The sequence below is a fragment of the Fukomys damarensis genome, unplaced genomic scaffold, assembly GCF_012274545.1.
Source record: "Fukomys damarensis isolate Sample0158 unplaced genomic scaffold, DMR_v1.0_HiC HiC_scaffold_36, whole genome shotgun sequence".
In the NCBI taxonomy this organism is placed as follows: Eukaryota; Metazoa; Chordata; class Mammalia; order Rodentia; family Bathyergidae; genus Fukomys; species Fukomys damarensis.
The window spans coordinates 12523733-12595821 of NW_022900948.1; the positions used below are offsets into that span (position 1 = coordinate 12523733).

The window sequence follows — 72089 nt, forward strand, 5'->3', positions numbered from 1 at the left end:
CTGAAATGCTCAGGTGGAGCCTGGTCAGAAGGGAGGATTACTGGGGGATGACTTGGAAAGGTGTATTCTCTTCCCAGCTCTTTCTTTCTCTCTCTGCTTCCTACCTTTCCTCTGCCAAACCTTTCTACTGTGCTGTGTCTGCCTTGAAGCCAGCTGATCATAGACTGAAATTGTGAGCCAAAGTAAACCTCTCCTCTTTTAAATTGTGCATGTTGGATGTTGACTAAGACAAAAGGAAAACACTGTGGCCTTGGAAATAGTTATTGGTCATGAGCAAGCTACACACTGAGGGGTTGTTTTCAGTTTTGCATTCTCCCTCTTGGTTCGTGTCCGTTCTTTCAGCTGGGGACAGGCTTTCCCATCTCGTCATAGAGCATAGTGCTCATGGTGCTCGTGAATCATGTGGGCATGTCTGAGGACTATAAACCCAACTTCTCACTACACAAACCTCCTGAACTGACAGCTTTAGCAAAGCTTACACACACACACACACACACACACACACACACACCACACAACACTTCTTCCATTTCTCCAATCTGGTTGTTCCCATTATGTTCATGAATTCTTAAAACAGTTTGTGAGAAGGCATGAGCATTTCCTATGCTTTTGCAGGGCAGGAACTCTAAGACTCTCAACACCTTTAAACTGAAACTCAGAGCAATGAAGGTACATATTCTGTGTCATATACTAGCAGGTAGAAAGCTAACAAAGTTTCTAGGTTGACTACCTGTTTTGTTTTCTTTTTTCCCCTCCTCTGAAGTCTAGTTTTATTTATTGTTGCTGTTTTCTCCTCTAGGTTATTTTGTTTTAGTTTTTTCTGACTATTTTTGTTATTGTGTCATAGTTTATCCACTCACAAGGACATTAGAGTTGTTTCAATTTTTTAGTTATTACAAACAATGCTGTCATGAAACTCACATACAAGTGTTTATATGGACACATACATGTCTTGTGAGTAAATTGGAATGATAGTGTAATAAATTTATTGTTAATTTTACCATAAACTGCTGGATTGTTTTCTAGTGTGACTGTACTATTGTTCATCCCCAGTAGAAAGTCTCACAAGAATTTTGTTATTCTAGGGCCAGGGATTTAGCTCAGTGGCACTGTGCCTGCTTCACAAGTGTGAAATCCTGAGTTCAATCCCTGGTACCACACAAAAAAAAAAAAAAAAAAAAAAAAGAATTTTGTTATTCTGTATCTTATCTGACATTTGGCTTTGTCACCTTTTTCAGTATTAGCTGTTCAAATAGTTGTGAAGTGATATGATTTTAACTGAATTTCCTCAGTCATTAATAATGTCGAGGATTAGCCGGGTGTGGTGGCTCACGCCTGTAATCCCAGCACTGGGAGGCTGAGGCAGAAGGATTGCTGTGAGTTCCAGGTCAGTCTCAACAACATAGTGAGACCCTGTCTCAAAACACCAAAAAACCAAAAAAAAACCAGAAACAAAAACCCAAACAAATAATGTTGAGGATTTAACCTTTTTATTTTGTTTTTGGTACTGGGGATTGCACCCAAGGCCTCTGCACTGAGCTACATCCCACTACTGCCTCCCCCCGCAAACACCTTCTTTCTGATCTTCCTTCCTCTCTCTCACCTTCTTTCCTGGTTGAGACAGGAGCACAGCATGTTGATCAGGCTGGCTTTGTAATTTTGGGCTCAATAATCTTACTGCCTCAGCCCTTCCTATAGTGGAGACTATGGGCCTTTTGCTTCTGCACCTGGCTTGAAGGTCTTTTTTATGTTTCTTTGACATTTTCCTATTTCTTTTTAGTGAAATGTCAGAATCTTTTACTCATTTTGCAGGGGTTATTGTTTGTTTTCTTATTTAATTATTTAAGTTTTGAGAAGTCTTTGTATATTCTGGATACAAGTCCTTTATCAGATATGTGATTTGCAAATATTTTCTCCTAGACTATTGTTTGTCTTTTTATTTTCTCAAAAATGTCTTTTTTATTTTTGTTTTTTTCTCTCATTAAGTTTATTGGTACATTTTAGATATATGGTACAGTTATACTCATTATTGGGATCTTGCACCTTTACATGACAGGTCTTGGTTCTCATTTTTCCCCTTGTCCTTGCCCTCCATTTACCTCCTCCTCCCCTCCCCATTTACAACCACTTTAATTCCATTTTCTCATTTTTTTCTTTTCCCTTATTACCTTTCCTCTACCCTTCCCACTTTCCCTACACCTTTAGCCCTTTTCTTCCTATTTCACCTTGTCAGTTATCTCATTAGGATCTTATGTACTATTATAGTTTTCACACCAGAGAAACTATTCAGTATTTACACATGTGTGACTTACTTATTTCACTTAGGAGTATATCCTCAATATGTATCCATTTTCAACAATGTCTTTTTTTTTTGGTACCGAGGATCGAATTTGGGACCTTGCACTTGCAAGGCACGTGGTGGCACCATTGAGCTAAATCCCCAGCCCTCTCAACAATGTCTTTTAAAAACATAGATTCTTAATTTTGATGAAATCAAATTTATCAAGTTTTTTCTTTTATGGGTTATAATTTTGGTATTAGATGAATCAATTCTGTATGTAGTGAAAGATACAAGGTTGAGATTCTTTTTTATGATAATATGCAATTTTTTCTAGCACTATTTGTTGAAGACTATTCTTTCTCCATTCAATTGCCTTTGTGTCTTTGTTGAAGATAGTCTTGCTGTGTACATTCATCCCACAGTATCTATGTGGGATTCATAGTATGTATGGATACCAAAATCTATGGGCTGCTTACAGAGAATCCAACCACACCACACCCTGGCCTCACAAGCTTTCATTTAAAATCTCAGTTGCAGGCCGGGGATTTAGCTCAGTGGTTCGGTGGCCTGCCTTGCAAGTGCAAGTACCCGAGTTTGATCCCTGGTACCAAAAAAAAAAAAAAAAATCTCAGTTGCTCACTTCATGGCATCTGGGAAAAGAAGGGGTGGGGAGGAAGGGAGGCGTGGTGCCTCCCTATCCTTTTCAAAGGCATGCCCTCAGTAACCTACAGCCCTACCTCTTAAAGTTTCCAGCACCTCTTAAGAACGCCATGGACTGGGGAACAAACCTTCAACACATGAGCCTTGGGAGACATTTCAGATCCAAGCCGTAAAGGCAGTCATCCCACACTTTCTACATACAAGAAACACAGGAGGGCATGTGCTTAGGGTATGGGAATGTATTAATCAGCTTTCCTGTTGCTGGGATAAGATAGCCAACATCCACAACTTAAAGGATGAGAAGTTTAATTTGGCTCATGGTTTGGGGGATTCATTTCATGTTCAGCTGGCTCCAAGGAAGAAGCAGCATGGTAGAAGAAAATGGTGGAGGAAAGTTGCTCCACCCGTGGCATCCAGGAAGCAGAGAGTAAGGAGCGAAGCTAGAGACAAGAATGCACCCTTCCAGTTCAAAACCCCCTAACCCACTTCTGAACATGAGACTTTCGGGGAACATTTTAGATATAATCCATAACAGTGTATGATTGTAGAAGAAAATTACAGTGGGCCACAGTTTCTCAAACTTGGCTGCTCATCAGAATCACTTGTAGAGCTTGCTAAAAGAAAACTGAAATAGAGGTGCTGTGTTGTAGGTGAGCCTGGGTCCTGAACCCCACACTGGTGTCGAGCCCACCTGGCCAGCCTTATTCCAGGACCTTGACCCACTACTTTGTTCTCCTTGACCTGGGGGTGACTGAGGATGAATGACAAAGAGCCACGAAGTCAGTTTAACGTGCAGGCAACCAGAGAGCGCTTGCCTTTTGTGACCCCCCCAAACCTGGCTCATCTTGCCTTTATTCACCCAAACACAGGCACAAGCAATCAAAGTAACACAAGATTCATCTGCTTTCCAATATCCATTATTACAAGCTCTGGTAAACAACTTAACCTCAGGTGTCTTAATTTTTCCCTAATATGCAATCACCCCTAAGTGCAGCCTTTCTCCTTTGTGCTCACAGAGGAGGCTAATTAGGCTTCATTTCTCTGGTCTCCAACATTATGTCAATCGCAAAATAGAATATTTTCAGAGCAGGGCCCAAGAATTTTTATTTTTACCAGAGCGTTCACGATTTTGATGTGGAAAATCCCAGCATTTGGTGAAGTACAGCTTGGAGGGCTAGATGGATCTATGCTGCTCCTCATTCCAAATATCATGTACACAGAGCCAGTGGAAGAGAAAGAAGCCAAAGTGATGCCCACAAATACAAGGACTTTTCAGCTTGGCACACCCTGTGGGAAAAGCTAGGAGAGACATAGCAGGGAAGAGGAGAGAGATATGCTGCTGCTTCTCCTAAAAATCCCAGGAGTGCTCTTTCATTTTATGACATCTGATGTTCCCCCATCTTGGTAATGTTTCCCTGAGGAAGGCATCTTGTTTTTATCAGTTGTTGTCCATGGACCCGTTATGTCCCATCCTTGCCCACTTTTCCTAAATTGAGGAGTATTTCTTACCTTTAACTCAAAGCCCCTAAATTTGCAGAGAACCCAACCCCACTAAACACAAGCTTTCATTTGAAATCTCAGTTGCTCATTTCATGGCATGGACTTGAGCCTGTAGAGATAGAGCAGCCTCAGAGAAATGTTCTATCCTAGAGATATTGGGGCCTCCTATTTGCTTTTGGGGATTAGAACCTAAATAGGCATACCAAGAGAAAGGGAAACAGTGGGGCCTGGTTTGAAGAGCTGTGAGAATGGCAAGTCCCTTTCCTTCCTGTTGTCTATGGGATGTATATGGAGACATGAGAGAGAGGCACTGAGGCAGACTGGAAGGGAATGAGCCCAGGTAGAAATAAGAGTGCCCAGAAGAGGGGCTGAGATAATGAGAGGAGTTGTGCTCCTTTTCTGAGATCATAAGGCTACAGATCCTGTCATTCTACCGTAAGATGCTACCCTGACTTCATCCCCCTTATAGTCCTGATTGAACCATAATCTGGGTGTGGGAGTCTTGAGTTTGCAGCCCAGAGCCAGGCCTCTTTTGGTCCTCAAGTCAGGCTATATGTAGGTACTGGAAAAGGGACACAAAGACTTGATAATTTGCACTTCTGAGCATTCACCTGAGTTCCAGTCTTTAAAGATTTTTGGCTTAGCTTCAAGGGTACTGTTAATTCTGGGGATGCCAAGGTGCAGAGGGGTGCTGCATTGATAGCTGGGGGCAAAGAGTGGGGAGGTACACATGGCTGATTTCAGCTCTATCTTGTTGATGGTTGTAGAGCCAGGTATAAAGGAACAGTGTTTACTGACATTTCCTTCAGGCCCAATATCATCAAGAACAATACTAGTACCTAGGATAGTTCTGGGATGGACATCCCAGGTGTGAGTGTTGCAAGAGTCTGAAAATCCTCACATTTGGAAGTGGCCACATTTCCTTCATCTCCAGGCCTGTCTACTCCTGCCCATTGGAGGTTTCCAGGGCAGCAGATGCTCCCAGATTGACAGCCAAGAGCTGGGAGAGGTATGCCAGGACTTTCAGGTAAGGGCTGAACAGGTTATGGGGTGAGCCAGAACCCATGGGCCTGTATATCCAACAGAGATCAAAGGACCAGGACACTGGGGTGCTAGGTTCCCAGCAGAGATCTAAGCCTTCTAGGGACAGGATGCTCTGTGGACTGTGCAGTTTTTCCTAAAGGAACTAGAGTCCATGAGAGTGCAAGTGACACAACTCCTAATATATGTGTGAATTTGTGTTCCCATTGTGAAGGCATGCATTACTCAATGAGCCCAGGGATAGGCCTTCACTTAGAACAGCATGGATATTGTGGACACAGATTGGAGTTGGACAGTGATAAGAATGGGACTGGAATCCTGGTGATTTTAAAGTTAGGTTTGGATTGGTTGTGGTTTCTGTTGATAAGAGCCAGTATATCTGGATTAAGATTTATACTGAGACCAGGCATTGTGGCACACATCAGTAATCCCAGCTACTTAGAAGGCTGAGGCAAGAGGATGACAAGTTTACCTGGACCCTTTCTCAAAATAAAGTAAATTAAAGGGCTGAGGATGTACCTCATTGGAAAACCCCATGAGCAAAGTCCCCAGTACCACACACACACTCACACACACACACAAAGATTATGTTAGGATATGAGTAAGGCACTGCTTGCATTTAAGATCAGAATGAATATCAGCCAAGGAGTTAAATTCTGTGTTGTAAATTAGTTTCAAACTTCTAAGATTATAGATTAAGATTGTAGATTAGTTTCAAACTTCTAAGATGTATAAAATGAGAAATTGTTGGGTGCTTCCTGGATCCTCTGTACTTGAAGAATATAAGTGTCCCTACAGTTATCCAACTGAGCAGATAAATTCCCAGCTCCTGAGGACTAGGAACTGAATAGTTTCCTATCCAAAATTAATTGGCCATTTAAATATATCCAGTTAACACACTAGTCAGTAATGTGACTCTGAGGTACAGTTGTTTCAAGAGTCCCCCTTAAGTTATCTTTGTAAATGGGGGTGAAAGTTGTATGGCAGTTAATCTTGATTGTCAACTTCATTGGATTAAAAGATTCTAGGAAATTATTCAATTGTAAGGGTGCTAATTTCATCCACAGATTAACCATTGATGAGTTCACAGCTAAATGGGCTATTAAGAGATGGGACTAGTTGGAGAAAATTGTGTGAGGATGTGTGTTTGAAGGGTATATTCTCTCTATCTCTCTCTGTCTCTGTCTGTTTCTCTCTTTCTTTCTTTCTCTCTCTCTCTCCCTCCCTCCCTCCCTCTCCTCTCTGCCTGGCTCCTTCCTGGATGCCAGTAGGTGAGTGATTTTTTTTGTTTGTTTTTTTGGTGTGTGTGTGTGTGTGTGTGTGTGTTCCAGAGATCGAACTCGGGACCTCGCACTTGTGAGGCAGGCGCAGCAACACTGAGCTAAATTCCCAACCCTAGGTGAGCATTTTTCCCTTTTCATGCTTTTATATATACATTTCTGCCTTAGAACCAGTTGACCATGGACTGAAACATCTGAGCCAAAATAAATCTTTCATTCTTCTCACACTTTGGGGGGGGTGGCTGGGATTGAACTTGGTCCCTTGCGTTTGCAAGGTAGATGGTGGGAGCCACTGAGCCAAATCCCCAGCCCTTTAAACCTTTCATTCTTGGGCCGGGGATTTGGCTCAATGGGTCTGCCACTTGCCTTGCAAGCGCAAGGACCCGAGTTCGATCCGCGGTACAATAAATAAATAAATAAACCTTTCATTCTGTAGCAAGTATTTTGTTCCAATAATGGAAAAAAGTCTGACACAACTGGTTTAGGTTTAGTAGAGATGGGGTTGTGGTTAGCATTAATTATACTTTGGAGTAGGGGTGCCCAAGTGGCCATGCCCTATGTCAGGGGCTCCTCTGGGACATGGTTCTTGAGTACCCAGAGGGTGACCTGGACTGGATGTGTCTGTCTGTTTTGTTCCTCCTTTTGTCTGTTGTGTCAAAGAGTCTGGGGGTCAGTACCCTGCCAGTATGGAGTCAGCAGTAAATTGGGGACCTTCATCATAATAAATGAGGGGCTGGACCATTGATGAGGGCAATAGATGTGCTCCAGAGTTTCACAATTCTTTAAGAGCCCACAGCCAAGTTGTTGAGACTAGGAGTATGAGTATGAAACCAAGAGTATCCTGTTAAAGGACAAACAACAGGAGAGAAATTACAAACCAGAGCTTAGAGAAGGGAGACGGTGTGGTTGAGGTGACCTAGAGGCTTGATGGAGGGGAGGTTTGAAGGATGGATTTGGACTGCATTGGTGTCTGTGGTTCTGGGGAGTAGGCTGTCTTCATGTAAACTTATCATTATATCTGCAAGATTGTGCCTGTCTCTGCTTGCTCAGAGTATTAGTGGCTCTGTGTAGGTGTGTTTTCTAGACACATTTGTGTGTTCTGAATTAGTTTCTGAGTGGCATGATTGACTTTGCTTTTTTCTCTAGGCATCCATGTGGCTGAATATCTGTGTTCATATGTCTCTGACTTTGTGTGTGTGTGTGTGTGTGTGTGTGTGTGTGTGTGTTATTTTCTCTGGCCTCTGGCTTTGGCTTTCCCCTTCCTCCTGACACACCCCAGCTGCCAGATCTATTTACCGCAAGAGTGGTTTCCCTTCCCGCTGTCTGGATTCCCATGGGTCGGTCTGCCTGCCCAGGGCCCTGCTCCTGTGGCCTCAGTAGCAAGTCTGACCTTGGGAGTGCTACATTCTGGAAATCCCCCACTGCGCTCCTTGCCTGGCCTTGGATTGAGAGATGTTACACTTGAGGGAAGGGAGAAGGCAGGAAAGGGGGGAGTTGGCAGAACCTACCCCTCCTTCTGGAAACAAGTTCCCTCTGGCCCCTTCCCAGGCCCCCTTCTTCCCCTCATGCTGTCATCCAGACTAAGCTTCCAGGGTCCTGGCCTCACTCTCTCTGGGCATGGGAATGGGTGGTCCTCTGCAAGCCCAGTCAAACCTGGTCAGCATCTGGTCCTCTGTGTCCCCAGCACCATACATGCTTGCATTGTGCTTGCTTCTCATATCTCCAGTGGCTTGGGTTCTTCTCCCTTTGTTCCTTTCCTTGTAGTGGACATAGGAACAACTCTTGTCCTCCTTTCCCTGAGGGGCCCGGCCTAGACCATGGGCTCCAGAGTTCAGGTGGAGCATTGGTTGGCTGGTAAAGCAGCAGAGGCCCAACCTCCTCCTCCATGGTACAGGAAGCAGCATCTCCATGTGGTTTATTCCCATGCATATCCTGATTTCATTGCCCTTCCTTCTTGGGCTGCAGTGAGTAGGTACAAGTGAAGCTGCCATGGTTCCTGTCCTGTAAGACCCAGGATTTAATAGAAGGTATTGTGGAGAGGCCCCTCTCTTCCCACTGTGGGTGGTCACTCGCCTGGAGTTCCTCCTAGACAGTTCTGAAGTGTTCTTATGGGTGTAAGGAAAGTACTGTAGCTATCAGGGCCATTTACCATGACCTGATGTGTAGGAGGTGAACCCCAGTGTCTCCCAAAGCACCAATATATTGTTAGCATGTACTCCTCATTGTAGAATAATAACTCATGCCATCAGAAGGCTTTTGCTTCTGCTGAGTTTTCTGCCTTATACTTAGGGGGAGGTGAAATGTGGGTTTATATTATGATATAGAGTTATGATATAGAGTTATATAGAGTTATGATATAGAGTAAGTGGGCTTCATCCTCCATCAGCATCCTGCATGAATCGTGGACTCTCATCCTGTCTTCTTTCAGTTCTTGACTTTTCTAAGAACTCAGAATCCTGCACATCTCTACTCTAGCTCTTCTCTCTGGCCCCAACTCTTTGTCACAGCACTTTTGTCAGTGGCACGGATCCATGCTGGGTTATGACAGGTAAAACCCTGTGGGGAACCAGGGGAAGGACCTGCTCCACCCTAACCCAGGATGTGTGCACACTGACCCAGTTTCCCAGCTGATGCCACTGTGACTCTTCTGAGTAAATTCCCTTCATTCTGGGTCTCCCTCTGGTCTTCTCACTGTGGCTGTCTGCCCAACTCCCAGCAGGCCAAGAGGATATGCCTGTCAGAAGAACTCCTATGATCTTTGGGTATGTTTCCGGAAACCACCTGGAGAGTGTTGGAGCAGCAGGCCTGGGTTTTGTATCTCTCTCTGCTCTGGGGGCAACCTAGCAGCTGGGCCTCTACCCTTAGGCACAGTCACCCTTCAGAGGAAGAGATGTAGTCATGCTTCCTCCCATCTGGGCCTTCTGCAGCCTGCTAGAGGTAGACACACTGTGCTAAATGATGAAGTTCTATAAGAGAAAGCAAATCCTGCCATCATTTCTTCCTAGTTGAGAGGATGCTGATTGATTCTGGAATTAGGATCCAGGAATTAGGAATCAGGAGCCCTATTCCTTATAACATCTCAAAAGAAGGCTCTGTATTTCCTAACTTTACTCTAGCTCTTGACTCCTGGGGTGATACATTTTCAGGAGGATACACAGGTCCTTTCCATCTATTTGGGGCACCCTTACTATCTTCTTGCTTCCCAACTGTCTCCTGTTCAGCCGAAATTCTCCAAACAAGGTTGCCTCTCATGCTCTCTCTCAAGCTTCATGTATTTAGAGTTTTCCTTGTATATCTCCTGCTGCCAAGATCACCTGCTTTACACAGATAGTTGGCAATTTCAGCCTATCTTTCCACACCTACTTGGGTTCTCACACTGCCACTAACCCATGGCAAATTCTAGTATCCCCCTTTACCTCCAGTTCCAGCTTTGGTCCTATATACTCTTCTCCCTACTTGCAGCCATGGTTTCTTATAAGATGCTTCCTCATCCCTTTGATCTTTGCCCACATTCACTTATACGTAGAAGAAACCTTTCTTCACCTATGAAGTCTTCTCTTATTGATGCTGCCTTTTCTCTACCACAGCAAATTTCCTGTGCTTTACCCAAGGCCAACCCCTTGACTTGGATACTCAGTCACTATGTTAGCTTCATGTTACTGTGACAAAATAACTGAGATAATAAAATTACTAAAGAGGAAAGACTTATTTTGATTCATGGTTTTAGATATTTCAACCTCTAGCCCTTGGATTCTTTTGCTTTTTGGCCTGTAACAAGGCAGCAGCTCATGGTCAGGAGCTTGCTGTCAAGCAAAGCTTCTGGTTTAATGGTGAACAAAGTAAAAGAGGGAAGTGGGAAGTCTCAATATCCTCTTTAGGGGTGTTCCCTGCCCCCAGCTGCCTTCCACTAGGCCCCACCTCTTAAAGGTTCCACTATTTCTCAGTAGCTCCACAGGTTGGTAACCAACCTGCAGTAAAGGCCTTTGGGAGTTTTTCTGGATCCAAACTACAGTAGTCCCACTGCTTTACCTCTACAGCAGCATGCCACTCTAGCTGTTTTTTCCTTGTTTGCTGCCCTGCATTATCAGTGTATCCCTTTCGACCATCTTTTCCAGCAACATTCAAGATTCTATGTCTCTCCCTTTTAAGAAAACCCACTCTGGATCTCTCATCCCCTCTAGCTATAGTTTCATTTTTATATACCTCTACGGAAAAATTTCTGAAAGAAATGATTACATTATCACTTTAATCTACTTCTGTCTCATGTTTATTTTCATCACTCACATGAGTCTGTGCTTCTGAAGGCCATAAATTATCACTGTATTGCTAAAGCTGATGGCCATCATCTTATTTGGTTGGTTGGCAACTTTTTATGCAATAAAGTGCTTTCTGTTTGAAGTACCCTCTTGGCTTCCAGTATACCTACAATTTCATTGAATATTGCTTTTCAGTTTCCTTGGCTTACTGGTTTCTACCATATTTTACAATTTTTTAAAAAGTAAAAGTATCCCAGGGCCTAGTGCTTTCCTTCATATATACTTACTCCCTTGATAATCTCACTTGGTCTCTCTCTCTCTCTCTCTCTCTCTCTCTCTCTCTCTCTCTCTTCCTTCCTCCCTCTGCCTCCCCCCCATAGCCAGGATTCTCTCTGAAAACATCATGACCTCTGTGTCAAGGGCACAGTGTTGGGATTGTCTCAGAATGAAACACAGAGATTAGCTGCTGTGGTAATGATAGTCATAAAGGGTGGGAACAGACTATGTGCATTTTTGAACATAGCGAAAACAAGATTTGCTGATGGAATGGATGTGGATTGTTGGGGGAAGAAAATTCAAAGGTGACACTATTGTTAATGGTCAATGACTGGAGAGATGGAGCTGCCATTAACTAATTGGAGAAGATTTGTTATGTGTGAATGGGTGGGTTTGGGACAGAGATTCAGGACTTCCTTTTTGGATTGTCTGAGATGAACATTGGCTTCCAAGTTTACATGTCAATTAGATAGTTTGGGCATGTGAAAGCATCTGCCGCATAAGATCAGGAACTCTCCTGAGGCTAGGCCTGTGTCTTGTGTTTTCCATAGTACCTGGCACATAGTAAATGCTAAAACATTTCACTGTCAAATTTGAAGGCCAATTTTATTGTAAACTTTCTGAAGTCCTCATCAGCTGAGTGCTACCTTTTGTGGCATGACTTCATACCTCATAGCATTCATCACACTGATGCAATGATTGGTCTCCTTCATAGTCCAAACTTTGGATTCAGTTAATATTAATGTATTAGTATGCACTAGCCACTATTCTAAGCCTGGGGTTAGAAGATATTAATCATTATGGCAAACTAAAGATGAAAAACTGAACTGAAAAATAGACAAGAGGGGGTCAACTTGAGAATTATCAAGATTAGAACCTAGTGACAGCCTTGATATATGGACTGAGTGAAAAAGTGTATAAATGCTAACAATTTATAGTGATCCCTGACAGTTTTCTAATTTGCATTGTTTTTGGAGCAAGATAGAAAGTTTCCTCAGCTGTTGATGCTGCAGTTTGGAGCAAAGGAAAGACTGAGACAGAAAATGGCTTTAGAAATCACCAGAATATTAATAACAATTTAGATTCAGGGTATTATCTGCAGTCATCATTCTTTCACTGATGAAGAAACTTGCTCAGGAATATTAATTAACTTGTCAGTGCCAGAGCTAGGATTCTAACCCTGATGATTTTCTGCATTCCATTCTTGTGACTTTGACTTTAAAATCTGCATCCTCTCCAAGGGTTCAGACATTTGGCCTGAACATAGTAAAAATTCTTACTCAAGGGTTTTATAATGTTTTTTTTTACTATAATTTGTCTGGCTTTCTTTCTTTCCTTCTTTTTTTTTTCCTGGTACTGGTGATCAAACTCAGGATCCTGCATTGCCAGGCAGGCGATGGCACCATGGAGCTAAATCCCTGGCACCCCTCTTTCTTCTCCTCCCCTTCCCACCCTCTCTTCCTTCCTTTTTTCCTTCATTTCCTGCCATTTGTTCATGTTTGTCTTGTCCTGAAATCATTCTCTAGCCATGTCAGCAAGAAGTTTCCACCAAAGAGAAGGGATGGCCCAAATCTTAAGTTTGATCCCTTGTATCAAAAAACAAAAAAAACAAATCTTTCACTTTATGAAGCAATCATAACCTTAAGCTATGATGTTCTGCTATGGCTTTCTTAAAAGGTTGGGGGTTCCAGTCTTCCTCCAGGGAGACCAATGCTTGCCCCAACCCAGGTAAACTAGAAAAGGATAGACTGGAGATTCAAAGGAATATGAGCATGATGGCCATCATTAATAATTCTGTGTATCTAGGAGTCCTGAGGCTACCTTGAGTTTTGGATTACTTAGTCAGTGGTGGGGGTGGGGAGTTCAGGCTGGGACTGAACAGGGAGTAGGTAAGTGCTTGTGGTGATTAACAATGGTCAATTTAAGTGGGAATGCCCAGCTGAACTAAGTTAGCATGGTTCAGGGCATGGAAGACCCACCTAAAGATAATTGTAGGAGTGACATGAAGGAGAATGTAAGGGGAAGATTGCATGCTGTTAATGTTCCTGGAGAAGCTTGCTGAGGCTGGTTTTCCTGATAAGAACTCAGCTGTTATCAAGGGAGGAGCTCAGGTCCTTGCTATCCAGGGATGGCTGCTGTTCTCTTCAGGGGAGCTCTGATCTTTACCTTGAATATTACTTCCTGGCTGCAGTGTAGATCCCTCGGCCTTCTGGCACAGATCCTTCACCCCACCAGCACAGACTTTCTAGCTTCCACCACTGGCCTTTGGGCCTTCCTGGTGCAGATCCTTGACACAGACTTGCAAAGAGATGCAATGGGCTATACGTCGTTGGCTGGACTCCTGTGGAACGTTGCCAGGGGATCCAGGCCCTTTGCTGAATTGAATTATTCAGGTCTCTGGCATGTGAACAGATCTCTCATGCTCTTCTGCATTTGACTTTTTGGGTGAATATTATAAAATAATCCTATAAATTATGTGCCCTCTATTAAATCTATTTCCTTGCAAACCCTAACTACAGTAGTGCTCTAGAAATGTCTCAGTATAGCAAATTGTTGGAGCAGCCATCTAAAGCAGGTCTGTAGAAGGACTTCATTTAGTCTGTGAAACAGTGTATAGTATGGAAGTACTTACTTTTTTTTTTAAAGCTGCTTACGGATATCAGCTTGCCTCTTGGCCTTCTTGTATTTCTCCATCACAAGGATTTCAGAGAATTGAACATAATATTTTCATTAATGATAAACAGACATTTATTTCCCTGAAATAGGAAAATATTGGACATTCCCAGAAAAAGAGGCAAAAGGCCCAAAAATTTGATCAGGTTGTAGGATATTCATGTGTGGCATTAAATTGTAGATTTTTTTTATTACTTTCTGTGGCTGGTTAATAAATAGGATACTTTCTAAAGATTTTAAAGCCTTCCTTTCACAATCAGATGAATAATTTTGGTGGTTTCTGAAATACAATGGGAACATAATTAAGAAATGGATGGATGAAGGAAGGACACAGGAACCAAGTGGGGCTTGTGTGGTACAGTCCTTAGCAGAACAAAGAACAAGAGTCAAGGTCGAGGGATTTAGCTCAGTGGTGCCACCACTAGCCTCGCAAGCACAAGATCCTGAGTTCCATCCATGGTACAAGAAAGAAAGAAAGAAAAAAAAAAAAGAACAAGAGTCATCTTCTGAGGGGAAGATATCATACAGATCCTGGGAAGAGATTAAGCTGATAAATTCAGCACTATTACCATGGAAGTATATTCACAGATTAAGGATGGTGGAAAACAGGTTAGTGGAGAAGGACACCAGGAGGAGGTGGTATAGAAATAGGACACAGCTGTTTTTATCACAGTGGCTTTATAGTATAGTTTCAAATTGGGAGCTGTTATACCCGCTGCCATGTGTCTGTTGCCTAGGATGGCTTTTGCTATTCTAGGTCTCTTCTGGTTTCAAATGAACTTTTGGATTCTTTTCTCTAGTTCTGTGAAATATAGTGTTGGAATTTCAATTGGCATTGCATTGAATCTGTATAGCAGTTTTGGCAGTATGGCCATTTTCACTATGTTGATTCTTCCTACCCAGAAGCAGGGGATATCTTTCCATTTTCTTATACCCTCTTCGATCTTTTTTTTCAGAGTGTTGTAGCTTTCAGCGTAGAGGTCTTTTGCTTCTTTTATTAGGTTGATTGCTAGATACTTCATTTTTTTTTTGGATGCTATTGTGAAAGGAATTGTTTCCCTAATTTCTCTCTCAGTGAGTCTGTTATTTGCCTACAAGAAGGCTATTGATTTTTGGGTATTAACCTTGTATCCAGCTACTCTGCTAAAAGTGTCAATTAAGTCTAGAAGTCTTTTGGAGAAGTAAAAGCAGCAAGTAAATATATGAAAAAATGTTCCACATCACTGGTCATTCTAGAGTTGCCGATGAAAACAACACTGAGATTCCACCTCACCCCACAAAGAATGGCTGCTATCAAGAAATCAAACAATAACAAATGTTGGCGGGGTTGTGGGGAGAAAGGAACCCTTCTCCATTGTTGGTGGGAGTGCAGACTGGTGCAACCACTATGGAAAGCATGGAGATACCTCAAAGAGCTGGGACTAGAGGCTCCATTTGACCCAGCCATCCCTCTGCTGGGTATCTTTCCAAAAGAATCATATCACAGTGATATATGTGCACCTATGTATATAGCGGCACCGTTTGTAATAGCTAAAACTTGGAAACAGCCCATTTGCCCATCAGTTGGAAAAGACTGGTGCAACCACTATGGAAAGCATGGAGATACCTCAAAGAGCTGGGACTAGAGGCTCCATTTGACCCAGCCATCCCTCTGCTGGGTATCTTTCCAAAAGAATCATATCACAGTGATATATGTGCACCTATGTATATAGCGGCACCGTTTGTAATAGCTAAAACTTGGAAACAGCCCATTTGCCCATCAGTTGGAAACACTAGGGATTTAGCTCAGCGGTTCGGTGGCCTGCCTTGCAAGCGCAAGGACCCGAGTTTGATCCCTGGTACCAAAAAAAAAATGAGAAATTAAGAGTCATTCATAGGAAAATGGATACATTTTGACGATATACTCCTAAGTGAAATAAATAAGTCACGTGTAAATACGGAATAGTTTCTCTGGTGTGAAAAACTATAATAGTACATAATACCCTAATGAGATAATTGACATTGTGAAATAGGAAGAAAAGGGCTAAAGGTGTAGGGAAAGTGGGAAGGGTAGGGAAAAGGTAATAAGGGAAAAGAAAAAAATATGAGAAAATGAAAAAATGGAAAAAAAAAGTGTTTGTAAATGGAGAGGGGAGGAGGGGGTGAAGGGAGGGCAGGGAGGGCAGGGACAAGGGAAAAAAATGAGAACCAAGACCTGTCATGTAAAGGTACAAGATCCCAATAATGAATGTAACTGTACTGTATACCTAAAATGTACCAATAAACTCAATTAAAAAAAAACATGGAGAAACTCTTAAAAAAAATTAGGACACAGCAATAGGGATGGTACAGATAACTTCACAGGTGCAAATATGTTTAGAAAATTTGTGTTTGTGATTTATTTTACCCCCAAAGATGTCATTGCTTAATTCACTACCCTTCATCACACATACTCAGGGCAAACAGACCCGAGCCCAGAATTTAATCCTTCCTCCTCCAAAGAATTTAGGCCTTGGGTTTCTCTCCTGGCTCTGGGTTCCTTTTAGTGCCAAGCAAACTGGCTTTTGTCTTGTATCATATAGCCTGCTCATGAGCATCTCAACTTTTTCCCAGGAGCATAGACCTCCAACTACATGCTTCCTCTTCCTGTTTGTCCCGGTGGGAAGGGACAGACCCCCCCATTCCCTGCTATGATCCATTCCATGCAACTTAGGCAATGGAGATGAGAAACAGGCAACAGGTTCTATAGAAAGGTATGCTCAATACCAAAGAACTGACAGGGGAGATTCTATCATTTAGTGTGCTTTGTTTTGTTTTGGTACTGGGGATCGAACTCAGGACCTTGTGCTTGTGAGACAGGTGGCAGAACCACTGAGCTAAATCCCCAGCCCTCTACCATTTAGTTTTGACATTTGTCATATTAATTATATGCTTATGATAAACACAAAAGTCATCCCATCAAGGGGGCCCATGGCACTCCTTTAAAATGGCCATCTGAATTGTGGGTCAAAGATCCTTCTTAAGATAGGATAGACTTTTTTGTTTGTTTAGTTTCCTTCATTCCTTTTCTTAATGAAGTATGATGGAGACAGGGAAGAGACAAAAGAACTTTTGCTTAATACATAGTGTATTTCAGGTGGCATTCTGCCACACTTGTTCATTAATAGAGATTATACTAAATAGTGTTCTTCAAGGGATGCAGAAATTGGGAAGCCTAGAATCTCACAGTCAGTGTCATGGGATTGTTCTCTGTGAGCAAAACAATGTCTCTGAGATGAGGGATGAGAGCTAGGGTGGGTTCCCTGTTCGGTGGCACAAGCCACTTAAGGATATTGGCCAGAGTGGCCTGGGATAGAGACAGATCCATGTAGTTGGAAGCGCAGATGGAGCTTATGTGTGGGGAATGGAAAACATCTAATGAGGGCAGGCCCACTGGCCTTTCCACGGGGAATGACTGGGTCTTGGGATGCCTCTTTGGTGTGCCAGTCTTAGTTTTCTCTATAAGGCTTTTTTGGCTGGAGCCAACATTTTCTTTTGTGCTTTTGGCCACCTTGGTTGGTGTAGAGAACATGGAGTCCACATGCTCTTTGCCTTTTATTATGGCATTTTTGTATTCATTGTTGACACTACCAAAAAAGTGTAGAAAGGATTTCATCTTATTTACCAAGCCAGACTTTGGAAGGCTGAGACTCTGGTGAGAATAGGGTGGCATCCCTTGCCCCTGAAAATCCTGACCTTGCAAAATTTGGCCCTTCCAGGCCTTATGCTGAGTTGCTTGGCCCAGGAAAGGCTGGCCCTGTGACGGTTGGGCTGCTGCAGGATGGAAACTCTTAGGAATCTCTGAAGATTTGAGGACATTTAAGCTTCTTTGATGGTCTTGCACATCATGCTCAGATTCTTTTCCCCCAGGGACCCCTGGACATGGCTCTGAAAGCTTAAGCTGAGGATGATACCTGGAGCTGTGTTGTTGGAGATCCACAAGATGACAGCTGCGCGTCCATCGCCAGGAACCCTGGGGTTTTCTGTTCAGAAACATTTCTTCTGGCTCCTGATTTTCATCAGGGTGTCTTTCTGCACTGGTTAAAGAGAGCCCAAGCCCTGCGTCTCCTTCTCCGAGGTCCCCTGCTGCTTTGGGTTTTGCTAGGTCCTCTCTCTTTTCTGCCAGTGTGGGGATTTGGGCTGAGCCCTTGCCCTTGCTTGGGCTTTGAGGCTATCCAAGCCCTGCGTCCCCTTCTCCGAGGTCCCCTGCTGCTTTGGGTTTTGCTAGGTCCTCTCTTTTCTGCCAGTGTGCGGATTTAGGCTGAGCCCTTGCCCTTGCTTGGGCTTTGAGGCTCAAGGCTCCAGGGTTGCTCCAGGCTGGGGTTGTTTACACTGGCCTCCACCTGAACACAAAGCACCTGGGCCTCAGTCATGTCCCCGCTGGGTTGCGAGATCTTGGAGGGCCGATGGGTGGAAGCAGGGGGTACTGCTTTGGAACTAGCTGGCTTTTGGTTGCACTGCCCCAGCTTCAGCTGAGAGGCCAGGTGTTCTTTAAGGTGAACCCACTCTGAATCTGGGGCAGGAGAAGCGTCTGGTGGATTGGGCAGTTCCTGGAGCACTGTGCTTCCTTGCTTGCTTAGACTACTAAGAGACGGCTGTGAGGACTTGTCCTGTGGGCCCGCTGCAGTTAGTTTCCTGGACTGCCTTTCCTTTATGGGAACTCCCAGTTTTATCTCTAGGACCTTTTTTCTCAGGTGGAAGTTTAGCTTGGACAAGATATGTGTCTTGAATGAGTAGGGGTCAGCAGGGTGTGTCTGGCTGTCCAGAGGCACTGACTCTGTTATTCCTTCCACCTGCACCTCAGGTTGAAAATCTGCGTTGTCTGCCCAAGTCTCATCGCCGTTTTGAAAGCATGGCCCAAGCCTCCTACTTGGGTCTTTCAGTGAGATAATCTGAGCCAGTGGCTCCTTTGGGGTTTCGATAGGCCCTGGCACCATCCCTGTGGCTACAGATTGGCTAGTGACTGCTGGAGCCATAGCTGTAGAAAGAGCTACAGAGTAAAGAGCAGGCAGTCCTGACAGGAAGGTGAGATACTTGTGCCGTAAAGTCATCTCCAGTTTCTCAATGGTTCCTTGAGATAGGGCTTGGTGCAGCTTAGGGTGTTCGGTGACAGTGCGTGCTGAGGCCTGTTTTTGAGGATCGTGGGCCATTGGCATAACTTTATTGTGTAGGTCAGGGTCGCTTGCTGCCTGCAGCTCCAGGGGCTGGCCTTGTGGAACGCAGGGGAAGGGAGCCACTGCCAGGCCCCCAGGAACTGTGCCTTCCCAGGAGCTATACACACAGCAGGGGACCTTGCCCTGGTGGATCTGACCACATTTGGAGTCAATATGGCTTTGCAGTATTGCCTTGGCCTGGGTGAACAAGTGTGGCACAGGGATTGACATTTGGGCCAGTATGGGTGAGACTGGGTCGCCATCCCCCTTGTCCTTTAGGGTCAGACATTGGGGGATACTCACATTGAGTAGGGTTGTGCTGCTGCAGGACAGAGCCTGCTGATCAGCAGAGGAAAGGAGCAACTGGAAGGACTGCTGGATCTTCTCGGGCAGGCCCCAGCGAAGGCGGATCAACTGCTTCTGGAAGTGAAATTCCAGCAGCCTGCGAGCATGCTCTGGGAAGAAGTGTAGTGTCTCGGAGATGGGCTTCCTTGGCCAGGACATTTTCTCAGTCTCAGGAGCCTGGGCTTTGTCACGTGGCTCAAACTGCATGGGGTTGTAGGCACAGTGAGGTCTCTGGATGACAGCTGGCAGGCCCCACTGAAACTGGGGCTGCCTCTGCAGCAGGTGCCATTCTAAGGCTTTACATTCAGCTGGAGTCAGAAATGGGACACCTATATGAGCTTGTTGATGTTCAGCTGGAGACACACAATTTGGAGAAGATGGAGAAGAAGGCACGATTATCTCAGGTGGTGTTTTGGGCAGCAAGGGATGGGTAGAGAGTCCCTTGAATGGAAGAGAATCCTTCGGTGGTGGCTTGGATATATTCTTGTTCTTGGAGAGGCCTTCAGAGCTCAAGAAAGTGGCTGACAAGGATTCACTGTGCAGAGAGGGGTGGCCGCAGAATAGTTGCCTACATTTCTGATACAGATTGTTCCATGAGTCATTAGCCTGTCCCCCAGGAAGTACATAGAGGCCACCCAGGACTTTTGGGGCAAAATAAGGTAAGGATACACCCATAGCATTTGCTATTTGCTGGCAGTGATGTCTCTCTTCTGGGTCTATAGCAGACCATTCAGAGACCCAGAAGGATTGGGTGGGTTGCCCGTCCATATATGAACACCAGGTTTGGTTGGTATTGGTCCCAAGTCCATGAACACAGACCTGAGAAGGATTATTCAGGATGAAAGAAACTGGTTCATTATTTTCAGTCTGGTAATACAGTGGTGGGTTTGGCATAAGTTGTCTCAGAGAGTCCTCCACACGTCTAGGGAGCCCCCACCTCTGGAAATGCATTCGTTTTTTTACATGTACCTCAAGAAGTCTCAGGACATCAGGACTTAGGAATGGGAGGTGGACATATGGGACCATGTGCAAGGCCACTGGATGTGCCAAATTAGTTTTCTCTGGGTTCAAGTACATAAAAGTGATCTGCTGGGAGTTCACAGACTGCTGGTTTTGGTTCCCTTGGACAAAGTTAAGGCTGCTCTGAATCATTGCCTCTTCATTCACTACAACCATAGGCTCCTCAAACCTTGATGAAGCCACTGTAGTCTCTGGGGCCATGGGCAGATCTGCCAGTTGAAATCCTTGCTCTTGTTGGACATGATCAGTCCTGTATTCTTGGACACTAATTGCACTGGTTGATTGAGTTAAGTGTCCTGTCAGTTGTGTTAATGGGGATGAAGATGCCAGTGAAAGATCTCTAGGGTGCTGAGAATGAAGCTCCAGATTCTGCTCAAAAGACACAGTTGACATGGAGAACATCTCCAGGCAAGAGCCCTGTGATGGCTCTGATAAAGCAGGGGAGATTTGGTTCTTCTCTTCTAACAATTGCTTAATTTCTAGAGCCACTGCATTGCAGGTTTGGCAGGAGGAATCTGCACACAGGAGCTGCCTCACATTTTCCTCCTGGGGAAGCCATTGCTGGCTGGGAAGGGAAACATGACAACTATTAACAACGAAAGACATTTGCCTCCTTGGAAGAGAGTGGTCTGGGGGTTGCTACTGCCCATCCCAATCTTAGAAGTTCTGAACCTACACCGGAAAACGAAGTCTTTGAGGAAACTTTTTCTGAGAACTATGAGATATCCCTGCTATGGGAATCAGCGTCTATTGGGAATCAGTCTCATTCTGAGAAGAAAGATAGGTTTTCCTCTATGAGGGTTTCCCAGGTTGTGTTCCTGCCTGGAGATAGACCTGAAAGATAATCTCTGTAGGATGTAGACAAACACAGGACTCTTTTCTTGAAGGTCTATACCTGTTAAAAGAATATGGCAATGATGACTTCATGCAAAATCCATCCAGTAGCTAACTTGTCCCATGGCTGAGTGAGACTCCAGGAGGTATGTTTTAAAAATGATGCACAGATGAAATCTTGAATTGTAGAACTAATGTGATCCTAGCACAGAGCAGAATTTGGTGATTCTTTCCTCTTCAGATGTCTGTCCAGCCTTCTGTCCCTGGCAACCCTCTTAGCCACTGGGCCAGCCTCCACCATGAATGTCTCCTACCAATCCATTATCCCTCTCCTCATTGTTGCCTCAAGCAAGCCAAAAAATCATCATCACATTACAGGCTAAGAATTGAGAGACTACAAAGAACACAAAAAAATCACCTTTTCATGACAGAGATCAGCTCCCATGGCTTCTCAGATTCTTCTTGGGAACATCTCCTGGCTGAGAAATCAGTACAGAGTTTATGACATGTGAGTGCTCAGGAACAGTCTCTAGGAAGCTGAAGGCCTTTACTTCCAGTAAAGGGGAACTGGAGAACCCAACTGTCAATATTCTAAGAGACATCTGGTTATACTCTAATCATTCAGGACTTGATTGCTCTCCTGTACCTGTCCTCATCTGGACCATCAGATGCCTAAGTTTATGGAGGATAAGACTGAGAGATGAAGTGACTTACATAGGATTTTGTTTGTTTGTTTGTTTGAGACAGGGTCTCACTATGAAGTCAAGACTGACCTGGAACTCACTATGTAGCCCAGACTGCTCTTGAACTCACAGCGATCCTCCTGCCTCAGTCTCCCGAGTGCTGGGATTACAGGCATGTGCCACCACACCCAGCTTTACATAGGATTTTAAAACTAGTAAATGATAGAGTTAAAGACATCTGCCCTATTTCCTCAATTCTTTATTTTCAGGGGAATCAGATAGGTAATTTGGGAACATTTCCATTTTCTGATTTCCCACCCACCCAATTCCTCTATGAAAGCCATGGATTTGGGAGAATTGCAGCTTCCAAGAGTTGAGCACTTGGATCCTGGCACCAGGTGTCATAGAGGGGCAGAAACTATGGAAAGCTATTCAATAGAGGTAGGGAGTTAGAGGAGAGATTGGGACTTTACCTCTTGATGCTGCATTTCTAGCCCTTTGTGTGATTTTTCGGTGACGCTTAAAGACAAAAATATTAGGATGTGAATCTGGGATGCCATTTTTTTTATATTGAGAATGAGACAGAGATCACATACATTTCCCACTCCATTTCTATGTATATTTATATTTTAATTATGTTCCCACTTTTAAAAATATTTACTCAACATTCTTTTTACCCCAATACTTCCCTTCTCTTCTTATTCACAATTCATCACAAGGCTTTTTTAAACTCTATACCTCCCATCCGGTTACTAGAAGTTTCACTGAAGACGAAAGATGATACAAGAGAAAGAATAGAACACACATGAGGAAGTATTATTCTAACAGTCACAAGACTTCGTCTTATAAATGCCTCCAAGGACTGTAAACCATAAAATTATCTCATATTGGGAGGTCTTTTGAGGTCCAGTGAAATTGATCCCATATTCAGTTCTTAAGTCAATCGGACAGGTTATTGGTTTTTCAATTACAGTATCTTACAGGGAAGGACTGGTAAGGAATTACTTCTCCAAGAATAAAAGGGCTGTATAAAAGTACATGAAAATATGGTATTAAAATTGGCAGAGAAGGACCGTGAGATCATAGAAAAGAACCCTGGAGCTTGAAGACATCCTACTTAAGGCTTAAACTAATTTAATTGTGATCACAGTTTCCCTACCTGGCAGCAGCTCCTTTTATATTCAAATCTCAATCCATGGTAACTCCAGCTCACTTGCCAAATAATTAGGAAAATTATGAAGATCAATCCATAGGTATATAAGAGGTATACTAAGTCCCACAGGACAAATGTAGGGGTGAACATGATCTAAACCTCAATAGCATGAGGAACCCAGCCATCCCTGTATGTAGGCATTCAGAGTTCTAATGACTCCAAGTGCTAGGCCTTGTCATGTGACAAGGCTGCATGTCCACCTCACAGAGGACAGAACCAGACCACCAGCCTGCATCACAAAGCCCTTTGCTTCCTAAGAAAAACTCATGTTGTGATGCAGTCTGTAGATGAGTATCTTAGTTACTTTCTTATCACTGGGACACAATACCTGATATCCACAATTTAAGGAAGGTTTATTTTGGCTCACAGTTTGTAGTAGTTTCAGTATGTAGTTGGCTGGCTCCAAAGCAGAGTTGTCAAAACAGCTCATGACATGGCAGGAAGCGGAGAGAGATCAAGGGAGGTGGGAAGGACATGGACATAGACTCCTCCAGGCCACACTGCCAGTGACCCATTTCCTCTGACCAGGCTTCGCCTTCCAAATCATGTTTAGCTATAAACTCACCAGTGGACTAATCCATGGATAAGAATCACACCCATGATCCAATCATCTCCCCAAAGCCCCACCTATTCGCACAAGAGGCCTCAGGGGGGATATCTAGATATAAACCACAGTCATGATGGTCATCTGTAAAAGTTACACAGCCTGGATCTGTTTGCCACACTCAATAGCAACATCTACTTCCCACTTTCTCTTCACTCTCCCCTTCCCACACCAGCCTGTTGGCTCAGTTCTCTCCTTTACCTATCCTCAGAAAACTGAATGCTTTGGCACACAGGGCACCTTGTGAGAAAGAGTGTCTGGGACAGAAGAATCTCCACCAACTCCCCAATCTTTTTTGGACATATATCTAGAAACATACAGGGTTAGGGAGGTCAAACTGTAGTTATAGCTTGGAAATGCAGAGCTTGGATGTTTCTGACAATGAGTGATCAAAAATCAGAAGTATAAGAAGTACCATGGCTATGTAGCAGGGAAGGGCCTTGGTGACTGCTTGTGCATGCGTGTGTGCGTGCGTGCGTGTGCATGTGTGTGTGTTTTACTTGGGATTAAACCCAGTACCTTTGCACTAAGTTACATCTCCGGCATTTACGTGCGTGCGTGTGCGTGTGTGTGTGTTTTACTTGGGATTAAACCCAGTACCTTTGCACTAAGTTACATCTCCGGCATTTTTTGAGATAGGGTCTTTCTTAGTCAATAAATTGCCCATGCAGGTCTTGAACTTGTGACTCTTTTGCCTTAGCGTTTCTCGGTCCTGCGGATTACATGTGTGAGCCACCAAGCCTGACTTATATCTTTATTTTCATTAATTTTATTGGAACATTTTAGATATACAATATGCTGACATTTATTATTGGGAATTTGTACCTTTACATAACATATCTTGGTTCTTTTTTTTTTCTCCATTCTGCTGCCCTCCTTTCAACCACTCCACCTCTCCCTATTTACAAAGACTTTGTTTCATTTTTCCTTTTCTCATATTTATTCCTTTCCCTCTGTTCTTTTTCCCTATCCCTCCCACTTCCCCTTCCCCTTTGTACCTTTTCTTCCTATTTCACATTATCTATTATACCTCTTGATCCTTATTTACACTTTCAGTTTCTCACACCAGAGAAACTATTCAGTATTTACACATGTCCTATTTATTTCACTTAAGAGTATGGCTTCAATTTGCATCCATTTAGCTATAAATGTCTCTTATGGCTGAGTAGTACTCTTATTTTATTTATTTTTTAAACCACATTTTCTTTATCCAGTCTCCAGTTGAAATTAGGCTGTTTCCAAATTTTAGCTATTACAAACTGTGCTGCTATGAATGCTGACACACATATATTGCTGTGGCATGGTTCTTTTAATTCTTTTGGGAAGATATCCTGAAGGGGAATAGCTGGGTCAAATGGGACCTCTAATCCTAGTTTTTTGAAGTATCTCCATACAGATTTTCACAGTGGTTGCACAATTCTACACTTCTACCAACAGTGGAAAAGGGTTCTTTTTTCCTCGCAGCCCCACCAGTATTTGTTATTGGTTGATTTCTTGATAGCAGCCATTCTGTCTGGAGTGACGTAGAATCTCAGCATTGTTTTCATTTGCATCTCTTGCAAACCAGTGAAGTTGAACATTTTGTCATATGTTATTTACTGTTTTTACTTCTTTGACTGCAAAACATCTGTTCATTTCAGATGCCCGTTTTTTTATTGGGTCTTTAAATTTGGGAGGTCTGATTTTTTTTTTAAGTTCTTTATATATTCTAGATAATAGACCTTTGTCCCAGGAACAGCTGGTAAAAATTTTTCCCACATTGTGGGTTGTACCTTCATGCTGTTCATGGTTTCTCTTACTGTGAAGAAGCTTTTTAATAAAAAGAGACCCCACTTGTTGTTTCTTTGTGCTAGTTCACGTGCTACTTAGGTTTTGTTCATGAAATCTTTTCCTATGCTAATGTCTTCAAGAGTTCTACCTAACCTCTCTTCCAGCTGGGTTATTGTTTCTGTTTTAATATTTAGGTCTTTAATTCATTTCAATTTTAGTTTAGTGCATGGTGAGAGATATAGGTCTAGTTTTACCCTTGATCTTAGCCGAAAGGCTGAGAAAATGTTATAGGTCTAGTTTTAATCTTTGGCAAGTTGAAACCCAATTTTTCCTGCACTATTTATTAAAGAGGCTATCTTTCCACCAGTGAGGGAGTTTGGCTCCTTTGTCAACGATGAGGTGACTGAGTATGTCTGGAGTTGTTTTTACGTCTTCTCATTGCTGATTCATATCATTAAATGACATTGTGAGAGGAAAGAGACTCCTCCAGTCTGTGGGTGAGGTCTGTAAACACTGCCTTTCAGGGAGGCACATTATTGTAGTTTACTTCTGGAACTCTGTTCAAATTTTGGTTTTCCAGTGCTGTTTCTACCCATGTGATAGCTTCCTGCCTGCTCAGGGAGATGAAAGCAGAGACCGTTTAGTAACCACTTCTGACTTTGAGTCTCAATCTACTTGTTTGTGGTTATATCTTCTCCTCTCTGGATGTATGCTATTTGCTTGTAGGATGTTTGTTTGACCTGGAGTTTGGAAATCTTTAAAACAAGAAATCCCAAGTATCCTTGAGAACTTTCACTCCCATACTATGCCCATTAATTTACATATTTATGTTACTAGCTTGACTTTGGGTATTATAACACCCCGGATTTCTGAATATCCCTGAGAACTTCTTGTGCTGGTAAGAATGGTCTTATAGGAAAAAAAAGAAAGAAAGAAAGTAAGCAAGCAAGAAAAGAAAAATAAAGAAAAAAATCCTTAGGCCCAAAATATCTGGAGAGTCTTTTTTATCATTCCTCCAGCATTCAGTCTTCTATCCAACTGGGGTGGTAAATACTCACTGTGTTCTTCTATAAGCTGTTAATATCAAAGATACACAGATATTTTGAAACTGTTAAAACTAGACTATTAAAGGTCTAGTTTCCAAGACAAGACTAATTTTCATGAATCAAGACCAGGGATTTATTTTTTTATCATTTTATGGACTTATTTCTGAGGTTCAAGTCTCAAAAATAAATTTCAAGAGTGAGAATGCTCAGGTGGGATCTAAGTGGTTAAAGAAAAAATTTCCAGGTATAGCAACATTGGAGTTTTTTCTAAAAGTACAGGTGGTGGGGTAAAGGACTGTTACAGGTAGGAGAAGAAATTACCTACAAATAATTTCTTGCAAAGCATTGAGGAATGGGCCACAGAGTTCATCTGACTGTAAGAACTGCAAACTGTCTATAACAGAGATGCAGGAGAGTATATTTGAAGGTGATTGCATCATGGGGCAATAAAGCCAACTTGTTAGAAGGTGGGGTCCAGTGAAAAAGGCAGTCACTGGGGGTGTGACCTGGGAGAGTATTTGCCTTCCCAGTCACTTCTCCCTCTGCCATGGTACGAGCAGTTCTCCTCTGTGGCAGACCCTTCCATCATGCCCCTCCTACCTTGGAGCCAGCCAAATATGGGCTGAAACCTCTAAAATCAGTGAACCACAGCAAATATGTACCAACTCCCCACAGTGAATGTAATCATTATGTACCACTAGCATGTACTAATAAAAAAATCTGGAAAACTCAGATATATAAAGATAAATATCACATGGTTTCTTTTATATGAGAACCCTAAAGTATAAATAAATTAAAGAGCAAAATAAAAGATAGATAATAAGAAACAGGGAGATAGATCTTTTGCAAATGGAAAGGGAACCAAGAGTTGGAAGGAGTGAGGAGGTTATGGGTGTTGTGCCTTTGTAAATGGTATTAATGGACTTAATGAGGTATGATAGAGCTGCTGTTATGATTTTATGCCAAGAATATGATCTCTTTTGGCAAATATTTCACGTGCAGTTGAAAAAAATATGTATTCTGCTATTTTGGGATAGAGTGCTCTATGAAAGTCAGTTTGTCAAATTGATTGATCAGATATTCTATATCCTTGCTCATTTTCTATTTACTTGCTCTGCCTATTACCAAGATGAGAATATTAAAACCTCAAATATATTTATGAATCTTTTTCTTTCAGTTCTTTCTTTTTTGGCTCATATATGCTGGAGCTCTGTTGTTAGGTATATAACATTTAGAATTGTTATCTCTTTTTGGTTAATTTATCCTTTTCACTATATATTACTCTTCTTTATTCCTGGTTATTTTCTTTGTTCTAAGTAGAATTTTAATGATATTAATTAGCCACTCCAGCTTCCTTTATATGGAGAGGGTTCATATAAAAGAAGCCATGTGATATTTAAGTTTGTGTGTCTTATTTCACTTAACATTATTGTTTCAAGGTGCATTTTTCTACAAGTGACTCATTTATCTTTATGGTAGAGTAGTACTCTGTTGTGTATAAATGCTACATTTTCTTAATCCATTCATCCATTAAAAGACATATAGGCTGCTTCCGAGACAGCTATTATAAATTGTGTTATAAACATGGGTATGCAAATGTCATTGTAACATGATGTCTTTAACTCTCGTGGGAATATATGTAGAAGGAGAATAGCTAGGTTGAATGAAAGTTTTTTGAGGAATCTCCATACTGATTTCCATAATGTTGTACTAGTTTACATTCCCACCAACAATGTATAAAGGTTTCTTTTTCCCCACAGCCTTGCCAGCATTTGTTATCTTCCAATTTCTTGATGATAGCCATTCTTTCTGCTAAGATGGAATCTCAGTATTGTTTTAATTTTCAGGCCTCTAATGGCCAGAGATAATGAATATTTTTTTCATATATTTATTGGCCTTATGTATTTCTTCAGAGAAGTGTGTTCATGTCTGTTGTCCATTTTTTATGAGTCTTCTTTTTTTTTTTAGTTCTTTATATATCCTAGATATTAGTGCCCTGTCCAAAGAATAGCTGGCAGCTTTTTTCTCCATTCTGTAGTCTGTCTCTTCACTCTGTTAATTGTTTCTCTTGCTTAGAAGAAGCTTTTTAATTAGTTATGATCCCATTTGTTGATTTTTGGTATTATTTCTTGTGCAATTGGGATTCTGTTCAGAAAGTCTTTGTGCCTGTGTCAAGAGTGTAACCTATTTTATCTTCCAGCAGATTTCTGTTTTAACATTTAGATCTTTGATTCATTTTGATTATATTTAGCTCATGGTAAGAAATAATCTAGATTCAATCTTCTGTTTAGTGTTTGTATGATATATTTCAATTGCAACTTTGATATCTCTGTATGTATATATCACTGTGTTTAAATGGACTTTTTTTTTTGAGACAGGGTTCCATTGATCCACATGTCTGTTTTTGTGCTACTACCATGCTAGTTTTTTGTTTTGTTTTTTTGTTTTTAATCACTGTAGTTTTGTAATATACCTCAGAATCTGAGATTATTATGCTCCCTGCTTTGTCCTTGCTGTCCAGGATTATTCTTGCTATTCTGAATCTCTCCTGGTTCCACATGAATTTTAGGATTGTTTTCTTTAGCTCTGTGAGAAATGCTATTGGTGTTTTTTTATTGGGATTATGTTAAATCTGTGTATCAGTTTTAAAAGTATTGCTTTTTTTTTTTTTTTTTGAGGCAGGGTCTAACTGTAGTTCAGGCTGGCCTTGAACTCACTATGTAGCCCAGTCTGGCCTCAAATTTATGGCAATCCTCCTGCCTCAGCCTCCCTAGTGCTGGTATTACAGGTGTGTGTGCCACCATGCCCTGCTGAAGATCATTAACATTTACTGTGATAATTGAATGGCTATATTTAGGTCTAACATTGTATTATTATTCTATTATTCATTTGGATTTTGATGTTTTCTTCTTAACTGTTCTGCCTTCAAAGGCATGAAGTGGCCTAGAAGTGCTCTTAGAGTCTGTGGTTAGAATTGAAAAGTGTTAGTTTTTTGTTTTGTTTTTATTGGGAAGGGCCAGTAGAATTGTTTGTTTTGTTGGTGGATATGTCAGCTACAATCTTCCTTGAAATTCCTACATGAAAAACTCCCCACTGTGCTTCGATGACATCATTAATAAGTAAAGTTACTTAATGGTGATTCTTGTAATTCTTATAGAAAATGGGTTGAAGCAGTACTACAGTATGTTAGATATTTGTGGTTAGTTTACTACTGATGAGTCAGTGTACTTAAGTATCCTTTCTAATGGACAGTACTTTGTTAATAACGCATTAATTTGTCTGAAAAAAAGACATTGAGAACCACACATAATCATTGATTTTCCTCCAAGTAGTAATTATTTAAAAAGAAAACAGTGTATTTATTTCAAGTTTTCAAACAAATATATCTTAACTTTTTAAAATGAAGAAGTCTTATGATTGCTCCTTGAAATTTCTGATACCTTCTGGGAGAGGACAGCTGTGACCTATTTAAAGTGCTGGTACATTTTATATTTCCAGAAGCACATAGTTCTTCTGTTTCCTGTCTATGTTAAAAAGAAGACAAAAGTAACAACTTTTAATCTTTGCTTTCCAAACTTAAGTATGTCTATTGTAATTGATACACATTTTCAATGTATTAATTTATCTTCTTTTTCTTCAGGTTCTTCTATGTACTTTGCACTTGCCCCTGATCCAGCCAATTTGCCATTTAAATATCATTCCTCTAGATTTAGTGTTCCTCTTGGGTCTAATTGAGTTTTTTTTTCCTCTCTTTTTTTTGGGGGGGTGTACTGGGAATCAAACTCGGGACCTTGGACTTGCAAGACAGGTGGCAGCACCACTGAGCTAAATCCCCAGCCCTTCTCTTTCTTAATAACATGACTATGTAACAGTTTAATAATTTCCTGATTACAATTGTTTTCACCTCTAAATTACTATGAACAATGCTCCAACAAATACTTTCAAAAATATGCCTGCAAGTCAAAGAGGATCAGCCTCTCAAACAGTGTTTTATTCAAAGACATAGCAGCAGCTGCCCAATCTGTGAGACATCCCCAGCCACACAGACCCTTATTCTTAAAGGTTCTTGCATCACTGCAGTCAAAAGCAAAATTTACCTTACACTGTCCAATATTGTCCATGTCTTTGTACTAGGTAACCCTCTTTAAATCAAAACACAAGAGTGTGGCCCTATTACCAAAACTGTAAAATGAGGTACAGCTGGATATAGATGAAAAGAATTAATTGAATATTTCAAAATAGCTAATAGAATTTTGAATGTTCCCAACAGAAATTATGTATGTCTCAGATAATGGATCTGCCAGTCATCCTGACTTATTATTATACATCCTACACACGTATTAAAACACCACCCTCTTTCCTATAAATATGTACACTTACTGTGTCAATTAAAAATATAGGGCCAGGGATTCAGCTCAGCGGTTTGGTGGCCTGCCTTGCAAGCGCAAGGACCTGAGTTCAATCCCCGGTACCAAAAAAAAAAAAAAAAAAAAAAAAGTATTTAATTAAAAATGAAAATTTGGCTCAGTGGTGCCGCTGCCTGCCTTGCAAGTGCAAGGGCCCGAATTCGATCCCCAGTACCCCAAAAATAAAAATAAAATGAAAAAGAATCAGACATATTCAGCTATGCTTTGTCTATAGCATAGATCAAACTAACAAGTAGAAATTCCATATGAATTTTGCATAAATAAAATTTTATTCTTAAGGTTTTTTTAAAATGTAAAATTATTCTAAAACTTTTTCACATTGTGGACTCATAATCAAATAATTAAATGGTTTTAGAGTGTCACTATCAGACATTTGAATGAAATAGGGTGGAAAAGATATAAAATGTTAAGGAGTTTCACATGTCATAAAATAGGATTGTTTCACAAAACTTTGAGTTCATTTGCAGATCCATAAACACATTATATATATGTGTGTGTATGTACTGGGCCACATCATAAACTATATTTCTTACTATGTTCACAGTGAAATTTTTTGAAAAATGTACTATGAATTGTTTCTGAAGAAAACACTATGGTCTTGAAAATAGTAATTGGTCATGAGGAATATATACAGTGAAGGCTTGTGTTCAGTTTTGCATGATCCCACCTAGTCTGTTGCTCTCAGTTGAGGACATGCTTTCCCACTTAACAATAGAGTACATTGTTGCTCATGGGTCATGTGGGTATGTCTGGGGACTACAGCACCAGCCTCTCTAAGAACCTCTTAGATCTTTTTTTTTTTAGAACTTCTTAGATCAATAGCATAAGCAAAACCTTTTTCTCTGTCTCTTCTGTCTCTTCTGTTGCTGTCACACACACACACACACACACACACACACACACATTTTCCCTGTACTGACTTGGACACTGCAATTAGGTTCATGGACCTTTTAAAAAACATGAAGGAAAACATGAGCATTTTAGATGTTTATGACAGAAAGGGTTGTGTATGACTATCTGACCCAATGCTCATGATTAGGCAAAGATATTGAAACTTAAGAGTGCTAAGCTGTGTTTTCTGAGTCACACAAAAGATTAGCTAAAAACTAAAAATGTCATGGTGTTGTCAGCCCTATGATTTAAAAGAATTATGTATTAAAGAATATGATTAATTTGCACTGTGGAAAAATTAGAATGCACAGATTAAGGCTTGATATAGCTCAGTAGCACACTTGCCTAGCATGCACGATCAGAGGATATGGGAATTTAGGGGCAAGGGTTATTTTACACCAAGCCTGTGGAGGGAGGAGAGGGACTGAAATTTGAGAGGACATGTGGAGATAAGAGCATCTGAATCTGAGGATCTTCAAGAAGCTAAGATTTTTTAACAAGACAGGGATTTTCTGCCCCTACTAAAAGAGTCCTTGGCCCAGGCTGGCAAGAAACTGGCATGACAAGATTGAGCAAAGCAAGATTGTCTCACATATTTACGCCTGTGCTTAGTGTATTCCATAACTTCTCTGCTAGGGTGGAGTGAGCAGGTAAAAAGTTGAACAATCATGGAGGTCAGTTGCCTAAAATTACCATGATAGAAATCTGTTGTGGTAGACAGGCTGTGGGGTCATGGGAAAAACCTGTCCCACCCTAAACCAGGATGTGTGCACACAAACGCAGTTTCCTACCTGATGCCATTGGCTCTTCTGAGTCAATTCCCCACATTCTGGGCCTCCTATGGGTCTCCTCATTTGTGGCCATCTCACCAAGTCCCACTCGACAGGGAGGATATGCCTGTCACAAGACCTCCTTTGATCTTTGGGGATATTTCAGGAAAACACCTGGAGAATGTTGGCTTACCAGGCCTGGGCCTATGTCTCTCTGCCCTTAAGACCAGCTAGAGGCTGGGTTTTTATTACTTAGGCACAGACCACCTTTCTGGGGTCAGGGGGACTATGCTTCTTCCCATCTGGGATGTCTGCAGCCTTCTTTCAGTGGACACTCTGCTGAACACTGGGGTTCTGTCAGAAGAAGAAGCAAGACCGACCACCACTTTCTCCTGGCTTAATAGAATGCTGACTGATCCTGAATTTCCTCAGGAACCAGGAACCCTGTCCCTCATACCATATTAAGAAAACCCAGCACTTCCTGCTATGATAGTAGCTCTTGGATCCTCTTTTGGAAATAGGATATGGAGATGCCATCTTCTATGGGATAGTAGGCGGCCAAATATAGGTCCACTCCATCCACTCAGGGCAACCTCTTTGTCTTACTGCTTTTCACGTCTCCCCTCCCATCCCCTCCCATCCCCTCCCAAATTGAGCGGATGGGAGGAGTTCCCTCACTGAGTTCTAGGAGGTCAACCCTGCCTTGTTCCTCTGTCTCAAGCCCGCTGCTCTTGCTCAGGTTCCAGCATTCTTACATTGACTTATAAGACCTTATACCATCTGGCCCCTAACTGCTTTTATATCATCCTTGACTACTTTCTCCCTTGACTACTCTGCCTCAGGTTTACTGGTCTTATTATTCATCTAACAGGATGGGCATGCTCGCTCCACCCTCAAAACTGCATTAGTTGTAATTTCTGACTGGTAATTGCTCAGAAATTCCTCTTCCTTAGTTATTCGTGTGACTTACTATCTCCTCTACCTGTAGTCCTTGCTCATGTTAATTTTTTAGTGAGACTTCTCTGAACTCTTATTTAAAACTGTACTCCCACTCATGTCTTCCCTAAACCCTTACCCTGATTCTTTGCATTTTGTAGTCACCTACTACATGCTATATTTTGTGTTTTTAAGACAGGGTCCCACTACATTTCAGGCTGCCCTTGAACTCACCATGTAGCCCAGGCTGGCCTCAAAATCTCAGTGATCCTCTTGCTCAGTCTCGCAAGTGCTGGGATTACAGGTGTGCACCACCATGCCTGGCTACATACTGTATTTTTAACTTATTCTTCTTTTCTCTCCCTTCTGAGCACATTCCCAATATAAACTCCCTGGGAGAAGTTTTTTCCCCCTCTTTGGTTCATTGCTGCATTCAAAATGCCTATGAAGGTGCTTGATAAACTGGGCATACTGGTGCACACTTGTAATTCCAGCACTCAAGTAGCTGAGGCAGGGCTGGGGATTTGGCTCAGTGGTTCTGCCACCTGCCTTGCAAGCGCAAGGTCCCGAGTTTGAACCCTGGTACAAAAATAAAAAGAAGCTGAGGCTGGAGGATTACAAGTTTGAGGCCAGCCTGGACTACATATATATAGTAGCATCAATATTTGTTGAAGGAATGAAAGAATGTGTAAAATGACTACCATTCATTCTCCAGCTTGGCTACCTTATTTTGATCCTGTAAACATTTTAATATACTCTTTTGATTGTACAGACACTTCAGTGTAACAGTGAGTTATACTGAGTGAGCATAAGAGTCACCATCTCTGACACAGACTGCCACTTGTTTGACACCATGCTTTTGCTCATAACCTGGGCAAGTTCATCTACTCCTCAACTCCCCTGGCTAATTCCTGCTCATCTTTTTTTCTTAATTAAAATTTTTGTATTTTTTGTTAGTTCATGTTTTCAGTAAATAATTATTACCTTTATTGTGGGGAGTTGGTACATGTACAAAACACATTTTAATCCTTCCTTTTTTTTCATATTCTACCTCTGCTCTACTTCCCTGCTCCCTCCAACTCTTGGTCCTTTCCAATTTTCAAATTAAGACTACACATCACTTCTCTCAGGATATTTTCCATGAATAACCCCAGCTCCCAAAACTAGGCTGAGTGTGGTCCTGTATACTTTCATCTATTTCCTCTAACCAACTCTTGTCATATTGCTTAAGTTTTTATTGTTTGCATTAGATCTTATGAGTTCCAGAAAGACTTGTCTGTTGGTCACTGTTGTCTCCCAAGTGTTTGGAATTATGCCTGGACATAGTAAATATTTATATATTTGAATTTCTGAATGCAGAACTTAGCACAACATCATTTTTATTGTGAACTTTTGGATATGTCTCATTAGTTAATCTGCATTCTAGGAGGCCTCCATTCCATACAATTGGAAAGTAATGGGGGTTGGAAAGACAAGAGGGCCACATCAGACTCCCTGAAGGGTTACCCTTAAAAATCTCAATAAAACAGGGAAAAGCCAAGGGAGATACTGTCATTAGGTTTTAAAATTTACCATACTAGCTCTGTGTGCTTTTGATAAACACAAAAACACCTCCTTGAGGAAATGAGGGCCCCCACCCAAGCACAACATGGAAAATCGTAATTGAATTCAAGCCTGATCTTTTTCTTCAATGCATCTTTTTTTTCATTAAGTTTATTGGTACATTTAATGTAAACAATACAGTTACATTCATCATTGGGATCTCGTATCTTTACATGATGTATCTTGGTTCTTATTTTTTTCCCATTCCCCTGCCCTCCCTTCACCCCCTTCACCCTTCATGTTCTTATTTTTTTCCCATTCCCCTGCCCTCCCTTCACCCCCTTCACCCTTCCCTATTTACAAAACCTTTGTTTCCATTTTTTCCTTTTTTCATATATTTTCATTTCCTTTCCCCTACCCTTTGTACTTCCCCTCCTCCTTTAGCCCGTTTCTTCCTATTTCACATTATCAATTATACCATTTGAACCTTACTTACACTTTTAGTTTTTCACACCAGAGAAACTATTTGGTCTTCACTCATGTGTGTCCTATTTATTTTTTCACATAAGAGTGTGGCCTCAATGAATGCATCTTAAATAAGGGGCTTCCTTCTCTCCCAGGTGCCTTATTTACAGTGTAGGGTGGGGCTAGGAGAAGCATGTAGAATGCTGACTTATCTGAAATAAAATTTGGTTTTAAACTCCTATACCACATGTGAGATATTTTCTACTCCTATTCTTGCCATTACATACACACTGATGAAAAGGAGACACAAACAAGTGGTTCTTTGCTTACAGGTATAGAGTGTATTTGGAGAATGCCATGCCTCACTTTCATGTTAATGAAAATGGCTATATGCAGCCTTTTCCACCAGGGATGCAAAGGTTTGGGAATGTACAAACTCCTTTTGCTTGGAATGAATATTCTCTTTGTGTAAACCAGTGTCTTCTGCTGACATGAGAGTTGAGACCTAGGTTATATTCCTTGGTTGGGTGGCACAAGCCAGTTGAGGTGAGATTTTGAAGCAGCTGTGGGAGAGGCACAGGCCCCAGGATTGGCTGGACTGGAGGAAGTATTGCCAGAGCTGACTGTGTAGGGACTCTGGGCATCAGAAAAAGTCAAGGGCTCCTTCTCAGTATGGGGAGGCTGGGCCTCAGGGTCCTTTGTTGTCATCTTCAAGTTAGCTTCCCTGATGTGGTCTTTGGTGGGGGTTAGAACCTTCTTAACCTCTTTTGCCCTGGATTTGGCTACTGTCTCAGATTTAGAATGGAGAATAGGTTCCTCGTGGCTTTGACCTTTCACTTCAGGGTTAATCCAGTGTGAAAAGAATGTCATTGTATTCCCCAAGTCAACTTCTGGAGCACCTGAAAGGGTGAAGTTCTTGTGAGTTATGGGATCCCCTTACCTTATCCTCTGACTCATGGCTCCCCATATTTTTGCCCTACCAAATTTTTCCCTATAAAACATGGCCCTGAAAAGTGGATTTGAAAAAATGTGGCCTTTTTAAATGCCAGACTTGCAAACTTTGGCCTAGTAAATGATGGTCCAATAAGTTGACACTTTAAGGTCTGACCTTCAAGTCTTATCAGGTTTGGCATTCTCAGGCATTCCTATTTCAGTAAGATTATTCACTTTAGTCTAATAGTCTTGCAGATCATTATTATCTGGTCTTTTGGGCTCAAAGGATCATAGAGGATGCCCTGGAAATAAAAGATAATAGAGCAGATGGTAAAGGTGCTGGCATGGAATAGCAAGCTGAGAGAATGGAGATGGTGATTCTGCAGCTTTAGACAAATCCTTGTCAATCTCTATTCATGCGAGACAACCATGTCAGGTAAACTAAAGTTCTACGTGATAAAGATCCTGAGATACATTTGTGAAGTGAGGGCTCTATAGTTCTGCTTAGAAGTCCTCTGTTGGCCCCCAACCTTGGCACAGTGGGTGTTTGCTTCTGGTTAGGGAGAGCTTCAAGGCTATATCTCCTTATGATTCTCAGCTGCTTTGAAATTTCCTGGGTCCTTTGTTTTTTACATTAGGGTAGAGACTTGTTTTCACCATTGCAGAGGCCTAGGCTAAGGGGTCAAGAAATCATCCAGACTAGGTTTTTCACTTTGGCCTCTAGCTATACACAAAGTACTTGAGCCTCTGTCATGTCTCCAGTGGGTTGTGAGGTCTCAAGAGATGCACTAGGCAGAACCATGGGATATTGCTTTGGAACTAGGTTGCCTTTGATTCTCCTGAACTATCTTTAGTTCACATATAGACTCCTTTTTTAAGCAGACCCATTTGGTATCTGGGACACATGGAATACCTGGTGGGGTAGGGAGCTCCTGAGGCAATGTTTTCCTTTAGTTGTTGAGATCCTAAATGTTTACCATGTGGAGATATACTTTGGATGGCCAAAACTTGTTCCCTGTATGCCTTTGTCTGTATGGAACTTCCCTCAATGTATCTCCATGCATTTCTTTTTCGTGATGGAATTGAGTTTGGGCAAAATAAGGTGCCTTAAGTGATTAGGGGCTGACAGGATCTGTCTCACTCGAGTCGCCATCTCCATTCACTTGCACTTCAGGCTGGAATACTTGTACACTGTCTGCAAAAGGTTTGTTAGCACCTTAAAAGCATGACCTACCACTTAATACCCTGCTGTTCAAGTAAGATTGAGTCAGAGTTTTATGATAGGCCCAGGTACCATTTTTGTGACTACAGATTGGTTGATCATTGCTGGTTATACCCTAGAGAGAGCCACAAAATAGGAAGTAGGTACTCCTGACAGTAATGCAACCTTGTCTCTGCTTTCTAAATGATTTATTGGAACCAAGGCACAGGCAGCTCAGGGTCATCAGTAAAAGAGTCTGGTGAGATATATTGCTTCTGGCCAAGGCCTGTAATTATTTAAGGAGTCACTTTCTGACATGTGTGTGACCTGATTGTTTCCTCCAGGTTTAGGGGCTTGCTTTCCAGAGGACAGGAGAACAAAGTTGCTGCCAGGGTATACAATATCCCAGGTATGCAATAGACCCAATAATTTGCAGTTCTGGAAACTACAGCTGTGGGCAGGGATAGTGCCCCAGCAGATCTTCACACATTTGCAACCTGTGTGGCTCTGCAATGTTGCTTCAGGCTGAGCAAGCAATTATGGACTAGCGGTTTTGCCAAAATAGATCAGTATGGTCACTAACCTCACTAGGTCTGTGGCCAGGATGGGAGAGACTTGTATAGTCAAAATTGCTGCTTGGAGCAAGGGACAGGAGAAATTGCTGAATGTTTGGTGGCAGCTCCAGCAATGGTAAATCAACCCACTATTTCCTCCACTTCTGGAGGTTGAACTCTAGCAGCCTTTGAGTATGTTCCAGGGCAATGCTGCTACTATCCTGAGGACTGAAATGGCATCTCCTAATCAGGGAGGGCCCTGGGTCTGGTGGGCCATTGTCTCAGGGTCATGTTGTGCGATTCTCTGCATCTACAGTCTGGACAATAGCTGGAAAACCCCACTGGAGGGGTTGCTGCCTCTATAGCAAGTGCCACACTAAGGCTTCACATCTGACCAGAGTCACAAGTGAGACATTGATCCAGGCTTATTGATGGTCAGGTAGAGAAGTACAAACTTGGAAATGTGGGAAAGAATTGGAGGCTAATTTAAGTGGAGAAAATTTTAGACAGTGCAGAAATTAAGGAGGAATTAGTAAAGAAAAATGACCCAGCTTTCCCTTTTGTAGAACAATCTCTAGAATCATACCAAAAACTCATTGCACAGAAGAGAGAATTTACAGAAAGTTACCTAGAGATGGTACATTGGAGCCTCAGCATGTCCCCCAGAGAATAGACAGATGCTATTTAAAAGCTGATAGGTAGAAGCCAGTAGAGCCAGAACCATGGGATGGGGTTTGGGATTTAGTCACAACGATATTTCTGTTCTGTGGTGTTCAGGCTGGCCTCCCATTAACCCTAGGGTCCAGGAGAGAAGAAGAAGAAAGCCCAATCTTTTTGTTTTGCAGGCTTTGAAAATATTGGCAATAGTGTGGTATAAACTGCCACAGGAACTCCCCACAGATCATGGAAGCCCTCAGTGTAAATATAATATACATTTGTATCTTTCTACTTGAAGGTACCTCAGGGCCTTTTGGACATAGGTACAGAAGGCAAAGGGAATGCAAGACTGTAAAGTGATGTCTTAGGTTCAGGAGCTAGGGTCCAGGGAAAAAGTTTACTATTCAAGGGCTGCTTACCTTGGTTCATCAGGGCAAGTGTTGACTTACTCTTTGTCTTCTCCTTCCAGCTCACAGGATTCCCAAATACCTCAAGGCTTGAAGAAGAGCGAGCTCTTGTATCTTGGAACACATGTGGTACTTGAAATTCTTGTCTTGGGTGCAGGTGATCAGACCAATAATCTTGGATGCTGACAGAACTAATTGATGGGGCAGCTGACTGAGTTAAAGATTTCTGATCCGTTAATTGTGACAGTGTGGTGTGAGGTGTCAGTAAAATCTCTCTGGAGTTCTGGAATCCCAGCTTCTGATTCTGTTCAAAAGACACAGTTAATGTGGACAAAAATCCCTAGACAAGAAGAGCCCCATGATGGCTTTGATAAAGTGGGGGAGATCTGATTGTTTTTACCCACAAGCATCTGCTGAATCTTCAGAGCCATGGCATTGCAGATTTGGCAGGAGGGATCTGCACACAGGAGCCGCCGCACATGTCCTTCCTGGGGAAGCCACCCCTTACTGGAAAGGGAAAGATGGAAACCATTAATGATGGCAAAACCTCCTTCCTTGGAAGACTATGGCCTGGGGATTACTGACTCTCACCACAAGTCCCATTAAGTCCTGGGCCTACATACACTGTGGAAATTGAGGTCCTTGTGAAATCCTTAATTCTGATAAATATGGGACATCCCTGCCACAACACTTAGCATCCCTCCCACGATGGCAGTCAGTCCCATTCTCTAGACATCTGGAGAAGATGACCAGTTCTTGTATGGGGGTGCCCCTGAAACTGGCCTCCCAGAAGACAGACCAGAGGGTTATCAGTAGGGTCCAGCCAGACCCAGGACTCTTCCCTTGAAGGTCTGTACCTGTAAAGAGAATGACAATGATTTCTTCATGAAAGATACATTCTTTATTGGGGGGAGGGTACTGGGGATTACACCCAGGGCCTTTGCACTGAGCTATAACCCTAGCCCCAGTTTTATAATTTTTTTCAAGACAGGGTCTAAGTTGCCCTCTGGGTAGGCTAAACTTATGATTCTCCCAGAGTGATGGAATTACAGGTGTGCACCATCACACCCAGCCAAAATCCATTCTCTTGACCTTATGGCTGAGTGCAGCCCATATTGTGTCTCTTATTAATTATACACAGATAAAATATTAAATTATAGGAACAACTGTGCCCCTAGCCCTGTGCAGAATTGAATGATTCTTCCCTCTTGAGATGTCTGAACCACCCTGTATCCTGACAACTCAATCACTGACATATCCTCAAACCACATTTATGTCTCCCTTCCAGCCCTTAACTCCACTTCTCATTCCTGACCCAGGGTCGAGCCAAGAAATCATAGTACAGGCTTAGAGCTGGGAGACTAGAGAGCAAGAAATCACCTTTTCATGATAGACAGTAGGTTCTGCAGCTTCTCAGCTTCTTTCTGGGAGGTTCTCTTAGCTGGGGAACCAAGAGATAGTGGTAAATAGTAGAAGACTTGGGATGTCCTATGGATAGCCCGAAGGTCTTTGAATGAGAAGAGAGTGAAAACCCAGGGATTAATTATCTGTGTCATAAATTAATTAATGCTCTGTGTACCACTTAACTTTTTACAGTGTGTTGTCCCCACCTAATCTCATTTGATTTTTACAACACACGGGGCGTGAGGCAGGATCACTGGCGTTATACCCATCTTAAGGAGAGTGAGATTGAGAGATGAAGTCACTTCCACTGGGTTATAAAACTAGCAAATTACACAGTTATAACATCTGCTCTACTTTTTTATTCTACATTCTACTCCTTATTCTTCATTCTCAGGAAGGTAGAGAATTTTGGAAAGTTTCTAGCCTCTGATTTCCAACCAGGGTAAGTATTTTGTTAGGAGTTATCTTTGGGAATATTCAAATCTTCCATAGTTAATGCACTTGGGTTCTGGCACCACTTTCAGGGTTCTCTCAGTATCTATTGGAACTCATTCACAGCAGATGCGGGTCAGAAGAAAGTGTTAAACTGTACCTCTTAATGTTCTCTCTCTAGACCTGTGTTTGACTCTTTGATGATGCTTAAAGACAAAAGCATTAGAAAGTGAAGCTGAGTCACCATTTTCTTTTCATGTCTAAAATGATACAAAACCCATAAAAATTTCCCAATCTTTTTCTTCTATTCCAGTTTTATACTTTTTTTACCTTTTTCATACCCTGTTCTTTTCACATCAGATTTTCCTTCTCTGCTTATTTACTTCTACTCCTTTTATACTTTTTTTACCTTTTTCATACCCTGTTCTTTTCACATCAGATTTTCCTTCTCTGCTTATTTCTGACTCACTTTGATCTTCTTCCTACTTTATACCTTTACCCACATTCCATGCACAAAAAATATAAGGAGTTCTAGGTGAGAAAGGAGGAAAGTGAAACCATTTAAAGGATGCGATGATACTAATAACCAAAGGACTCTGGGCATTAAAGGTTATAAATGGCTACCAAACAGGATAATGACTCAAACTAGGAGCCATTCTGGGACTCAACCCCACCCCCATTAATAAAATGAAGAAGCCGAGTGTGGTGGCACATGTAATCTCAGCACTCTGGGAGGCTAAGGCAAGATGATTCCCTGAGCGACTTAGTGACTTAGTCGGACCCTGTCTCAAATTAAAAAATAAAAGGCTGGGATGTATCTCAGTGCAAAAGCCCTGAGTTTAACCTCCAGTGAAAAAAGAAAGGAGAGGAGAAAAGGGGAGAAGAGGGAAGGAGGCAGGAGGGGAGGAGTGGGAAGGGCCCGGGAGGAGAGTGGAGGAGTGGAGAGGGGAAAGAAGAGGAGAGGACGGGTAAGGACATCAGCAGAAAGTGAAGGAATTAAATCTTTCTAGAAGCTTATCATTTAGTCATGGTCATAGTGTTTCCCTACCTGGCAACAGCTCTTACTAGGTCTCAACATTAATTTTTGGTGCCTTTTTTTCACTTGCCAAATAATTAATACAATAATTAAGATGGATCCATAGGTATATAAGGGATAGTCCACATCCCACAGAAGAAAGGCAGGTCTCAACATGATCTAAACCTCACTAACCATCCCTTTTCCTAGGCTTCCAAGTCTTGGAATCTAATGCCTCCAGGTTCTAGGCCTTGCCTCACAGATAATGGATGCAGACAACTGGACTACATCACAAAGCCCTCCTGTTCCACAAAGCAGGCACAGCATCACAGAGTTTTATTTGTCTTAGAGAAGCACATGTGGGTAATTCACTTGTTCATAGGAGGATTTCTGGTTATCTGTGTAGGCTTGCAGAGCCTGGGATAAAAGACGCCCAGGTAACAGGCAGCATATGCCCTTTCAAGCTCTTTCTACTCCTGAACCCATTAGTTTATCTCTCTATTACTACAACAGTGGCACTTATTCCCCCAGATAACAGTGCCTGTGTATACTGTGTGGAGTTTGAGGTAGTGGCCAAGTCAGAGGAAGTCCATGAAGTACATCATCTGTGTTAGTAAGTTAACTAAGAGATACTCAAGAAGATAAAGCAGGTTAAGTCTTGGAAATATATTCTTGACGTCACAGACAATAATGAATGGTTAGTATCAAGAGGTTCAGGAAGAGGATTGTGTAAGATGTGTCAAGGAAAGCAAAAAACTGCTGATGACCTTTTAAATATTTGTGAGAATCAAGACTCCTCCTGGCTGTGTGATCTAGTTGAGATTGGTGGGAAGTATATGTAAACACTACCTTCCCTAGAGGCCTGTGAATGAGGCTTTCTTCTGGAGCTCTAAGCCTCAATTTTCCAGAACTGTCACCACAGGTCTTGCCATAATATGGCTTATTCATAGACATAGGATATTTGAAAGACTTTTGATTCAGGGCCACAGACTTGTGGCTCTTCGGTTGAATCCACCATGGCTGGAATGTTTGGCTGAGTATTTTATGTAAATCTATCTTTAAGCATATTAGGATTTCCCCCATTCAACACCAATATTTACCATTCTTATGTCCACTGATTCAGACATTAATGTTAATTTCATGGCCTCTTACAACATGATAGAATGTCTCCAACACTACAAGGTTTCTCAATTTCCTTCAGAAATTCTTCCTGAGTAATGAGTGGTCATAGGTCCCAAATCTCTGAAAAGGCCACTTAGCCTTCCTCCAGTCCCCAGTCTTCCTCCAAACAGGCATTGTGAGTACTGACTGTGTGCTCAGCTCTGAAATGGGCAGTGTTAAAGATAGAAAGACATCTGAGTTGTGTTGGCTGCTATTAAGACACTCAAAAATATAGTTTCTTTCTTTCTTTCTTTTGTTGTTGTTTTGTTGTTGTTGTTTGTTTGTTGTTTTGTTTTGGTTTGGTTTTTGAGACAGGGTCTCACTATGTAGTTGATTCTGACCTGGAACTCACTATGTAGCCCAGGCTGGTCTTGAACTCACAGCAATTCTCCTGCCTCAGCCTCCCAAGTGCTGGGATTACAGGTGTGTGCCACCACACCCTGCTTTTAAAAATATAGTTTCGAAGGTTAGACTCATTCACATGAATCAAGAGCCAAACTTACCAGGAGCTGAGAGAGGGGGGAAATGGGACTTGGTATTTAGTGGGTACAGAATTTCTTTTTGGGGTGATGAATAAATGCTGGAAGTGAATAGTGGTAATGATTGCCCAACATTTTAAGTAGTCTTCATGCCACTGAATTGTATAGTTAGAATGGGGCTGGGGATGTAGCTCAGTGGTAGAGCACTTGCCTAGGTTGTGCAAGGCAGTAGGTTCAATTCTCAGCACCATAGAAGAGATTAAAATGATAAATTTTATATTAAGTATATCTTAACACAAAACCAAGCAACCAAAAAATCATTAACGTGGTCATTTTTACTAGCGATAAGGAAGAATATTTTGAAAATTATTTCACAAAGAAGTAGATTACTATTTTTCTTAAATATTCTTTGTATAGTTACAAAAGCAAAATAGATCTTTACATTAGAGATAATTTAAGAAAAGCCCCACATGAAGATGGGATATTTTGAGCCACTTCAGTTTTTTTCTCTGAACATGCAAGTTCCATTCCAAAAAGATTCCAAAAAGAAAATCTGGAGTCCAAAATACTTCTGGTCTCAGCATTTCAGATAAAGGATACTCAATCTGTATTGCTTTTTAAAAAATGGTATCATCCTATTGCCTACGCTGATCTCCAACTCCTGAGCTCAAAAGATCCTTCTACCTCAGCTTCCTGGGTGCTGGGACTGTAGGCACCTGGCTATATTAAATTTACTCCCAGCCAGCCAACTCTTGGTTATAGCCGCTTCTGTTGCTTTCTAGGCTGCTGCTGACAGTTCTATCTCCCATCACCTGATCTTTTGTCCCAGGCAAAAGAACACAGAAAACCTTGCTCCTGCCAACCAGTGTGCTGCTTACCTTGCAAATAACACAGCCACTGTCATCCCACTAAGCTGTTAAAACCTTCTGCTACAGACTCTATCCAGCAGCCTCCCCAGCCCTTGCTCCTGTCTCAGAGCTGAGGAGTTAAAGATGCTTGCTAAACCCAAAAGGTTTTTTTGCATTGCTTTTTATAGGTTAGTTTACTGATCTGATCCTAATTGGCAGAAAGTGCCTACTTGGATGCTGGAATCAGAGTCTTTCTAAATAGGGGCACATTTACATGATGAACGCTGCTCAGCCTTTCATTTTTATTGATGTGGGTATAGACCATCACATTTGCCCTTTACCTCAATGCTTGATCAGCATACAAAAGAAATGAAGTACATGGAAAGTCTTTGTGAACTACTCACCTGTAAAGGATTTTTATTCATTTGTTTCTAGGCAACTTGTTCAAAGCCAGATCCTACTTCCATTAGAGTGCTGCAATCTACAATTATTGTTATTGAATTTCTTATAGAAGCTGTTTGTGGCTACTGATTCATAAACATTATGTGTCATATAGCCTTGGGAGGAAAAGTCCTGAAATGCCACTGATGTGAGTCTTGTCCCTCCACACCAGCCTTTGGAAGGTTTCACGGTGTCTCAGACAATACCACAGAGCAGGTTAAGATGTACCAATATGTTGGAGACAATGAAACATAATTTATGCCATTCCACAGCAACATTTTTATACATAAACATCTTTGCTAATGCCAAAGGGCCAAAATTTCCAAGAGTTGGACAAAAAGCCTCAGAGTAATGATAGGCAGCAAGACCACCAGAGCTCACAAGTAGATTGCTGCACTGTGCACCAGTGCCGTAGACATTGGTAGACGACAGCTAGCGGCACTAGAGGGCAGCACCTGCACGACCAATATTTCTAATCCTGGGGAGGCTCAGGAGTGAAACTTTATAAGGTTATCTGCTGGAGTGGCTCTGGATCACATCAATCCTAGCCTTACATCAGGATCACTGGGACATTTGTGAAAATACAGATTCCTTGGCCTCATCCCAGACTTAATGAATAAGAATTCTCTAGGAGTAGAGTTCAGTATTATGTATTAAATAACTATTAAAGTTAATCATTAAGCAGTAGTGTTCTGGGCTATCTGTATGTGTTTAGGAAAGACTAACCTCCAAAAAGTGATAATTCTCACTGTTACTAGGCTGTGATGAGACTCTGATGAAAGAAACTGTCTCTCTCCTCACATTTCAGTGGTACAGGCTTTACTTACGGGGACCCTAGGGATCCAAAGACCTATAAAGAAATTGGAGTATGGTTTGTGTCTAGCCAAAGACCACAGCTCAGAGGTGGTATCTTCATCAAGAGTTCTCCATATTCTCAGAAGTTATAAGAACATAAAGAAAAAAGGGAAGACATAAATTACCAGTATGGAGAATGAGAGGTAACTTACCACAAATTCCAAAGGTATTTAAAAGGAAAATGAAATGAAAATTGTAATGTGCATAAACTGACAGCTTAGATAAGATGGACTCCCATTGTTTGGATGTGTTCCCTCAAAATGTATGTGTTAAAAGTTAATCCTCAACACAACAGTGTTGGAAAGTGTTAATATTGCTATAAAATAAGACTAGAAATGAGTTCTTTATCTTCTGCCATGTGGGGACACAGCATTCAACCCCTTTTTCCTCACCACCTTCTGCTTCATGAGGATGAGGTAAGAGGGCCTTCACCATATGCTGGCACATCATCATGAAAAAATAAGACTAAAGTTGCAGGCTGAGTTCAAGATTTCTAATAAATATATAGTAATTGAAACAGAGTGGTACTGGCATAGAGAGTGACAAATAGTTCAGTGGACTAGAATAGAGACTCCATAAATAGACCTACACACATATAGACAAATTTTTCCCCCCTGTTAAATTTATTGGTACATTTAAAGCAAATAGTACAGTTACATTTATCATTGGGTTCTTGTACCTTTACAGGATATCTCTTGGTTCTTCTTTCTTCCCCATACCCCTGCCCCTCCCTTTACCTCCTTCACCCTTTCCTATTTACAAAAACTTTGCTTCCATTTTTTCCTTTTTTCACATTTTTTCTTTCCCTTCCCCTTCCCACTTCCCCTTTAGCCATTTGCTTCCTATTTCACCCTCTCTACTATACCACTTGAACCTGATTTACATTCTTAGTTTTTTATACCAGAGAAACTATTTGGTATTTCCTCAAGTGTGTCCTATCTATTTCACTTAAGAGTATGGCCTCAATGTGCGTCCATTTAGCTATAAATGTTTCTAGTTTCTCATTCTTTATGGCTGAGTAGTCCTCCATTTTATAGAGAAACCACATCTTTATCCAGTCTCCAGTTGATGGGCATTTGGGCTGTTTCCAAGTTTTAGCTATTTCAAACTGTGGCGCTATAAACATTGGTGAGCATATATCACTGTGGTATGATTCTTTTAATTCTTTTGGAAAGATACCTAGCAGAGGGATAGCTGGGACAAATGGGATCTCTAATCCTAGTTCTCTGAGGTATCTCCATATTGATTTTGACAGTGATGCAAAAGTAATTCAGAGAGAAAAGGATAGTCTCATCAGCAAATGACTCTGGAACAATTGATGTCAATATGCAAAAGCAGTTCATGTCAATCCATTCCTCTCACCATACACAAATATCAATTCAATCAGAACATGAGAATGGAAATATATTAATGTCATTGAACTGTACACTTAAAATGGTTAAAATAGTAAATGTTGTACATATACCATACATTTCATCACAACAAAAAGATTGGCATTTGTAAAAAGTATCTAGAAATATTCATGAACATCTTTATTAATGCTATTCTTTTGCAGATACTTTTACAGTATAGCAGAATAAGAGACAGTACTTGCAATTCATTTTAAATTTGTGGGCTTTTTATGTCTACAAAATACAGGATGTTCCCTTTTTTAAAATCAGCATTAAATATATAAATGCAGGGTTTTCTGCAAGAGTCATTTAAAATTAAAACATTTACTTTTAACTTTTTATGAAATTATTTATGCAATGCCATTTGTATTTGCTGAAATTTTTCTATTATCAAAACAGTAGAAAATTCATTTTGTCAAGTAAAAAGTTCTACTTAATGCAGCTCTAATAGTTTTCAAAAAATGTTTAAAAGATCCAAAAAAACTAAACATAAAACTTAAAAGTTCTAGAAGAAAACATAGGCAAAAATATTTGTGACCTTGTATTGGGCAAAGATTTCTCAGCTATCACACCAAAAGTATGGTCCATAAAAACAGCAAGTTGATAAATTTGATTTCATGAAAAGTAAAAACTTCAAAATAAAAATTTTGAAAACCATATTATAGTAATCACCAAATATTACCAGTACCACAGATAATAGCCAGATATTATGTATATTCTGAAGGAACGCACCTAGCTATACTGCCTGTGAAGTAGTCTTGCTCAAAAGAATTAAACTTAAATCTTATCAAACCGCTGGATATAACTGCCAATTTACAGGAAATATAGAGGGAAAATAAACATGCTAAAGCCACAGGGATACAATTAGGAGAATCTAGTGGTAGACAAATGATCTAGTTTCTTTAACAACAAAAAAAAGTGAAAGCAATGGAGCAGAACCTACTTAATGAAAAGACTTGAGACATTTCAATTAATTACAATTTATGGATTTTATTTGTATTCTGAGTCCAACAAATTAAACATAAAAAAATAAATTTACAAGTCAATCAGGGGAATTGAAACATTGGGTATTTGATGATATTTAGAAATTATTATGATATTTCTAGGTTTAATAATGATAGCTTGATCATTTTTAAAGTATATATATTTTTAGATACAAACTGAAATATTTCTGGTATAACTGATATCTGAAATTTATTATAAAATAATGTGGTAGAAATAGTGTAGGAGCATAGAAGATGCATGATCAGCCAACAATGGTAATTATTGAAGTTGAATGACAGGTACAGGGAGATATGTTAGTCACTTAATAGTTGTGGAATGTTTGAAAATTCCCTTATGAACAATAATTGAAAACAGAATCTTTTAAAACAAAATGCTTTAAAATACCTTACCAAAAATTTAAAATGGTCACAAGACAGGAACATGTTTCACAAAAGCTAAGAGGAAGAAATTTGCATGCTTTTACCACAAAGAAATGCAAAATCTCTGAAGAGATAGATACATTTACCCTGATTTGAACATTGCATTGTGTGGCCTATGGCCATACCTCCGTGAACATGCCTGATCTAATCTGAACATTATACTGTATATGTGTGTGTGTGTGTGTGTATTAAAACATCCTTAAAAACCCACAATTACCATCTGTCAATCTTTTTTCCCTCTTTGGTACTGGGGATTGAACTCAGGACCTTGCACTTGCAAGGCAAGTGCAGTTTCACTAAGCTAAATCCTCACCTTCCATCTGTCCATTTTTAAATAGGCCCCTAATAAGGGACAGGATTTAGCACTGCACCTTAGATCCCAGGTACTGAAAAAAAAAAAAAAAAAAGAGTGCTAAAAGCCTAATAGTTCTTGACACACAGTAGATTTCCAATAAAATGTAAAGAAGTAAAATAGTAAAAGATAAGAGCATAGGTATATAAACATGTAACAATTCTTTTGAATTAATAATCTATATATAAAGCATTTTGTAATCAAAATGATTACATTTTATTAGTGTTTCACAGTAACATGTTACTGATTGCAGAAATGAATTTTTATTTTTATTCTTATATAAAAGTATTCTTCTATTAAATATTATTGAGTTACCATTCACCCAAAGAAAATAATTACACTTCCATCTACCTTAAATAATATATCTTAAAAACCCCTATAAAAATGAAATTTGAGTCATGAATTTTAAAATGTTTTTAGGGTTGACATCCTACCAGCATTTAAAGAAATGTTCCTAAATGTTCTGAAATGTATCCCTATTTATGAATGATTTCAGTTAAGACCATGAAAAGAGCTTCTGTAGGGGGAGGAAACTGAATAAGGATAAGAACAAGAGACGTAGGAAATTTGAAGCAATTCTGTGGATGTTATTGTGTAGTCGGCAAGGCTGGTCTTTTCTGGCAATGACCTGCTCTTAAAAAGGAACTATAGATAGAGGTTGACAAACTCAGGAACACTAGGAAGAAGGAGAAGAGGAATTAACACGACTGAGCACCCTTACCAAGCACCAGGCCTGTTGCACACATCACCTCACCTACCAAGCAGACCCACATATTGTTAACTGATGAAGTTGTATCACAAGCAGTAAAGTATTAGTCCAACGTTACACTGCAACTTAGTGATAGATGAAAATATCCATTATAAACTCCCCTAATCTCTGGCTCCTCTACTTAACTGAAACTGAGAAAACTCAGTATGATTGTGAATAAGATGTCTGGTGTCGCAGGCTACCTGCACATCCAGAAGACAGAGAGGCCCTGATAATAAAAGGAATCTAAAAATGGGAGCAAAACAGTAAAGCTAGATGCAAGGGTACTTCAGAGGCATCAAGACTCACTAACATCAACTCTGATAGAGGCAGCAGCTCAGCAGTGCTAGTGTCAGGTTGTCATACTCACACTCCCAATTTGATTACAAGTTTGTCAGACAACTTCTGAGTAGATGAAACTTTTGATATAAATAAACCTGCAAGAAGAGAATACCCTGTTTCCAAGATTTAGGTATTACAAACTGTGCTGCTATAAATATGGGTGTGCATATATCACTGTGATATACTTTTAACTCTTTCACTAAGGGAGATAGCTGGGTCAAATGGAAACTCTAGTTTTAGTTTTTTGAGGAATTTCCATACTGATTTCCATATTGGCTGCATCAATTCACACTCCCACCAAAGCCCAGATGCCCATCACTAGATGAGTGGATAAAGAAAATGTGGTTTTTATAAACAATGGAGTACTACTCTGTCATAGAGAAGGATAGTCTCAAGACATTTTTAGGTAAATGGGTGCACTTTGATAAGTCCCTATTTCACTTTTAAGTGAAATAAACCAGAAACACGTGTTTAAATGTCACATTGTTTCTTGTGTGGGAAACCAAAACCACAAATAAGGACCAAAATGGATGATAGATACTGGGAAGTAGGAAGAAAATGTTGAAATGGGAAGGGGAATGAGAGAGAGGAGAAGAAAGAAAGGGTAAAGAAAAAAATATATAAGAATATTTTTAAAATGGAAATAAAACTTTTGTAAATAAAGAGGGGAAAAGGGTTGAATGGAGGGGTAAGGAATAGGGAAAAAGAATCAAGATATGTTACGTATAGGCACAAATTCCCTATGATGAATATGCTTTTTCTGTATATCAAAGTGTGCTGTTAAAATTAATTAAACCAAAGAGGAGGAGGAGGAGAGGAAGAAAAAGAGGAAGAAGGAGGAAGAGGAGGAGGAAGAAGAGGAAGAAAGAGGATGGCAGGGAGAAGGAGAAGGGGCCCTGACCAACAGATGGATGTATGCCGAGTCTTGGGGATTACTATTTCCAGTCTAAACTAGCAATAGTCATTCTGACTCATGCCTCTTTTCAGATTAATTTCAGTGGGCCCATTCCAATTCAACCACTTGAGAACTTAGAGAATCTTGAAAAAAAATGGAGCCTTCTACCTGTAAAGCTAGGAATACCAATTCCTGGTTTTCCTTCCTGTCTGTTCCTCTGACTGAGTCCTCACTCTTCAGAGCAGCTATGGAGGCAGGAAGAGTAATCCAGAGCATCTGTGGGCCTTAGTTTTTCTCCCTGAGTTGAAAGTGGTATTCATTAAGAGCTATTTATTGACTAAATTATGGTGGAGGTATTATAAATTTTATCTAGAGCTGAATCTTGATAACTTAAAAGTTATGTTTTTTTCTACACAGCCAGAAACAGTAGGTGCCTGTTTAATAATTCTCAAAGAATCCAAGAGTATGTCTGGTAGATGAACCACTATATAAATCTTCTACAAAGGGGAGAGAGATGACTTTGACCAAAATGATCTGAGAGAGCTTCAAGTACATGATGATATTTAAGCTGGTACTTAAATCAGAGAGAGAACTTTTATATGTGGAATTGGAAGAGGGAGTGATCCAAATGCAGGCATCAGCATGTAGAAACTGTCGGTGTCTGTGTAATATGGGAGGCTAACAGAAGGATTCCCAAAATATTCATATTTTTCTGAGTGCATCTTCCTTTGTGTATATCTGATCTCAATTAAGGTTTAGGTTTCATCTTGTCTGTGTGGAAACAGGTGGTGGATATCTCCTTGTGGGTAGATTTTCCTGTGTCACGTGGACATGAGTGTGGAGATGGGTCTTCTGAACCTGACCAAATGTGTTTCTAGGTGTAAATGTCTGTGTGGGTGCATTTCTCTACAGATTTTTTGGTCTTTGTGGGTGTGTGCACATGTAGTCCTGAGGGACTGAGAAAGACAAAGGAAGAGTCAGAGGGGATAAGAAGGGAGAGAGAAGCAGAACTGAGAAGTTGTCAGCGGAACCTCTGCTCTGGAGCTCGTGTGGCCTCACATCATTGTATTTCACATAGTTGACAACTGATTTTTCCATAAATCTCAGAAATTCCTTTCCTAGTAATACAATAGTTATTGGTAAGAGGTTAGTGTTTCAAATGCTATCTTTTTTTCTTATCCATTGCAATCTGTCTCTTTTCATGTATCCTTTTCTTCATCGGATTCAGTTCTCTTCTTGGATTTCCTTAGTTTAGTGCCCCCCTTCCTTCTCTTATCCTTCCAGTTCTATTCTTGTTTTTCACTGGAGTTTTCCTCTTCTGTACCTTTTCCCTTTCTCTTCTAAGCTGTGGAACTAACTCCTAGCCCAACCATTCCCAAGAAACAAATGTTTTATATCAGGGAAGGAGCACTCCTTGTAAAGTTATTTTAGACTTAATCTTGGGCTTTTTGTCTGCACTGTCATTGCACTGTCAGTTCACTCACCGATTAAATAAAAGTTTAAATTGGTGTCTTTATATTAAAGGCATTGTTCCAGTCACTATGGAAACAGAAAAAACCTGCCCCCAGGGAGCTTCCATTCAAGTGGAGGAAGTAAGCCAGCCAACAAATGAAGAAAATGTAGAAGCTGGATTGGTGATGGATGCAATGGAGAAAAGTGCAGCAGGGACTGAAGCAAGAAATTAAACAAGATGGGCTGTTTAATCAGGTGACTAGGAAAGGTCTGAGAAGGTGTAGTAAAGCAAAGACCACTAGATGAGGGAACAAATTGTGCAAGTCCCCAGGCAGAGGACAGGGAGCTCCCCCAGGGAGAAGACCGCAGAAGCCCACCAAGTCAGTTTTCAGCCATTATGTGGGAGTCTTAGGTGTTCAGAAAGCCCCCTCCGTGTCATGTCCCTTGGGCAGACTGTGTACCAGGATTTCTTCCTCAGTCTTACTTTATCCTATTCTGTCTTTCTTTGTCTTATTTTATCATATCTTCATGCCTTTGGGGAGTAATTTGTTTAGTTTTGTCCACCCAGATTTGGAAAGTTTTGCTGGCCTGTCTGTGACAGGTTGGCCTTTGGCCAAGTTACAGACAAGGACCATCCTAATGGACCATTGGCTTTTCCTGTGGTCATCTTTATCCAAAATTGAACCTCCTAAACTATATGTGATAGCACATGCCTGTAATCCCAGCACTTTGGGAGGCTGAGGCAGGAAGGTCCTAAGTTTAAGTCCTGCCTGGACAACTTGGTAAAACCCTGTCTCAAAATAAAAAGGGGTGGTGATGTAGTTCCATAGGCTCAATCCCTGGTATGTATATGTATGTATAGATAGATAGATATAGAAATTTGAGCCTCTCCTAGGCCAAATGCTTCTTCCTGTGTGGTTTGTCGTAATAATATTAATTTTTACACTTATCTAACTGGAGCAGTTTTACCAGGGGCAATTCCCAATTGCAGCAGGTGAACTTTTTACATAAACATGATTGTTCATTGAAAGGTACCTTACAATATAAAAGGAAGAAATTCTCTGGAGGAGTTTTTTCTTCTTGCTTGATTAAAATGGAGAGATTTTGTTTACTGTAGAAGTTACTCACTCCTCCTTTTCTGTACTTTAAGGGTTAACAAGGCCTAGCTTGACCGCCCTGGCCCTGACCCTGGCCGGGCACGAGCTGACTGCCTTGCTGCCTGGTGACGACTCAAAGGCCACAGAGACCTCAGATGAAGCTGCTCGCCTCCCGCCCCCATCTTCCTGGAGCACCACTTCGCCCTGTCTGTCATACCCACACAGCGGGCCCCAAGGCCCTCTTCAGCTCCTCACAGGTGAGGTCCTGGAGGTGATGATGGCTGAAGCGGGGCGGGCGGTGTCCAAGTCCTCAGAGAGCAGCAGTAGCAGCCAATGAGGCTGGTCAGAGGCTGCCTCCGCTCCCACACCCCGCGCTGGCGGCCAGCGACACTGCCCACCGACACTGCCGCCGCCCCCCTCCTTCGAGCCCCGCAGCGAGTTTGAGCAGATGACCATCCTGTATGACGTTTGAAACTCAGGCCTAGACTTGGAAGACGTGAGCTACCTGAGGCTCATGTACTAGCGGCTGCTGCAGCAGACCAGTGGGGCCGACTGCCTTAATGACACCCACCGGGTCCACCATGCAATCACCAACCTGAGCACTCCAACGTGCAAGCGGAGGCCCCAGGATGGCCCCGGGAGCACCAGACAGATTCCGCACGCAGGGAAGGCTATTACCCCATCAGCAAGAAGGAGAAGGATGAGTACCTGGATGTGTGCCCTGTCTCGTCCGGCAGCTGGGAGGAGAAGCCCGAAGCCGGTCTGAAGCAGCGGAGGCTGAGCTATCATGGACAGAGACCCACAAAGCTGAACCAGCTCAAGCTCCAGAAGAAGAAGCTCGGATTAGCTGGAGCCGTATCATGAATGGGATCTCTTTGCCATGGAACCCATTGCAGCTGCTGAGATGGTCATCTAGTACGTGGGTCAGAACATCCGCCAGATGGTGGCCGGCATGCGGGAGGAGCGCCATGTGCAGGAGGGCATCGGCAGCATCTATCTGGCACCATCACTGATGGACCACTGCTGCACGCCCAGCTGCTCTGCCGAGGGGATGACCACTGAGTCACAGAAGATCGTGATCTACTCCAAGCAGCCCATCGGTGTGGGTGAGGAGTTCACCTATGACTACAAATTGCCGCCGGAAGACAAGAAGATCCCGTGTCTGTCCGTCACAGAGAGCTGCCGTGGCTCCTTCAACTGAGGTGGACAGGACAGGTGTCCACACCCCTATTTATTCCCTCAGTGCCTTGAGCTCCCAGCACTCCCAGCCTTAGTGGGTTCAGTAGGGCCCTCCTTAAGGGCGGGGTTTGAGGCCTTGAGTCCAGCAAGGGAGCCTCAGACCCTTTTCTGCCTCTCCCACTGCCCCGGCCCACCTACCCCGCCCCCGGCAGCTGTTTCCTGTGGAAACCTGGGGTGCTGGCCTGTACTGATTATGTTCTTGGGGCTGCAGAGCCCCCTTGCTTTGTGTTTCAGGGATTTCCCCTGTGCCCCGCATGCACCCCTCCCCGGTTTAGGGGTCTGCAGGGGCATGGCCATGTTCTTGGGGTAGTGTTGTGCCCCCATCCTGGAGACTCGGTGCCTGGAACCCTGCCTCATCCTCCTCTCCTGCCAGACCCTGTGGGTCACCCTCCCACCCTGGTGTAGGTGCCAGCCAGGGTGGTGGGGGTGGGCCCTTGTTGGGCTGGATTGTTCATATGTTAATAGCACAAACAACAACACATTTTCATAGTGTGATTAAACTTTATTGTAAAAAAGAAAAAATGCCCAGCTTTTTAATTGTACCATTTCATAAAATTGTTAAAAGTCAAGTATATTGTTTAAACAAGTCCTAGCCACTCTGTTGTACACCTGTATATCAGAATGGGTTTCCTGCCTCTAGGCGCTTTCCTCTCCTGGCAGAGGGGACATCATTAGCCTTTTGTAGTATTCATGTGTTTGAAGACATTTCCTTCTCAGTTTTGTTGTCTTGTTCTCTCCATTTCACTTGCTCTCTTGTTATAAAGTTTTAAGGATTAACTGAGAAAAAGTAATACAATCATTATATGTATACTCTAGAAATAGCTAAAGTAAAAATATCTAAAAGGTCTTGAAAATTGCTGAGAGTAAATGTTATGCTTTCTGACCACAACAGTATTTGAAGTAATTCATATGTTAGTCAGCTCTAATTAGCTATTCTTTTTTTTAATATCACATCCTGAATTTTATTCAGTTCCATGTGACAAAAATGGTAACCTAGACTAAGACATCCATTTCGATCAGTAGCTTTTTTTTTTTTTTTTGAGACAGGGTCTCACTATGTAGTTGAGACTGACCTGGAACTCACTATGTAGCCCAGGCTGGTCTCAAACTCACAGTGATCCTCCTGCCTCAGCCTCCTGTGTGCTGGGATTAGAAGCATGCACCACCACGCCTGGCGCTATTCTTTAATGTATACAAATTTTAAAACATCATCTTCTCAATACATATATGCATTTTGTCAATAAAGTTTTTTTAAAGTCTAAAAGTGTTATTAACCTGATAGCATTTCTTCTTGTGAGCACTAGAAATTGTGTTTACATAGGAGCCTGTTACTATGAGATAAAAGGAAATATATATATATATATATATTTTTATACTGGGGATCGAACTCAGGCCCTTGTGCTTGCGAGGCAGACACCGGAGCCACTGAGATAAATCTCTGGCCCAAAAAGAAATAGACTTTTCAAAGACAAAATAAGAGCTTTAGGAATGGCTCAGAGTCTTAAATTTTAGCTTACCTTATGAAATATAATAGCAATACATGATTTTGACTTTTAATAAGACCAGAATTAAATTTCCCATAATTTAAATTTCTTACATTTCCTGTGCTAGTTTAATGAATTAAATAAAATGTCACCTTTTCCATATGTGTGTGTGTGTGTGTGTGTGTGTGTGTGTGTGTGTGAAATTATGATCATGGATATTTTTGCAAAGGATTTAATTTTGGGTGAAATTCTTATAATTCTAGAAGTCATAAGTATATATGGTGGCAAAATTATAATTTTCAGGTTATAACTAAATTTAAGAGCTTAAACAAATAAGGTAATTATAAATAATCTTTAGATGCCTGAATTATTTCTAAGAAATAGATACAAAACACTGCTTATTAGACATAATTTTGAATTTTTCTTTCTTAGCATGACCATACATTAACAAATACACAAATGTATAAGAGGATTATTTGCTGTCTTAAATTTGTTAAGAGGATGTGTAGTGGAGGCCCATGAAACAAATTAGCTAAATAGCTTGATTTTCTGTCTTCTAGCATTTTCTTCTGTCTGCAGAAAAGAAAAGTCATTTATTTTAGTTAAAGATGATATTAATACCATCCGTGGTAGCACACACCTGTAGTCCCAGCTACTCAGGAGGTAGAGATGGATAGATTCCAAGTATGAGGCCAGCCTGAGCAACTTAGCTACATCCTAGCTCAAAATAAATTTTTCAAATGTTATTGGTACATTTTAGGTATATAATATACTGACATTCATCATTGGAAATTTGTACCTTTACATGGTATACCTGGATTCGTATTTTCCCCCATTCCCTTGCCCTCCCTTTAACCCCTCCACCACTCCCTATTTACAAAGATTTTGTTTCCATTTTTTTCTTTCCTCATATTAATTCCATTCCCTTCTTTCCTTTCCCCTACCTCTCCCACTTTCCCTTCCCCTTTGGACCTTTTCTTCATATTTCACATTATCTATTATACCTTTTGATCCTTATTTACACTTGCAGTTTCTCACACCAGAGAAACTATTCAGTATTTACACATGTGTCCTATTTATTTTACTTAAGAGCATGGCTAAGTGTGCATCCATTTAGCTATAAATGTCTCTAATTTCTCATTCTTTATGGCTGAGTAATACTCCATTTTATTTAAAAACCACATTTTCTTTACCCAGTCTCCAGCTGATGGGCAATTGGGCTGTTTCCAAATTTTAGCTATTACAAACTGTGCCACTATGAACATGGGTGCACATATATCACTGTGGTATGATTCTTTTAATTCTTTTGGGAAGATACCCACCAGCAGAATAGCTGGTCAAAAGGGATCTCCAATACTGATTTCCACAGTGTTACACCACCCTACACCCCCACCAACAGTGGAGAAGGGTTTCTTTTTCCCCACAGCCCCATTAGCGTTCATTATTGGTTGATTTCATGATGGCAGCCACTCTTTCTGGGGTGAGATGGAATCTCAGTGATGTTTTCATTTGCATCTCTTGAATGACCAGTGATGGTGACCTTTTTTTTCATATGTTTATTTGCTATTTCTACTTCTTTGTCTGAAAAATGCCTATTCATTACAAATGCCCATTTTGGACAGGGTCTTTCAATTTGGGAGGTCTGACTTTTTTTAAGTTCTTTATATTTTCTAGATAGTAGACCTATGTCTGAGGAACAGCTGGTAAAAATTTTTTCCCCACATTGTGTGTTGTCTCTTCATGGTGTTAGTGGTTTCTCCCGCTGTGCAGAAGCTTTTTTTTTTTTTTTTTGAGTTTATTGGTACATTTTAGGTATGCAGTACAGTTACATTCATTATTGGGATCTTGTACCTTTACATGACAGGTCTTGGTTCTCATTTTTTTCCTCTTGTCCCTGCCCCCCATTCACCCCCTCCTCCCCTCCCCATTTACAAACACTTTATTTCCATTTTTTCATTTTCTCCTATTGTTTTCTTTTCCCTTATTCCCTTTCCCCTACCCTTCCCACTTACCCTACACCTTTAGCCCTTTTCTTCCTAATTCACCTTGTCAATTATCTCATTAGGATCTTATGTACTATTATAGTTTTTCACACCAGAGAAACTATTCAGTATTTACACGTGTGACTTATTTATTTCACTTAGGAGTATATCTTCAATATGTATCCATTTTCCTATGAATGACTCTAATTTCTCATTCTTTATGACTGAGTAGTATTCCATTTTATAGAAAGCCCACATTTTCTTTATCCAGTTTCCAACTGATGGGCAAATGGGGTGTTTCCATATATAGGTGCACATATATCTCTGTGATATGATTCTTTTAATTCTTTTGGAAAGATAACCAGCAGAGGGATGGCTGGGTCAAATGGGACCTCTAGTCCCAGCTCTTTGAGGTATCTCCATGTTGATTTCCATAGTGGTTGCACCAGTCTGCACTCCCACCAACAATGGAGAAGGGTTCCTTTCTCCCCACAACCTTGCCAACATTTGTTATTGTGTGATTTCTTGATAGCAGCCATTCTTTGTGGGGTGAGGTGGAATCCCAATGTTGTTTTCATCTGCAACTCTCGAATGACCAGCTATGTGGAACATTTTTTCATATATTTATTTGCTGTTTTTACTTCTTTGAGAGATGTCTGTTCATTTCAGATGCCCATTTTTGAATTGGGTCCTTATATTGGGGGGCTGATTGTTTTGAGTTATTTATATATTCTAGATAATAATCCTTTGTCTGAGGAGCTGCTGGTAAAAATTTTTTCCCACATTGTAGGTTGTCTCCTAGTTCTGTTGATGGTTTCTTTTGTAGTACCGAAGCTTTTTAATGAGATCCCAGTTGTTGATTCTTTCTGCTAGTTCCCGTGCTACTGAGGATTTATTCATAAAATCTTTTCCTATGCCATTGTCTTCAAGAGTTCTGCCTAACTTATCTTCCAGCAAGTTTAGTGTTTCTGTTTAAATATTTAGATCTTTAATCCACTGCAGAAGCTTTTTTATAAAAAGAGATCCTGCTTGTTGATTGTGATAGTTCATGTTCAACTGAGGTTTTGTTTATGAAATCTTTTCCTACCCCAATGTCTTCAAGAGTTCTACCTAACCTCTCTTGCAGCCAGTAGGAAAAACCAAGATAGTGAAAATAGCCATTCTTCCAAAATTGCTATATAGATTCAATGCAATAGCAGAATACTTCACAGACCTTGAGAAAACAATCTAAAAATTCATTTGGAACAAAAAGAGATCTAGAATAGAAAAAGCAATTCTAGGCAATAAAGACAAGGTAGGGGTATCACAATCCCCAACTTAAAAATATACTACAAAACTACTGTGATTAAAAAAAAAACAGCATGATACTGGCAAAGAAACAGACCTAAGAACCAGTGATATAGACTAGAAGATGCTGGAACAACTCTACACAAACTCATCCGCTTCATCTTTGACAAAGGAGCCAAATACCCTCACTGGAGGAAAGATAGCCTCTTTAATAAATGGTGCTGGAAAAACTTCAACTTTCAACTTTCCATAGATTAAAACTAGACCTATATCTCTCACCATGCACTAAACTAAAGTTGAAATGGATTAAAGATCTAAATATTAAATCAAAATGAATTTTTAAAGGAATTGGGTATGTATCTTGGTGGTAGTGTGCTTGCTTAGCACACATAAGGACCTAGGTACAAGCCCAAATATCTAAAAAAAAAAAATGATTAAGCATGCTGTGTATAATTATAGAAAAATAAGATAAAAAAATAATGGAAAATTGCTAAGATTTGTGTTCCACAAATTCATGCTATTAATTGTAAATTATTAAGAGAGTGGAAACAATCTAACTATGGTGTTTAGAAGTAGAGCATTTAGGAAGTGATTAAGATTAGGTACAATTATTAGAGTGGAATCCTAGTGGCTTGATAAGGAGTGAGACCAGGAGATACACACAGACATACACAAGAATACTTCCTGTCTCTCACCGTGAGATGCCCATACCACTCAAGACTTTGTTAGCAAAAAGGTTATCATCAGTTGTTGCTCCCTTAACCTTAGATTCTAGAACCATAATTCAAAATAAACCTCTTTTTTTTTTTTTAGGGATGAGAATAAAATGTAGAGCATTGCATTTACTAAACCACTTGAGCTATCCCCACACTCTTCCAAAACCTCTCTTCTATAAAGTTACCCAACTTATGATATTTTATCTATAATGAAATTGAACTAATATCATAATTTATGTTTAAGAAAATTACTAGGTTTTCCAAATGGTAATTTTTTTATGATATATATTATGTACTATTTGACATTATATTTAAAAGCTTAAGATGTATCATTTGTGTGTTTAAGTACTTATATATAGCTACATATACATATATACGTGAATATATTGCTAGATTGTTTATTACAAGTCATTATACGTATAAACAAAAGAAATGAAATTTTGAATTTGAGATTTTTTTTTTCTGTAAAATGACTAAATTATTTCATGCCCAGAATAATAGAAATTCCTCATGGCCACACACCACTGTTGGTGCTTTTTGACATTGTTCAAATCATTTTTTTTAAAAAAGTCTTTTAAAATCAGTCCTGCAGTGTTTGATTTTTTAAAATTCCTGACTTTTAAAAAAGTTGTTTCTAATAGTATCTTGGTCACCCTTTCACCCACTATGACAAAATACTTGAGAAAAACAACTAAAAGGAAGAAAAGTTTATTTTGGCTCATAATTCAGAGGCCTCAGTCCATTGTCATTTGGTCTGGGTCCTATTTAAATCCTTTAGAGGATAGAATGTTGGTTGTTTTGTTTCAGCTAGAAGTTAAACTTGTAGAGTCAGATTGGAATTTTTGTGTCACTTTCTGTGGTCACTGACTCCACTGACTTTAGTTTTCAAAGTCTCCACTATGCTGTTTGAGTCTGTTCCTTGTACGAACTACTCAGAGATTAGTCTGAGACTTAGACCATGGTTTGTATGGAAGTTCAGGACCAGAGCCTCACATCTTAGTGTATATCTAAGATACTGTCTTAAGTTACTAGATACACTACCAAACAAATCAAGAATTAGAAAATATAATAAATTTCCAAATGAAAAACAAGCAGGGAATGATGGTGCACCCTTGTGATTCCAACATTCAGGAGGCTGAGGCAGGAGGATGGCAGCAAGTTCAAAGCCAGCCTAGGCTACACAGTGAGTTCAGGGCCAGCCTGAATTACAAAGTGAGACCCTGACTCTAAAAAAATCCAAATGAAAAACAAGGCAGAAATCAACATCAAGATATTGACATTACCAGACAAATACTTTAAAGCAGCTATTATGTCCATCCTCCAGAAAGTAATAGTGAACCTTACTGAAATGAATGGAAAGATAGAAACTCTCAGCAATCAATATAAATTATAAAAAGAGTCCTTACAGAAATTTAAAAATACATCTGAAATAAAATAGTCACTTGATGGGCTCAAGGGCAGAATGGAGATAGTTTGAATCAATAGAAATTTTCAAGTTGAAGAACACAGAAAAAAGATTGAAAAAATATTAGTACAACACAGGGAACAATAAATATCGAAAAGATTATATACACATCTGTGAAGTTACCAAAGAAGAGGAAGAAACTTGTGCAGAAATTATATTTGAAGAAATAATGGCAGAAATCTGCCCAAATTTAGTGAAAGGTAGAAATTTACAAATTCAAAAAAGGTCAGTGAATCCTAAACAGAATAAATGCAAGAAATCATGTCCTACATAGGGGCAGGGGTTTGCTTATTTTTATTTTCCCAACCTACAAAGTTCAACTTAATCTTGTGATAAGGGAACCATTTTATAGAATTCACCCTTAAAGAATTCTGTAAATTTTCTACATTTTGCTCAGAAATTCTGCCACTTTTATTATGCAGAGAACATAATCTCGAGCTTAACAAAGTTTAGTTTTTGCCAACTGTTTGACTCCTATGACCTAAAGCAATGGTCAGCAAGCGTTTTTAGTGAAGAGCCAGATAGTAAATAATTTAGGCTTCATGGGTCATACTCCAAAAAAGAACCAGACAGTGAATAATTTAGGCTTTGTGGATGATGTGCTAGACAAAACTCCCCTAGTCTCTTGCCTAGGAAATGTAAGGCTGGCTCTGGTACTCTCAGAACCCAGTAGCTAAACAGAGCAAGGAGCTTTCACCATGGCGTTGTCACCCCTGGCTGCACCTGTGTCTGGGAGTCTAGGGTCTCTACATTAATTTCTGTAGATGGTAATCCAGTAGGCTTTTGCCTTCTGTGGAAGTGAGGATATCCCAAGTTTGTGAAGAGTGGAAGAGGAGATTGAGGATCTGTCCTCATGCTTTCAAACCACTTCATGCTTTCAACTCCACCTTCTGAGTTGCTGCCAACAAATCCTGGGCCTTTCCAGTGTTGTGGGTCTTTTCTTGTGCTTCATGCCATGGCACTTAGCCTTTTTCTTTCCCTGGTCTTCGGGATTAGTAATCACTAACCCATCTGTTTTTCAGTTTCTGAAATTTTGTCTACAATTTTGATCCTCTGTCATCACCCTCTTCCACCATCTGTTCCCTCCTTTTCTTTAGATTGTGGGTTTATGCCTTTCAGGAAAAATTGTGTGTGTGTGTGTGTGTGTGTGTGTGTGTGTGTTTATAGTGGGAAAGGATTAGAGGTAAATTAATATGTTTACAATTTAACTGGAAACACGTCTTACTAGGATAGGGGTAGTAGCTCTTTTAAATTTGTTGGAAAATAATTGTCTTTTAAATATATAATCTGAGCTCTTTCAACTCAGAAAAGTTTTTTTCTCTTATACTGTGAATTATTACTTCCTTTTCCAACTCCTGTAGCAGAAGTCTTTGATTCCTACATTTGATTTCTGCTCTTTAGTCTCTGTATCAATCATCAGATATCCACATTAGACTTTTTGCTTTGTTGTTACAGTATGAAGGCAGTTCCCCAGTCTTCCTCACACGTTAGCAATGCCATTTGTTGCAGTGTCAACAGTGCTTCCTGTATAATTTTTGTTTTATTGCAATATATTGTCTCTCAGCCAATACCCTTTTCACCTCTAGCTATATCATACTTGGGTTTCTGGTCTTTTATAATCATTTAATGTCTATTTTGACCACTTGCTTTTACTTTAGTGAAAATACTTTATGCAGATGTTGTCCAAAATGTGCTTCTGCCTTTTCTTGTAAAAAGTTTTCAATCGTATACCTTTCTAAGTTTTCAAGGATGATAGTTCTCTTTTCTTCATGATATATATTTTTAGACACAGGTCCATATTGGCCTTTTTTAGAGCCTTGAATGAAAATTAGAGTGAGTAGTTCTCATTTCATATTCTGAATAAAAAACATTAAAACCTGAACAACAGACATTGCCAAAGCAGTGCAGAAGTATCAAGGCCAGAAATGCCAAGAGGGAAGTTTAAAGGGGTCCCAAAAGAGGGACAGTTTCCACTGAAGGCAGAGAATAGGTAAGTACAAAATGGAATATTTGCGTATTTCTTATAATGCTTAGGACATAAAGATATTCTGAGATCTGATAAGTAGGAATTACTAAGGTGGGAAGATTCTTTGAGAAACAGAATTTTGATGATTTGTACAGAAGGACCTTAAGATTAGCTGATTGAATTTGTCATCCTGGTAGTAGTTTCTTCTATCACTAAAATGGTTTTGTGACTATGAGTGATAGCAATATTCATGAGAATGCAGTGTACATTTCTTTAGGAAATTTCCTCTTCTCTGCCATTTACGATTCTAGTGGACTCGTCAATCACAAGTTTGTTACTCTTCTATCAAAGTAAGAATCCATTGCCCTGCATTCATGCAAAAATGATGATGCTGGAGGTGACATTTGAATGCAATGGTAAATGGAGTAAGAGAAAAAAATATGACCATGAATGACACTATCATCAGCCGAGAGACCCTCCATATGAGTGAGGAATGTAGTGATGACAACTTCATGAACGTAAGTGAGGAAAAGATGACTGTGTCCCTCCCAAAGGAAGTGACACTAGCAAAAATTTCACATTAAAGTGACTCTCAGAGATATGTGGTGTAATATTGAAAATGTAAAGGATAAACTGTTGGAAGATGACCCATGCTTAGAAATGAATATGACAATTTGTAAAGACAGAAAACATACTCTGTACCAGTGATGGAGAGACTTTGAGAGACTGAGTGCCAAAATGCAATCCAAAGCCCACTTATTTATTGCAAAGTGCCAATATTGCAATTAAACCTGAATACTGAGGTTTTGGTTTAGAAAAAACAATTCACACACTAAAATCTTTTGTCTTAAAAGAAAAACACAATAACGCATGTGCCATAGGTTCGCTACCACTGTGGTATACCACAAGTTACATTATGAGAAGAAAGCAACCTCTGTTCAAATGAATTATCTTCTTGTGTGTGTGGTTTGTTTGTAGGGTGTTACGGTTTATATCTAGATGTCCCCTCAAAGCCTCATGTGCTTGTAGGCAGAGCTTTTGAAAAGTGATTGGATTTATGGGAGTGCTATAGCGAAATGTGATGTTAGGAGGTGGGGCCTTGTCAGAAGAGGTGGGTCACCGGGGAGTGACCTGGAAGGGTTCGTCTCCTTTCTTGGCTCCTCCCTTCACGGTCTTCTTCCTGGCCACCATAACTGCAGAAGCTTCCTTCCAACTCGACCTTCCCCCTTGCTGCTTCTGCTCCAGAGCTGGCAGACCACGGGCTGACACCTGAACCAAAATAAAGTTCTCCTCCTTCAAGAGTGGTTGGTATTGAGATTGTCCTGGCAACAAGGAAAATGACTAAGACATGAGGTTCACTTATTTTTTTTTAATTAGTAGAAAATTTCATAGTGTTGGGGATTTAGCTCAGTGGTTCCACCGACTGCCTCCCAAGCACAAGGACCCGAGTTCGATCCCCGATACCAAAAAAATAAACAAACAAACAAAAGTTATTTTCAGCCAGACGTGGTGGTGCACCTGTAATCCCAGCACGTGAGAAGCTGAGTTTGAGACCAGCCTGGGCTACATAGTAAGTTCCAGGTCAGTCTCAACTACATAGTGAGATCCTGTCTCAAAAAACAAACAAAAAAAACAAACCAACTTTTTTTCATTATATCTTAGTTCAAAGCGATTGTGACAGCATTATCTCCACTATTATACTACGTTTGCTTAAATGAATAGCTCTTCAAAGAGAAATACATACTGGCCATGGGCAATCATATCACAAATGTCCTTTCTTCATGTGTAAAATTTTTCCAATTTTGAAAATTTTAAAATATCACTGAATAATTTTTGTGTAAAACTTAGAAACTTTTGAACAGTAGAAGATTCATAAAATCATGGAGAATTTTTCCTTTATTGTGTTCACATCTATAAAATTTCTCAGTGTTGAAAAATAAAAAAGAATTTTAAAACACATCCTCCAAAATGTCTCTTGTAAGTAGGAAAGACCAACCTGAACGGCCCTCCTTAAAACCACTTAAATTTAAATTTCAGTATTCTGTTTAAATTGCAGAGTACTAAATATTACTTTTGTTACTTTTTTTCATTTTCCCATTCATTATAACCAACAATAACTCGTGTGTGTGTGTGTGTGTGTGTGTGTGTGTGTGTGTGTGTGTGTGAAAGAAACTGTGGCCTGCTAGCCTGCTTGGCAGAGAGGGAATAAAGGAGAGAGGGGAAGGAGCAGGAAAGGGGCTTGGTTATATAGAGGGTGACTAGTGCAGGTGGGTCGGGGAACGTGTCGGCTGCATGGGCAGCCACTCAGGGGCCATTCTTGGACATTCGGACATACAGACAAACCTTGTTCGCACGCCGGTTTTTATTTATGACTGGTGACCGTGATGTAGGAAATGGAAACTTTAAGGTGAAGAAGGAAGTTACTTATCAGAATAGCAGCAGCCATTCCAAGGCACTTACCTTACAGTGTGTGTGTGTGTGTGTGTGTGTGTGTGTGTGTGTGTGTATTACCAAAAGTGTTTGTACTGAACTCCATCTCCAGTCCTTTTTATTTTCATTTTGAGACAGGATCTCACTGAGTTGCCCAGGTTGGCCTTAAACTTGTGATTTCCTGCCTCAGCTTTCTAAGCCTCAAGAATTATAGGCATGTCCTACCACACTTGGCACAATAAGGGAATTTTTAATATTTTGATGAAAAAAATGTTGAAAGGGCACTAAACAATTATAATTGCTTCATTGATTATTAAGATCACTTTGTATGGTTTTAGCTTTCACAATTTTCCAGTGATCTTACGCTACATAGCAAAGTAAGGGCTCCTGTGCTAGAAATTGAATTACCCGAAGAATCATTTACAATGATTAGGTCAGTCAGTCTAATATATTCTGCAGAATCCTGGGTTCCATTAAAATGTTTCAGGGCTTTCAAACATGTTGTAAATATTTGCTTTTAATCTTATTTCATATCCATAGCTCATTTATTTTTAAATTAATAGACTTTTTTTAGAATAGTTTTAAATTTACCTTATTATTGTTACCAAACAGGTAGACTTTGTTTCACTTAATATCTCAAGTTTTTGTATTCTGAACAAAGAATATAAAACACACAGAAATAGTAAAAAAAACAGAGATTTTACTAAATGGAAAGTACATTCCATTGGAATGAGCCAACAAAAAAGCTCCAGAGTGAGTTTAACTCAGAGTGGCCCTGTCTATTTCAGGTTTGAGGGTACAGTGCACTTGGTAGAGTTCTAAGCAGGCACCATCCAGAGATGGCAACTGACCATAATGAAAGCAAAGTCTTCCCTCAGAAAGGGCAAGCAGAGCTCAGAGATGGCAACTACTTTAAGCTCCAGGGTTTGCTTTTTTCTTTTGCTTTCCTAGAATTTGGGGCGGGGTCGGGGTTCTTCTTTTCAGTCAACTGTGAATCTCCACCTTCACATTGGAAGGGGTAGTTTTTGAGCTTATGTGGGCATTAGATGGAGCCAGCGTGGTGGCCAAAGCCCTTGAGGCAAAACCACAATACTAATGACATTATAGTGGCTGGGGGGTTACCCTTAGTTACTCTAAGGTAGTTAAGAGCACCTGCTCCTCAGGCTATGCCAGATGTCAAGGAAGTTTCATAAGAGGAAGAGCGAATCTCTCAGACTCATGCTGAATGTCAAGGAAATATGCTTAGAGAAGGATGCTTTTGCCGACTCCATGAGCTGGGGCATCCTGTCTGCCGTGAGCCTAAGGGTAGGATGTTTCCCACAACTTCTATCTCCCACCTCCTCGTTATTATTATATTAATATAGCATATCATTATGATTAATGGATTTTTATTAATACATTATTATTAATTAAAAGTCATACTGTATTAAAAATGTCTTAGTTTTTTTAGTATTCCTTTTCTATTCTGAATTCCAACCAAGATACCATATTGCACTTAATTTTCATGTCTACTTAAGTTCTTCTTGACTGTAATAATTTCTAAAACTTCCTTGTTTTAGCTGACTGCCATGATTTATATATTTTTCCCCTCCAAAGTTCAGGGGGTTGCAAATGTGATAGAATTAAGAAGTGAGGACTTTAAGAGGTTTATTCAGCCACAGGGTCGCCTTCCTCATGAATGAAACTAAAGTACTTTAAAAAACATGCTTCACACAACATCCAGACCTTTTTGCCTTCTGCCTTCTTCCAGACAAGAACACAGCATTCCTTCACCCAGGGGATTCAATATTCAGGGCACCATCTTAGAAGCAGAGACTGCACCCTCACTAGACAACCCACCCTGCTGGTGCCTCAGTCTTACACTTGCCAGCCTCCAGAACTGTGCCAAACTAATTTCTGTTCTTACACCTGGCCGCAGATATTTTGTTATAGCAACACAAAATGGACTAAGACAAAAATCAGTACCAAGAGTGGGATATTGCTTTAACAAATACCTACAAATGTGGAAGTGGCTTTGGAACTGGTTAATAAGTAAAAGCTGAGTGGTTCTGACACGATTACTGGGAAAAGCCACTATTGCTGTAAACTGAGTGTTAGGGCAATTGTGATGATAGAGGAGAGAAGAGTTATAGGGAATTATTAATTCTTCTCAGAAATCAGTCAAGTGGTAATGATTAGAATGTTAGTTGAAATGTGGCAAACTATTATGATGCAATTGTAGATGGAAATGAGAGATATCTTTTTGGAAAATGGGGAAAAGGCCATTCTTGTTACAATGTGACAAGGTTTTGCTAAGCTGAATTATATCTGTCCTAGAACATTATGGAAAGCTTAATTTAAGAGTAATAAAGTAGAATATTTGGCAGAAGAAATGCTAAGCACCACAGCCTTCAGGCTGCTGCACATTTTTAATTGCTTACAATAAAATGCAAAGAGACAAAAACCATTTAAAGATAGAATTTATAATTAAAAGAGAAGCAAAACAAAGATTTGGAAAATTCTCAGTGTGGCCCGGCCATATAAAGAACAAAAAGTATGTTTAAGAGAGAAAATCAAGACTGTAACCAAGTAACAATTCTGTAAAGGGATTAGCATGATTAGAGTTAAAAAATGTCTTGCCCCCACAGCAATGAAAAATGACCCTAAGACCACTTCAGAAATCTTTGAGTCTGCTTCTTCCAGGTAGGCCTAGCGTGTTAGGGCTTAGAGGCAGATGGTTTGGGTGAGGGACCTATGGGGCTTCAGGGTTTGTTCCCTGCACTCAGTTACAGTATTGCTCTTTGGCCGCTCTGTATGTGACTTGAATAGGACTAGATGAAATGCAGGCTGCCACTACAAAAGGCAATGAGGCCTGGCAGCATCCATGTGATGCTAATGGTGCAAGCAATCAGAGTGCAAGAGCCCAGGAGGCCTGGTTACCTCCACCTAGATATCAAAGGATACCTCAGCCTTGTAGTCCAGGCAGAGACTTGCCACAGAGGTGGCACGGAGAGCCCCAGTTTGACATTGTTTCAGGGAGATGTGTGAGCAGGGCTGCCTACAACACCCAGACTTGGAATGTGCAATCACCACCATAAGAGAGCCGAAAGCCCTTGACCTTAACCTCACTGAGATAGAGACAGAGAACACCCTAGGGACAAAGAGCAGGTAAACACAAGGACTTTACCTCAGGGCCTGTTAGCCTTTAAAAGTATGGCATGTGATTTTCTCTATGCCCTCACCATCCCAGACAATCTTAGTAATCTCAAAAACCTGGTTCATCATTAAAGCCAGGATGCCTTCATCATAATGTTACCACGTGATGGATTCAGCAGAAAAATTCCAGGTTCCTTTGAATGATGAGCAAAGAATTGTAAGCACACAATCCAAATGGAAAGTAAAAAGCAGCCACATTTACTGAAAATCATGGAAAGATATGCTCAGGGTAAGTCCATGCTGGCAAAAATATGGCACAAACAAAAGAGTGGTGCCAGTGTGACAGAAAAGCAAAAGCACACAGAGCATAGCATACAGCAGTCCCCAGATAAATCAGGCTTTCAGAATTTGATAGGGCATTTTTGTGGGTCACCACAACCCATTCCATACTTTTCTAATGACGTTATGTACTTTAGTAGCCATTATCATTATCTATTGTCATTATCATTAGTTATTCCTAAGGGATACAGAAAGCAATCTTGGTATTTACCCATTTGGTAAGATGAATGGTAAGGTGTGAAAACCTGTGCAAAAGTGTCAAATTGAGATTTTACCTACATAATGTTCCATGTATCGCTGAGCATTATGAGGGGTTAAATACACCCCTACTATCCATCTGTTCTGCAAACATCTAATTTGCCACAATGGACTCTGGGTGTGGCTCACAGTAGCTGTGCATAGGGAACACAGGAACCCATCTGTGCGTTTACCTGCTTGGCAGATGAATGGCAAGTTGTATACAGGAGCTCCAGAACAGCAACTGGTGGCTTTTACCTAGGAAGTGTTCATTGTTGAATTTATTGCATTTAGAATTTTTTTTAAGTTTTCTTTTGCTTTTTCTTGTAGAAGTAACCCAATTCAGTACAACGGCACATAAAAAAACCTGGTCACTATAGCTTTAGGCAGGATATGACTCCCAAAAAGCCTTCAAAATATGCTACAAAAATATATGCCCTACAAAATGTGAAGACACACTTTCAATTTAGAAATTTACCCTGAAACTCAGTCACCAGATCTTTATTCATAAAAAATGAACCAAATGATGTCGTGAATAGACTTGTTGCCCACATCTCCCAAACTAATCAGAATGTGATACTCGACAATTGGTCTTAGTTTTCTACTGATGCTACATCTGCTAACAGAGCACAAGCTGACCAGCATAGGAACTGTATGCAAGAACAAGGCAGAAATTATCAATGAAATGTTGCAATTTAAAAAGATAATTGTATAGTACAATCTTTGGATTTTGGAAAAATATAACATTGGCCTTAAATATGGCAAAGAAAAACAAACTGGTACTGCTGAAGTCAACATTGCACCATGATGGGAAAATTGACAGAGAAACCTTGACAAAACTGAAACCTGAGATGGTAACTTTTTACAACAAAACCAAAGGTGGAGTAGATGTTTGTTGATGAGTTATGCAGCATATATGATGTCACTTGAATCACAAAATGTTCAAGCCAATGGTTGTGTTTTACACAATCCTAAACATGTGTGGCATGAATAGTTTGATATTTACAAAGAAAATAACAAGTACAGAATATCATGAAGAAATTTTCTTAGAGGATTGGGATTGGAACTCGGATCATTTACAACAGAGGAAGAGCAAAATGTTTCTGCCCAAGGAACCACAAATTCTGGAGTGCACTGTTGAGCTCACAGGTGAATAGGCAGGTGCAACATAACAAAAACCTACTATGACAACAGGAAAACCAAAAAGGTGTTAGCTGTGCCCCACAAAAAAGGACAGGAAAACAAAGTATATGTGTTATGTGTAACTGAAACTTGTGCATGGACCATGCAGTTTTCATGTGTGAAGATGGCCTTGGGTGTGACAATTGAACCAAAGATTATTTCTGTGATAGACTTTTGCTTGTATTTACACTGTAGTTCACACAGGTACTTATTTCTGATGTTATCTCTTAGGTTTTATAAGCAAGCACACAGCTGCTGTGAAAATGCTGATGTCTACTCTAAGCACTCATCGCATACTTGATATTTTATTTTATTGATATCTTATTTTCCTGCCAAGTGCACATTGTAAAGTATAATAAGAAGCTCCTAAAAAAATAGTAAAACCAGTGAAATGTCAAGTATTCCTACAAAAAAGACAGGGAAACTAAATACATGTGCTGTCTTTGTAAGAGAGACCACTGTATGGAATGTGCAGTTGTCATGTGTGAAGACTGCTTCAGGTGTGACACTTGAAGCAAAGATTATTTTTGTTGTAGAGGTCTTTTGGTATTTTCATTGTAGTTCATATGGGAATTTATTTCTGACATTATCTTTTAGGTTTTGTAAGCAAATCCACAGCTAATGTGAAAATGTTCATGTTTATTCCAAATGCACAATACATAGTAAGAATTTAATACTTTATTAATATTTTATGTTCCTGTTAAATGCATATTATATAATATAATAAGAACCTCCTGACGATGGCAAGACCAGTGAGATGTCAAGTATTTCCTACAAAAAAGACAGGAAAACTAAGCACAGGTGCTGCCAGTGTGAGAGAGAGATGTGCATGGAGCGTACTGTGGTCAAGTGTGA

The 72089-nt window shown here is 40.5% G+C and overlaps 2 protein-coding genes and 1 pseudogene across 2 annotated transcripts; 1 reads left to right on the plus strand and 2 right to left on the minus strand.

Moving 5' to 3' along the window:
* Positions 1-18170: 18170 nt before the first annotated feature.
* LOC104858870 (putative protein FAM205B) lies at positions 18171-23366 on the minus strand. The gene is made up of 4 exons (XM_033759141.1): positions 23180-23366; positions 22494-22539; positions 21756-21816; positions 18171-21068 (listed from the first exon to the last, which is right to left on the minus strand). The coding sequence occupies exons 1-4, from the start codon at positions 23321-23323 to the stop codon at positions 18242-18244; spliced, it is 3078 nt and encodes a 1025-aa protein (XP_033615032.1). The 5' UTR covers positions 23324-23366; the 3' UTR covers positions 18171-18241.
* A 12605-nt stretch (positions 23367-35971) lies between these two features.
* Fam205c (family with sequence similarity 205 member C) lies at positions 35972-42717 on the minus strand. Its single transcript, XM_033759142.1, has 5 exons — positions 42321-42717; positions 41433-41478; positions 40817-40877; positions 39837-39943; positions 35972-36583 (listed from the first exon to the last, which is right to left on the minus strand). Exons 1-5 carry the CDS (start codon positions 42462-42464, stop codon positions 36195-36197), a joined length of 747 nt encoding a protein of 248 aa, XP_033615033.1. The 5' UTR covers positions 42465-42717; the 3' UTR covers positions 35972-36194.
* A 7968-nt stretch (positions 42718-50685) lies between these two features.
* LOC104858868 lies at positions 50686-56075 on the plus strand (annotated as a pseudogene).
* The last annotated feature ends 16014 nt before the right edge of the window (positions 56076-72089 follow it).

What these genes read in the sequence shown, in the direction of transcription:
- LOC104858870 (XM_033759141.1), bottom strand. Translation starts at nt 23,323, where the DNA reads ATGTTCACCCCTACATTTGTCCTGTGGGACTTAGTATACCTCTTATAT. An exon ending in TAGAAATGCAGCATCAAGAG is followed by an intron (nt 21,817 to 22,493) that starts GTAAAGTCCCAA and finishes CTGATTTCTCAG; the next exon opens with CCAGGAGATGTTCCCAAGAA. An exon ending in CTGATCTCTGTCATGAAAAG is followed by an intron (nt 21,069 to 21,755) that starts GTGATTTTTTTG and finishes TTCCCTTCCCAG; the next exon opens with CCAGCAATGGCTTCCCCAGG.
- Fam205c (XM_033759142.1), bottom strand. Translation starts at nt 42,464, where the DNA reads ATGTTGAGACCTGCCTTTCTTCTGTGGGATGTGGACTATCCCTTATAT. An exon ending in CTACTGTCTATCATGAAAAG is followed by an intron (nt 39,944 to 40,816) that starts GTGATTTCTTGC and finishes TTCCCTTTCCAG; the next exon opens with TAAGGGGTGGCTTCCCCAGG. An exon ending in GATTCAGCAGATGCTTGTGG is followed by an intron (nt 36,584 to 39,836) that starts GTAAAAACAATC and finishes TCACCCTTTCAG; the next exon opens with GTGCTCCAGAAGTTGACTTG.